Source organism: Cornus florida, unplaced genomic scaffold (genome assembly GCF_030987335.1).
Source record: "Cornus florida cultivar Cherokee Brave unplaced genomic scaffold, ASM3098733v1 CherokeeBrave_3.0.0_Hap2_Chr10, whole genome shotgun sequence".
In the NCBI taxonomy this organism is placed as follows: Eukaryota; Viridiplantae; Streptophyta; class Magnoliopsida; order Cornales; family Cornaceae; genus Cornus; species Cornus florida.
In genome coordinates, this window is record NW_026775580.1 from 69,909,986 (window position 1) to 69,970,343 (window position 60,358).

The window sequence follows — 60,358 nt, forward strand, 5'->3', positions numbered from 1 at the left end:
ATGTTCTAGTTGCATTACCTCTATTCCCAATTCAATATAACAGATACCTAATATAAAAAAATTCAACACAGTTAAATAATGTTTTAATGCATTTATTTTAAATTTTAATAGATGTTTTATAAGTTAAAATATAAAATAAATATATTAAAATTAAATTTAACTGATATTTTTTTTACATTATTATTTTAATTTCAAAGAACTTAAATTATCCACACGTTAGTTTTATGTGTTAAAATTTATAATAAATAAGTTAAAAACATGTCTTAACAGTGTTAAAATCTCATTTTAATAGCATGATTTTTAATTTTAAAACACTTAGTATTAATTTTTTAACACATTAATTTTATATGTTATTTTTTACAAAAAATATGTTGAAATACCATTTAAGAGCATTAAAAATAATTGCAGTGATATTTTCAAATTTTACTTATTTTTTTCACAAATAGAAAAGAACCCAAAATTTTTAATTAATTAATTATTATTTATTTATTTTTTTTGTTCACAAAAGAAGCCATATGCGTTTTGGGCCCACTGCGTCGGTGGGATGCAGTTGCTCATCCGATCCGTGTTGTGAGTGTGATCTACCTAATCACTTCCCCTCCATTTCTGAGACAAGATTTAAGAAACTCAACAACCACCGATACAAGTAGCAGTACACTACATCCCAAATACTCTCTCTCTAGACTTCATCATCTGCAGAGAGAGAACCACTAAATCACTCAATCAAACTCGAAATGAAGGTCGAAGAAGCACAGACCACCGCCACCACCAAGAAAGAGCTCTCAGAGGGTGGTCTATTGGGCAGAGGCAGGTACAAGTTCTGGGCTTTGGCCGCTATTCTCTTACTCGCTTTCTGGTCCATGCTCACCGGCACCGTCACTCTCAAATGGTCCGCCGGTAACCTCAACCCCGTCTCCGATGACTTCGACCTTCACATCCCGGACGATCTCGACGTCCTGGTCAGCACCCACTTTTCTTTCTCTCTCTAATATCTCTCTATATATGTATGTCTTCTTAATTTGTGTTGGATTGGATCTTGGTGCGTTTTAGATCTGACGAGCTAACTCGCCGGAGGTGGGTTTTTTATTTTCCGGTGGCAGGAGCTGGAGGAGAGAGAGAAAGTGGTGAGGCAGATGTGGGATGTGTACACTCACAGCAGTACCATTCGATTGCCCAGGTTTTGGCAGGAGGCTTTCGAAGCGGCCTATGAGGACTTGACCAGTGATGTCCCCGTCGTTCGAGAAGCCGCCGTTTCGGAGATTGCTAAGATGTCTTTGTGGTCCGTTGATGTCGAGCCGCCTCCTGTTATATCGAAGGTTAGTCACACACACCCTCTGCTCTTCACTGTGTTTTTAGATTCATTTATTGATTAGCAATGTTTTAGTACATTTTGAAGTGTGTTTTTGTAATCTTTCAACTAAAATTCTTGTATAATTTATGGGCATTTGATGTATTGAACTTTGAAGGTGTGTTAATTTGAGCATCATATGTTTTCTGTGTGAAGTTATAGTTCTTATTTGGTAGTTCTACAATAGGACCATCCATTCTAAACCAGGTTTTATAACGTCCAGTGGAATTAATCAGAGCTTTTATTGTTGACCAAAAAAAGTAAAAAATGGAAAAAAGAAAAAAAATGGAAAAAAAAAAAGGAAAAAAGAAAAGAAAAGAAAAGGTTTTGCTATAGAGAGTTGAAAGTGTAGATATTGTATTTTTCTATATTGTTGGAGTGTTGTTTTTTGGAATGAATAGACATCCATCTTTGTTGTGTTTGTTTTTCTATTACCGTGGGTGTGCCATAAGCATGATTTTCGTGTTTTAATCCTTTCTTTTAACATATTTCTTAAAATAAACAAGTTATTTTTGTGTAACATTCTTGTAGACACCTATAGTTCTCTTATTGCAGCCTTCTTTCTGTATCTGCAGTTTTATGGTTGGTATATTTTAAAATTCATCTGTGGCTCCTTGGATTTTGAAATTAAATTCACCTATGTTAGAGCATAATGTTGAAGAGTGTTGGTGATGCAAGTTTCTCTTGACATTTTTGCTATTCAACTCTAGTTTTAGGCAGGACTGAGATCCTTTTGCAGTGTTTTCTTCTCGAGTGTGTTTGTTGTTCACTGTGGGTATGGGCAACGTTTAAGTGTTATATGATACAGAAGTCCTGTTGTTGCGGTCAATTTGATTCTTGAATTAATTTCTAATTCTCAATCAATATTTATAGCCAAAAACTCAAAATTTAGATTTATTTTCCAATGATTTCATATTTTAAAATAGTTTTCAGCCGAATCAATGAGCATATCGGCCATTGGCATAGGATATTCATCCTTAGGGTTAAATAATTTTAGGAATTCTAGTTGTTAAATGAGGCCGTCAAAACCTAAGAGTTTTGTTCTATGTTGTTCTTCACTAAATGTTCATATTACTCATTCCTTGTTCTTTGTATTTTTCAAAGAGCTTTAAAATGGTTGTTCAGATCTTTCATTGGAATTTAACTCTCATTCGGTATATAGAGTTCTGTGAATGGCATATAATAGTTTCTCTTTTGTTGCCATATTTGATTTATCTGACTTCCTAAACTACAAGTTTGATGGAGATAAAATGAAAAGCATATGTCAGTCCTTGGACCACTGTTGTAAAATGAGTTAGGACCTTGTTGAATTCTGTATTATCAGAGAAAATGCTATATATATGGCTGACTGCATTGAATTACTTTGTAATGATGGGTGGCATTTTGCATGCTTGCGGAGTGCAAAACTCTCCATTTTTTTTTGGGTTCACTTGAGTTGCTATGCTGGTTAATTTCATTGAACGTGATCTTTTTAGCCTCATCTCCCTATCAAGTTTATGTTCCCTTGATGATGGTTCATTTTTGGAATACGGTAAGAGATCTGGTATCGAAGTTCTGCATGCAATGAACTGAAGTTCCATATCAAGGACCAACATCATCAACAACAACAATTAAGCCTTTTTTTTCCAACTACTTGGGGTCGGCTACATCAAACCTTTGTTTCCATTCCATTCTATTTAGGCAATAGTCTCAGTCATTTCGGATTTATGTTCATATTGGTCATGCTAGCTGTGAAGCTACCTAACGCAACCCACCTCCTTTATCCGGGCTTGGAACCAGCTGTGTAAAGAACACAGGCGAAGTTAATGACTGACATGAAACATTAAGAAAACTATAAGATTTGGTATATAAGAGTCTATGTTGATTGATCAAGTGATTAGCATCTCTGTGGATACTTGTATATATATATTGGAAATTAGCTTGTATATATTTAATGTGAGGATTTGCCATCTTATAATACATTTGGAATTTTGCATTCAACTGAAAATCAATCTATACTATGTCGGACTTTGATTAATTTTTAGTTTTAGTCATCTATCTTAGCTTATTGAGCATAGGGTGTTTGATCTGATTTGCCCTGGACGAATGTTTTCTAACAAAGTAGTATTGATTGTATTTTTGTTGTCCAGGGTAAAGAAAGAAAGATTACCAAGAAGGTTGCTGACAAGAAGGTGGCGACAGATGCAATTGGGACTAGCTGATGGCAGAAGATTGCTGAAGATAGTGCTGTCTTGTATTTTTTACGTGCTTGGATTCGTCCAGACTTGCTCGTTTCCTGCCCTAAAGCTGAAGCTGGCAAATGGCAGGGTATACATTATGTTTATCTTGAGAACAAATTTAGGTAAATACAAATTTCTCGGTTCTTCCCTATCCCCATTTAGTAAAAACAAACTGTTCAGATAAACTTTGTCAAAAAAACGAGTTTATCATTGTATGTATTTCCATCGATGTTGAAACCTAAATTTTAATAACATTTATGTATCTGGCCTTCAGAATTTTTGCTGTCTATGTTTTTGGTCAAAAACTTGTATCTGCACTCATTCAAGCTTCTATACTCAGTTCCCTTGATGTATTAGTATATCTACTTCATTCTTCATAAATCAGCACATCTATTTTAAAGGGGTTTTTCCCCTTTCAAAATTAATAATAGCAGTGAACTATCAGCATAGCCTGGTTTGTTATCATTCAGGAATGCAGTTGACACTCGCCTGTCTTGTTTCCATGAGAAATCAGGCTATGATTTCTCAGCCTCTTGGTTAACACGTTCCGCAATAATTCTCACTTTCGGTCCTGATTTGTTTTTTTCAAATTAATACACGCTCGCGTAAAACAGGAATAAGTACAGTGTACATATTTTTTATTCTTACACTTCGGAAAAAAAAAACTTTAATACATTGGTCATATTAGCGACATGATATTATTAACTAATTAAATGGAGGCACGTAGTGAATTGGTTCATTGAAATAGATGCACTAAACCCCTCGTTGAGGAAATGGACTTGTGGTTGCGGAGTACCTAGAATAAATTAGAAGATAAATTGTGCTATATATATGTGTGTGTTTTGTTTTGGTTACTTTTTGAGGCTTCAAGGATTTTTTTTCCCCTTCGGTCTTGGCAAATATCACTCACAATACTATTGGGACAAATAATTCTCACAATTATTGCTTTAATTGATATCCGTGTGATTTATGGGAGATCTTATTGTTTCCAGAAAACGAATTTTCTGAATTGGTAGGTAAGGGTACCATACCAGTGGGAAGGAAAGTGATAGGTGAAGAAAATGGTACCCCATATGAGTGAGATTTTGTGTATGCCAGAATATAACTTAATTGATTATTGAATACTAATAGTGTAAGCTCAAATGGAACAAATCGAGCTTAATAAGTTTCTTGTAAAATGACTCTACAGCAGACTCCTGCAGTGGGGTGGAGCAAGAATGTCAGCTATGTATTTAAAATTGTCATTATTATAAGGTTTGACAATCAAAATATTCAAAACACATAAGTGTATATATATTATTATATTCTGTAACAATATCAGATCATGTATCCTGGCTCGTCCCGAATTGGACATCACACCTAGCAAGGTAGGTCTTGGCTATACTTTATTTTATCGGTGCAAAGCACGTGATCGTTTTATAATTTGGAAGCAACATAAACATTGAGTTGTTAGTCGGGAAATCCAAATTCAATTTGATTTTAATTCAAACTTCATATTCCCGATTTCAATGCTTGTGAAACAGATACACGTGCTTTAAATAAGAAAAAAAAAAAAAAAAGACAGACTTGAATGACAAGGGAATGGGTTGGATAATTTCGAATTTGTTTAATATATATTTAATAATTTTTAAATATAAAATAAATTATAAAGATAAAATTGTAATTTATTAATATAATCAAAGTAGTGCACGTTACCTTTTCTTGTACACACCTCCCACAACTTCATAGGCTTTCAATCCTAATCCCAAAATTAATCGTTCTCATAATCATTTTAGACTGGACCAGGATGTTACACCTAAGAGCGGGGTGTTTTGCTATCTTTTGAGGCATTTCTCTATCTCTATTCCATAACTTACCAGAGTTTTTATTTCTAATCGTTACATCTTTTCAACACTCTAATATCATTTTAAACCAGACCAGCGGATACTAGCGGAATGTTTTGCCATTTTTAAAAGTAGGCCTTCTAATGTCACAATAATATGTAAAACACTTTTTATGAAAAATTATATATATAAAAAAAAAAAAAAAAAATACGCGCACACAAAATTGTGAACTTAAAGTTACATTAGTATCACTAGTGAGGTTTGTCTCTACTCATAAGTTAGTAACAAAATGAAAAATAAAGTATGACTGTACACGTAAGTATTTTATAATACATAAATTTGGCGGGCAATGCTTTTTCTTCAACCCCCGTCCCCAAGTCCCACAACCCCCATTTAAAGCTTTCACGTACGTAGTCACGAAAGGAGTCACGAAGACGCTATCGCAATTCTCAAACCAATCACCCCTATAAAAATGGCGGGAACACTTGGCGCCATCATCGTCAAAAAAATCCCATCTTTCGCGCCCAATTTCACCCTATATAAATCCAACTCTCCAATTTCGATCCCCGTTGAACCCTACTTCTGCAAATACCCAAATCCACGTCTTCTCCGTTTCTCTCGTTTCCTCGCAATGGCCCAACGAGACCCACAACTCATCAGCCACGAAACCGAAGAGCCCTCACCAAAGATCCAGAAGCTTCACCAGAATGGCGTCTCTAAAGCTCCCCCGCAGGCCATCATCCCTTTTTTCCGAGTGAAAAAACTTTCCGAGAAAGCTGTTTTGCCCTCCAGAGCATCTCCTCTATCTGCCGGTTACGATCTTTCCAGGTAAATCCTATTTTGTGTTTGCGTATAGGTATTTATGACCAAATAATTCAAAAATATTATCTAAAATTCATGGATCTGGTTTCTTGTACAGCGCAACAGAGACCAAGGTACCAGCCAGAGGCAAAGCTTTGGTTCCTACAGATCTAAGCATAGCAATACCAGAAGGAACCTACGCTCGAATTGGTAAATCCCCCCCTCTCTCTATATATATATGTATGTATATATATATACGTGGTTTTGATTTTGCTTATTGATATGGGGTTGTGTGCAGCGCCTAGATCGGGTTTGGCATGGAAGCATTCGGTTGATGTTGGTGCTGGGGTGATCGATGCTGACTATAGGGGTCCAGTTGGGGTCATCTTGTTCAACCACTCCGATACTGATTTTGAAGTGAAGGTTGGGGATAGGGTTGCACAGATGATCATTGAGAAGATCTTGACACCTGATGTTGTAGAGGTCGATGATTTGGATTCAACTCTTAGAGGTGTTTCTGGGTTCGGATCAACTGGCGTTTGAAAACCCACAATCCTAGTGTTATTTGGAGTATAACTAACCTTCTTTTTAGTTTTAGCTTTAGCTTTTGTGGGACATGTGTAATTCTCTTTGTGAGTAATTTTATCGAACACATGGTGGTCATTTGGTACTTTGTTAGCTTAAAATGTCTTGAATGGCAGTGCAATTAAAAATCAACAATACATGTGTTTCATTATCCATTGAAACATTATAGAAGTATCGGGTGGGTAGTGTTACTGTAACCCTTTTCATGGATTTGTAAATTTTGGGTAGGGTTACTTTAACCCTTTTTCATAGATTTGTCAATTTTAAGATGCATGAGCGTGCTGAGTTTACTTTACTTCGAAAAAACAAGACACATGAATTAGTGAACGTGAATTGTTATAAACAACTGGGGAGGGAGATTGTTAAGAGAGGATTCTTATCTCATGGCAAAAGCCTAAAATCAGACTTCAATTAGCCAATCATATATTTTCAAATAATATAATACATAATAAGTTATATTGCTACGTACATATCATAGGTACAATTAACTAGTTATATCTTGAGTTCTATTTCATTTTATCCTAATTTGCTCTAGATAGAATGATAAACAATGCTTAAATGTATGGGCCACTTGGAAAAATCGTACAACAATTTAGTTTGAGTTCTATCTCCGCGTATCAGCATTCATTTTCTCCGAATAGGAAAAACCCATAAAAAGGGTCTATATAATTTTACTCTAGATACAATGACACAGTGCTTAAATATATGGACTACTTGGGAAAATTGTACAATAACTCGGTATAGCAAAAACTTCTGCAGTACGAAAAAAATTCCAGGTAAATGAGTTCAATGTGCAACAAAACACGGATCGTAGACACCGTGTTGTGTTTTGAGGCATAAGATTACAGAACTAAACAAGTTGCATGAAGCCGGTCCATTCTTTGAAGCTGATACATGAGGCCTTAACCATGAATTCAGCAGTTCTCTCAACGAAAGGCAATTACAGGTGTGGTAAAAGAGTAGAAGCATCCAAAGGGGGTATATCCACAGACGCCTGCCAAGAGAGAAACAAATTCAGTAAAATTGTCACAAGAATTAAGTAAAAACTTTGTCCACTTCTTTCTTTCCACTTTTTTCTTCATTCCTTTAGAAAGGGATTCATTCAAAATCCAACAAAGGCATTTATAAACACCTTAGATACACTTGAGGCAAGCTATACAAAAGACGGGGTATTGACTAGATCCCGTTTCAGATAGTCACAACAAAATCAGCTTGATGATTTATTTTACCACTGGAAATATATAACCCTCCCTCCCTCTTTTAAAGAGGAGCACCACAGAATGGACACTTCAAATTGTTTTTGGACACTTCATGATAAACATAAAAACCATTGTGTTGCAGATACAATGGACCTCTAGCTGCCACAAGCATATACATGTATTTTTTTTTTTTTTTCTTCTTAGTTGGTACTCACACACACTTGTCTCTTTTGAGACTTAGGAAAATAAGAGACTGATACCGCTAGACTACTGGCCCGTTGGTCAAATATGACACTTGTCTAAAGTGTTTGAATACTCGGGGCATTGCTTAGTGTAATAGTAAAAGCCTGACTACCGTGTGTGAGCATGTAACTTCGGACAAGGCAGACACCTTATAAAAAGGTTACAGACAGTTTATACCCAATATGCCCATTTGGCTTCAAAGCTTGCATCGGTAGGCCCACTGCTGGAGTATTGGCTTTCAAAGGTTTGACCAATTAGATGCCCAAACTTTCAGCACAGTTGAAAACACGGCCATAAATGTGAATACCAGGCCAGTGTATTGAAATCATGGACCTATATGATATATCTAAGCCACAATCCAAGGGACTAAGACAAAAATGAAAGGGATGGGACTATGGGATCCATCAGTAAAATATCCCAACTAGTGTTTACCAGCTCTTTCTTTTCTTTTTATCTTTCAGTTTTTTTCTTCAGTTGTGCTATTTTCGTAAATCTTACTAAAACACAAAGGCATTATTAAGAATTACCACCAATAATGCTTCATTATTCAACCATGCCACTTCTATATTTGGTTATTTGTCAAGTTTTGTAAATTAGGAGTGGCATTTTCCATTGAGAAATGATTGCATGGATTTGCTAACGGTCGAGAGCAATGCGATTTCTCACTGAAGTTATTTGATGAGATGGAGTTTTACCATACCTCGAAATATCTTGTTAACATTGTTGTAGTACTGTAATTGAAGCCCTGAACTGGTTCTCCTTTCGTACGAGAAGCATTAAGCTGCTTTCTGACTTGGGAAGCCAACGACTGCATTTTAGTACATAAAACATAATTTTCAGGAACGAAACTGAAAATAACGAGAGAATAATTTATCAACTAGGAAAAATAATAATAATAATAATAATAATTTTTATCTTGAACAAGTGTAATTATTAAGCAGAGAAACTGCAAGGTCAAGTTGCTTAAATAATGCTGATTTTAGAAAAGAATGCATGGAGATTTTTTAAAGTAATATGATACCTTTCCTAACTCAACTCCCCACTGATCGAAAGAATTAATTCTCCATATGAAGCCTTCCACAGCAATTCTGTGTTCATAGATTGCCAGCAACTGAGAAAGAAAAGTAAGAAATTGTGGGATTAGGTGATAAAGGAAGATGTGTTGATCAGTTTGCAAGAAAGCATAGTACTAAAAAGAAAAATGAGACCTAAACTGAACTCGAAGTCGAAAGTGAGTTCCCAATCATATGAAAGGCACCAGAAAACCGAAAGAAATGCTCTTTTTGGTCAAGCTTCAGGCCAATAATCCAAAATTATTAATTATAATTTATTTATTTATTGCTTTTTTTTGGGGAGTGTAGAGGGTTGTGATGGACTGGTATGGAGCATCTAATTATGAACTTAACCTCAAAGAATCTTTGAAACTTCAGGCCAATGGTTGTGATGAACACATGAACTTAAAAGTATCACACGTATTTAAACTTCTTAAATACTTCCCATGATGATTAACATGTAGAAACAGTTTCATGAAGGGTAGAGAAGTTATACGAAACCTCACACCTGTCCAATATTATAAGCATTTAATGATGGAAGTAGAAGGCTGAAAGAAGGCCGATTTCCAGAGAAAGTCTGTGGAAAATAATGTAACTGGCATGATTAAACATCCAATTGTAAGCAAAGAAAATAAAATGGAAATTGAAAGGAAATTACCTTGTGAGGAATAAGATGCTGGGGAACATTCTCATTTTGCAATTCTTCAGGGCTCTATAGAAAGTGAATTTTGGTTAGAAATACTGATGGCAGAATATGCTTGTCATGGGGCAGATGCAGTAGCAAAAAGCGATTAAAATCAGATGAAAGAACGAAACAACATTATAGAAGTTCTCATATATGTGAAATAGCTGAGATGGGCCTTTCTTGAATTGATTTAGCTCATATACGTCAAATAGTTGAGACAGGCCTTTCTTGAATTGAATTAGAATTGAGTTGTACAACACTACTCTGAAAACTCAACATATTATCACAATGATGCAAAACAGTTAACCAAAATTGTACACTATGAGTTCTTTCTAACCCAAACCAAAATAGTGCCCGTTTCTTCTCTTTTTTCCTTCTGTTCCTTTCTTTTTGGATATTTTTTTTTTTTTTTTTTTCTTCTCTTTTTGAAGCCAAATATAAGTTCGAAAGCCTTCTATTAGTTGACAAAACATGAGATTTAATTAGATATATGAAATACAGATAAATGGAGGAAAAACCATTCATCTTACCTTCCCATAAGCAAGGGCATCAGGCTGTGCAAAAAAGTTTGACATGAGCTCATCATGATTACTAACCACTTCACCTGTAAAACAAATTCAATCCAAAATTCTATAATGATGAAAATGCCATAACTTTTTTTCTTTTGTGGTTACAAGGGCATCGGGGAACCTTTCATTAAGTCATTAACGGCGACCATATCAAAGTCAGGTATAGCGCCTTTCCCCCCAACAACAAAAGGGAAGGGGGAAAAAAGAAGGAAAAAATGTGAAGAGAACGTACCTTTCAGGTATATAGGTCGCTGACTCTTCACAACGCCAATAAAATCACAAGGAATAACACGGCCCTGAAAGTTCCAAGAGGTAAATTATGGGGATACAACTTTCACAAAGAAAAAAAGAAAAAGAAAGAAGAAGAAGAAGTAATTACTATGACCTCCCCTAAGATTTGGCTTTTGCACCCACAGAGTAAACTTTATAAAAAATAACTGACCCGTCAGAGTTACAAACCCTATGGAACTCAAACATTGGACACAAATTTACCAGATTACCCTCAACTTAATCATAACCATATACTGTCATACTTGAAATGACCAAACTATCCCTGTCATCACTAACTTTTGGCAAAAACCAAGTTCCTCTTTACGGTCAAGCAATACATGTATAAATGTTATGTACCAAAATAAAAATTCGAGACACTCTGAGAACAACTTATGGCTATTAAGTATCAAGAACTGGATTCAGGGACACATTGTGCATTTGAATTAAGGTTGATAAATGTTATGTATTTTGAGATCGAAAATGAACTACATAATTTTTTTCATACAATATGAAAACATAACAGGAAAGTTACCTGGTGAATTAATTGGTAAAAGCTGTGCTGTCCATTTGTTCCTGGTTCACCAAAATCAATTTCACCAGCCTCAAAGGGAAGAAGCACACCGTCAATTGACACCCCTTTCCCATTACTCTCCATGCTAACCTAAGTTGAAGTAATTTTAGTAACACATAAGAACATTATCTAGGAGCTTTTAAATCATTCAAGCAGAAAAGCTATTGTCAACATGCCTGTTGAATATGTGGGGCAAACTTCTCCAGCGCTTGGGAATAAGGTAAAATGGCCTGGAGGTATATCAGAAGTTTCAATGTCAAGGCATGGCTACCATAGCAAGAAGAAGTTACTAGAGAATGCTTAAAGGTGGGTGATAAGTTTGTAGCAGGAAATTTACTCACTCTTGCTGGATATCCAAGAAATGAAACATTCCATACGCTCAACAAACCCAAAAGCACCTGAACCAACAACACGATATTATCACAAAGTGGAGGGATCATTAAACATCTGATAAAAGCACATCCAGTATGGGCCATCAGAATAATCCACTTAAGTGTAGTGGCACATACTAGGATAACAAATCATCGGAGAGATTACAGGCTCCCTATCCCATCCAAGGGTTGACAGACGGAGAGCAGAATCCTGCCCAATCCACAGATTTTACCGTGTTTTGACATTTAGTAACTTTTCTGCTAAAAAAGTAAATTTTTTTACTGATGTGGAGACTCAAACACTGAACTATGAGATATACCTTTTCCAACCACCAAACCTTGATAAGAGTAATGTTATGTCTGGTCATTATAAAATATCTATCAACTTCTTGAGTATACATAATTAGTTATATCCAAATGGGTAGAAGCTTTCAACCATTTCCTTTTCAATGAATAAATGCTGTTCACTTGCTCCACCTCTTATATCCTAGATTACATAAAAGTGGATGGTAAGGCGAAAAAAAAAGAATTCGGGGGGTCCAACACAGAAGATCCAAATAGTCACTCAAAAAGAATGTAAACAGATACTAAATAAATTCAGTATCTCAGCTGGGATCCTTGAAGAAAAGAATGTTGATCCTAGCTCAAGGATTAAAATTTTGTTTTCAAGAGCTGTTCTGAATGGTTGGAAAAAAGAAAGGTATTAGAAGAATTTTGAAAACACAATGAAACAGCAAGAGAGGAAAAAATGAAGACACGTAGATAAGGATAGCTGAAGATAAGTCAAATAGTTAAATAATTAAAAAAGTTTCAAGCCTACACATCAACAAGAGGGTACTTGGGTAGAATTGAGGATATGCAAATGTGAAAATAGAGTCAAACAACTTTATTAGTAAAACAAGTATAAAAGATCCCATTCCAAACACTCACATAATAGGCTATGATATACATGAAGTAAACGTTTTGGTACTAGTTAAAAATAAATTAAATTAAATTAAAATCCGGTCACCTCTTTTTCTTCTCTTCTTCCTATCTGTGCTAATTCTTAAAGAAAACAGAACCTTTTAGTTGCATTTTGGTCACAATCTTTCACGCTCCCCCTTTTTATTTTGAGAGAAAATTGAAAAAATGAATTATAAGTTTCACAAGTCCTTGAAATTGTTGTAGACATAGATTATTTTGAAAATTCCAATACATTTTGACTATTGCAGTATTTTTCAACCAGTTTTCGTTATGTTCTAACAGAAATGATTTCTTTACAATTAAAACATGTGAATTTTGTTTTTCGCTCCTATGCTTCGTTGCGGTTCACTAGAAAATGGGAACATTTTGGCTGTTCGATGTAAATTAAAGGATATTTTGATCTAGCCAGTTCTATAAATATCTAATACTAACAAAATATTACCCCATGACTTGCTCCAATATAACAAGAATTACAAGATCAAGAAAAAGTTTAATCAGTGGGGCACATACAGGTATATTTTCCTCAAAAGGTGCTGAATAGAAATGTCGATCAATGCTTGAAGCTCCCTTCAAGAACCTTCAAGTAAGAATTAAAACAATTTAGGCAGCTATCAGTCAATGTCCAGTCCAAATGAAATACCATATGATGAAAACTGTGCTGATATAGACTGCAGATGGATTAACATTTAAAAGACTTGCACTATACCTTCGAGGATTCATATTGCTGTCAATCTACAAAAAAGACACTGATGCTCATGCAGAGGCAAAATCTCTACATATGGCTTGTAGGGTTATTTGCTTCCAAAAAACAGTTCAACTATTCACCTAATCTTTAGTTGCAGAAACAATTAAGTATTAGCCATTACATTAACTTAAAGTGCAATTAGGATGCGACTAGAAAACAAACAGATGGGGAGAGAACACCTAGGGTTTTTGTGGCACAATGCAACTGACATGGAAAATTTAAAAGTTCGATAAAAACACGGCAAGGACACAAAAATATACAAGTATGTAATCTAATAAGTACATGTAAATCTATGGGATAAAATATATATCATTTTGTCTGAGTTACTAAAATGATTATATCAACAACTTCACTGTTCTAGAAATGAAGTTAAATATATCATATGGAGAAACTATTAATACTACTACTTCTCTCTCTCTCTCTATGTATATATATATATATATATATATATATATATTTTCCCTGGTGAGATTCCTTAATATATCTGCATTTTTTACTAAATCATTTTTTCTTATATTAGAAACTCTTTCTTCTTTTTGAGTTGTTTAGACCATGCACGAGGTATTAAATATCTCTTGAAAAAATTTGAGATGCTTACGGATAGTGTGTCTGTTTCTAGGGGTGTTGTGATCGACATGTTGTCAAGAAATGTACAGAGCTCCTACCTAGAAGTGTCCTTACTTCATAGCCCAAGGTTTCATGTTGATAAATAGAAGTTGTAGACCCAAAAAATAATAATAATAAATAAAAAAATAATAATAATAATAATAACACTAATAATGATAATAATAAGTTTTTTTTTATTTAAAAAAAACCATAGCTAACATTCTCTAGTTTCATCTTTTTAAAAAAGAATAAATTAATGCAATGTGAATTTTAATTACGCAGAAAAATTAATGCCAACTGCATATAATTCCAGATTGGTTGTCATAGATCAATACAAATCATAATATAAATAAATACTGCAATTAAGTAGAATGGATTAGTTACTATACTTCTCAACAACTGAGAAACCATATTGGAGAGAGAGAGGTAGCACTCCAACAGCACTGCAAACTGCAAGTGGTAGTTCAAAGACCAATCAGATGCCATATTAGCCATAAGAACTTCAAGAAAGCAATTATACTTGCCACTATATCGGCCTCCCACCCAGTCCCAGAATGCAAAAGCATTATTAGGATCAATGCCAAATTGTTTTACAAGCTGCACTAAAGAGTAAACACAATTAAATGACTGTAGCAGAATAGTCGAATGAAATTATAGCAGCTGTCTAAGAGTTCATTATGTTTATTGTTTAAGATGGCCCAAATTCATTGGCTTAGTGATGTGTGTGTTGGTGGATGACGAGTGCATGGTGTGGTCAAAATAAGAAATGTGGTCCAAGTATGTTGTGATACATATATATATATATATATGTATATATTATGTATATAAGGCAGTTTTGTAGTGTACACTGAATGAAGAAATCTTCAAGTGAAAGAAAAGTAAAAAGAATGATGATGCCAGTATAAGGGGTGTACGTAGACTGTGGCAGTGAAAGTGTGTTTTGCTATTGGTTGTTGTGTGTGGCTGTTTGAATGTATTAAATGTTCCAACTACAAGGGTGCTAAAGTGGTGAAGAAAAGTAAAGGAGAAGAAAGCTTAAGACGGCAAGCTCACTTATAAATAAGGGTGAGTGAGGAACCAAACAGAGACTGAAGAAAAGACTGAAGAGCCGAGTGAAAAGGCGAGTAAAGAAGAGAGAGAGAGAGAGAGAGAATATTGTGGGCCAAGAGTGAGTCTATTTCTTTTGAAGAGGGTGTGTCTTCTTCTTGGCGAGTGAGTGTGAAATACCTCTTGGTAATCCGTTGAGAGTTGTAATCTTCTCTTTTCTTGAATAAAAGTTGGTGTGTAATTTCCATCATATTTTCTCGTTGTTGTCATTGCATATTTGTTGTGTCTGATATTGGGCAGATTAATTCCTAACACGTAATATGAGAGATGATACAAAATGGATTAACTCATAACATTTATTTGTTTATTTTGATAGCTACAACAGCAAAACATGTGTTCAAACTAGGACTTGAACCCTACACCTTACACTTTGGAAGTGGTCGTAGTCTCGTAAACTAACAGCTGGTGTTCAGGAGCTCAGTTGATATTTAATGTCTTATTTAACAAGGAACATGATGTAGATAAAAAGCCACTGATTCAAAAGAAAAACGGATTGCACTGATCAAGATAGCTTTTGTTACATGACCATGCAAGTCCAAGGAATTAATGTTTATTGTTTAACTTGTTTCAGACAAGTAGTGGTATCAAGATCAATCTAGTAACCTCAAACAAGCTTCAATCTAGGAAAAAATAAATGCACAATTACAGGAAAAATTTTGAACTAAAAATGGAAAATAAATATGAATTTGTATACAAAATTTACAATGGAGCAAATGTTCAATCATCAAAGCAAAACAATATACCGTAAGATTAGTACTGACAGCAACCATATGCTTTGCAACTGCTTGAGGCCTGAAAAAATAATATAACCAATTTTTCTGCATGTTATGACGAGAGAGAGAGACTGCAGTCACACCCTATATCCATTGTAATAAATTTCTAAAATTAGTTCACTACTGTTGGCATTTTCTAACTACAAATGAATTCCAAATTTAACTTGCAGAAATGCAATAATTTCAAAAAATAAAAATAAAAAATCATCAATGTCCGACGCATTGCAAACATTTCACGAACTATTTGCAAATCTTAATTTATTCCAAATATTTATTAGAAGATGACATATTCCTCTTTCTAATATTTACATGCATTGCTTTCCTCACTCCGCTTTACTCCTGTATAACGCATTCTCCTATTGCTAACAAATTTTGAAACCTGAAACTGTAATTGCAAATGAATGGCCACTCTTTGCACTAACCCCAAAGCAGATGAGATCCATTCCCTCAGAGTCCGAGCATTCAACATAGTTTCAGCCGTTGTAAAAGTTTTTGAAACCACCACAACTGCAAATTACAGAAGGGAACCCAATGACTAGGACATGGAAGCCCAAAAGCATCTCAGATTGTATATTTGTATGTGTATGATGCTTAGTAGAAATATTGAATAAAGAAACGGAAAATTAGAGTTACCTAGAGTAGTTTCAGGATTCAAGCCTGTGATAGTTCTAGCAGCGTCAATCGGATCAACATTTGCAAGACTACATACAAGTGCAGAAAATAGATTGTGTTAAAAACAATAATTGCTCAATCATAAAATGCCACTGTTGTATGCAAAAGTTATAATCATATTGAGTACGACCACAAAAACAAGCTACACCACCTTTCCCACCAAAAGTATGTTGAGTACGACCACAAATACAATATAGCGCAATTGTATGTATTATACCATGGGTGAACTACAACAGATTATAAACCATAATTAGACTGGAGATCGTAATATTGCAGCAATCTCTTAGGTGACTCATCAAATGCAATAAGCAGCTCCTTTCTCCCCACCCCACAACCACCTACAAGAATAGGAAAAACCCCAAGAACACTTGTGCACAACCATACATTTGCAAATCATACCTTAAAAAACCTTAAGAGTTCTTGTATTTACAGGGTGCATCCTTTATAATGAATAACACAGAATTAGAATAATGTAAATTTATAATTAATCTTATGCGTGTGACAGAACAATTCAATTTAAAGGCTGACAGAAAACAATATAGTTTAAATTCTGGCCCTGTCTTGAGCAAACAAAAATGTTCTTATTTTCCAACCTTCTACATAACCTCAAGCAACACGAATATCAAATTCACCTAACTCAAGATCCTAAGACCCATACCTGCTTCTGGCTGAAATTGAAGGCATAAAAAAATTATATATCATGCAGCATAAAACTAAAAGGGTAAAGTTATAACAATGAATTATTTGATAAGAAGTCTTTTCAGTTTTACTAATAACAAGCATTTTGTCGTGATATATGTAAACTTACAAACGAAGTTGGCGCCCTCTTGCAAATTCAGCAGCCTCTGGATCTGCAAGTGGCCAAGATTAAACCATAAACACTTTGGCGATATTTTGACAAACGATTGATGAGTAAAGCAACAAAAAAAATTCTATGAGAAGAAAAATTAAGAATATGGATCTGCATAACATAATGCATCAAATAAACCTGTTTGAAGGGCGGTATGCACAAATAGAGGACCTAAGAAGCTGCCACCAATACCGATAGCAACAACATCCTTCAATGGTTTTCCTGTTGCTCCCACCTACCAATATTTGCACATATGTCAACATTTAGGCAATACATAACTAAGCAGCTAATAAATAAAAGTGAAGATTACCCAGGAACCACTGCGAACCCTCTCAGAGAACTCCTGGATCTTGTCTAGGACTTGCCAAACATCTGGGACCACATTCTTTCCATCACAATGTAGAACTGCATCTTTTGGAGCACGAAGAGCAACATGAAGCACAGACCTATTTTCTGTGATGTTTATCTGAAGTTGTCACCCAAAACAATAGAAAGGATCAGATGATGAAGATGATGATGTCAGAACTTTTGAGCAATGTGTCAACTGACTCAACTCTACCATAACACTTAATAAACTTATTATACTGAGAGTTCTACTACCGTTTCCAGGTCAAGTACAAAAGAGTTAGATTCCTAATATTCAAAATAAGGGAACTATGTCTCTAAATAATGCCTTAAAAAACAAAAATTGTCATCTTACATGAAGTATCAAGACAGTACTGTCTTTACAGAAACAGGTAAGTCACGCTACTTGAAGATATCATATATTCAAATTGGTGAACTTAATAAGTAGGTCACTATGTATGAGTTCATCTATGGTTTGAAGTAAAACGTATACTCACACGCTCCCCATTGAACATTCTGATAATTTTTTGTTTGAGACATGCTGCCTGCATTAGGACACAAGGAAGCATAATTAGAATACTATATTGCTCACTCCCCCAGAAAATAAATGGTCCAACAGTCCAACCCACCTCCGCCAGTTTAAAGAGCTTGTCCATGGTGTCCAGAGTGGCATGCTGTCGTGAGTAGTCGAACAGTATCCCATCATACTCACTGTAGACAGTAATACCCAAAGCAAATGAATTGTTTCTAACACTATAACTTTGTAAAGCAAATCGTATTCTATTCCATATATCCAATACTTCACACAATCATCGAAAAATGGAGGAGAAAAGTAGCGTACACCATCATTGACTTGCACCGTTCAACATCGCCCATTAGTTGACGTAAATGAACCTTATTAATATCCTCAACATGGGCCTGCAGAATGATAAATAGTTCACTCAAATATTACCTTTCATGATACTTTCATGCAACACACAATGCTAAAAATAACAGATTAGTTACCTTCCAATTCTTCCATGGCTCCGTGTCACTGATTAGAGTGGACGACTCCATCTGAAATTTTTTATAAATCAATCCGCGATCAAATGAATCCCACCCCCCAAGCAAATTGCATTATAATCCCACAAACAGCAAAGAAATATGGATTCTTCATTTTTTTTTTTTTTTTTGGCTGTCTTACAACTACTAGTAACTCAAACACCCAATTTGTCCCTACAGAAACTTGACTTTTTATGTTTTGTAGAAAACCCATAGTTTTGAATATCAATTTTTCGATAATTATGCCATAGGAAACAAACAACTCCACTCAACAAAGCATAATAGGCTATTTGATATTAAGAAGGGGAAAAGGTGGAAGGAAGAGCTTAAGAATTTTCTTTTTCAATCAAACGGAACAGTAGACTGCTAGTGATTGTTTGTAAACACATCTATTCAGCTAGCCATATGTTTATCTCAAATCTTACAATAAAGTTTAACATCCAGACACTCGAATCAATAAAACCCTCTCTGAGGTTTTTTCGGACAATTGAGTAGAACTATATAAAAACACACATCAGTAATCGGATATTTTGATCGAACAACATGCTGAAATTGACTGACACAGTGAAAAATAAATAGATAAATCAGAATTGTGTAAAAAAAAAAAAAAAAAAAAGTAAAAAGAAATTCCAAATGCAATTAGTGATTACATTTATTAAACAATTGCACCAGAAAAGATTCAAATGAATTACAAGAACGAGGAGGAACTCACAAGGTGATGGACCTAGATTTGCTGAAAGCAGAAATTACACTCTCTCCGCAGGTTTCTTTTGGCTTTACTGTACGTATAACTGTGTGTAAGATGATGAAGATAAGAGAATGATGAATGACGAACTGAAGCATAAGAGACCACTATTTATGGGGAAAAAACGAAAAAGAAAAAGAAAGCTTTAGCAAGCAGGTGAAAGTTGAGGTCACGTGTTAGAACGGGGTGGCTATGAGATTCTTGAGAGGCATTTCCCGCATGATGCGGATCAGATGCTCGACGATTTATGTTAGCCAAAAAATAAAAAATAACCATCTTTTGTTTTCGCGCGAGAAATAAAACAAAAAAAGTATTCCGTTGCCGGGAATCGAACCCGGGTCTCCTGGGTGAAAGCCAGATATCCTAACCGCTGGACGACAACGGAATCTTGCTGATTCGTCTCCGTCTAATTTTATATTACTCAATAGATTCAAACCTCCCATACGAGTTCAATAAATTAAGGTAAATTAATTGAAAATAATTTTAAGAGGAGATATAGAATATAATAAAATGTTATATGTATTTCATTTGGCGACTTCATTTGTTCAAAATAAAGGTAAGAGTGAGATATGAATGAAAAAAAAAAAAAATTTGTTAGCTCTCATTAATTGGATGTAAAATATATATTTTTAATTTTTGGTGTTTGGTTGTTGTAAATTATTTACGAACAAAAAATATATATTAAAATGAAAAATGATTCTTGCACCAAATAGTTACAGTGAATTGCTAGGCCTACTTTATTAATTGGCCAATTATGTAATAAATAAGGAAGTAGAACCTTCCACTTAGTTGTATTTGATATAAATAGCCAATTAAAAATTATTGGATTGAACAATTCATTGCAATTATTTGGTGTGAGTATCACTACTCTATTAAAATCTAACAAAAATAACTAATTTATCAATTTTCGACAAGTTATTTAACACAACCCTTCCAATGGACTCAACCTTGCCAGATTTTGAAAAAGGATAAATAAAAAAATATTTTATATTAAAACAAAAAGAGTTATAGAGTATAATGTTAACCACGCCAAGTATTTGAAAATTTAAGAGAGGTAATGAAATGATACTGGTAACCCTTAATCATATTTTGAAAAGGAAATTAAAAGGTTAGTGGAGACTGAGGGAAAAGAATACCAAATTTTGTTATATTTTTACTTATTGTGGGAAGAAAAAAATGCATTCAAAGAATTAGACTATCCCTCTTAGGGCTGCAAATGAGTCGAGCCGAGCCGAGCCGAGCTTTAGGCTGTTCGGGCTCGGCTCGTTTGTTTATGGGATCAGCTCGGGCTCGGGCTCGGGCTCGGCTCGTGACGAGCTCAAAAATTTGAGCTCGGGCTTGGGCTCGTCTTGATTTTAAAAGCTCGGGCTTAGCTCGGACTCGGCTCGTTTAACAAAAAAATATATATATATATAATTCAAAATTAATTAGTAGCTTTATCAATTATCACATAAGCAAAAAGAAAAAGGGCAAAAAAAAAAAAAAAAAAAAAGGTGCAGTAGTGCAAGCTTTTATGTTTCAAGAACAAATTAAGGGTTAATTTCGAAAAAAGAAAAAAGGACAAAATTGAGCATGGGTGCATTATGCATTTTCTATGAAAATACAACACATCAAAAAGTTATAAATTCCCATGATAATAATATCTATAGAACCACTGAAACATTGTATATATTAAGTAGAAAAAGAAATCACAGAGGAAAATAAGTTGGAGATAAATTAATTTAGCTACCTATGGCCATTGAGCATTAGTCTTCATAAATTTAGAGGAAGCAGAAGAAAAGGCTAAACAAAATTGTCTGCAACTGCCTAAAGAATGTTTTGAGGTTGTCCAGATCCATGGAATTAAAGTGAAAATAAAGTTTTGCCAAAAAATTAATTGATGCAGTACCTAATTGATGGCGAGGACAAAGGATGGCCAACGATGATGACGAGGATGGAGGGACAGCGGCACAGACGACGGCGGGAAACGGACGATGTCCATGGCGAAGACAGAGGACCGCGGCCGATGATGACGATGACAGACGATGCATTCAGATCTAAGAGAGAGAGTTATGGCGATTGAGTTGATTAGAGAGAGACAGAGAGGTAGTTGTGTAGATGGAAGGGTTGTCGTCGCCGGTGGAGTTGATTCGTAATTCGGGAGTGAGTGATAGAGAGAGAGAGACTGACGATGTTGTGGAGAAGAGGTAGATCTGAACGGTGGGATGTAGTTTTAGGGTTTTTTGATATCTTACAAAATCAATGGATGAGATGGGTTCTAATTTAATGGGTGAGACGAAATCTTATTTGGGCTATGGATCTATGGTGGATTTTCTTTGGGCTAATGAGTTATAATGCTTGGGCCATATTAATGAAAAATATGAGCTGGTCCAAACTTAAAAATAATATGGACTAAACATTTTAAATGTACAATAAAAACAAATGGGCCTGATATATATAAAATGGGCCTGATATATGTAACGAGCCTGATACGAGCTTTGTTCACGAGCCCTAGTGAGTCTTAACGAGTCCATGTTCACGAGCCTATGCGAGCGGAGCCCAATGTTACTCAGGCTCGGCTCGTTTAGTAAACAAGCTTAGAAATTGGGCTCAAGCTCGGCTCGTTTGTTTAATGAACGAGCCCGAGCCGAGCTCTTAACGAGCCGAGCCCGAGCTGTTCATGAACAGTTCGGTTCATTTGCAGCCCTAATCCCTCTAACTCTATAAGTTCTTCCCAATTATCTCTTTTACCTCTTCATTTTAAAAACAAATACAAGTAATCCCCTTGCTGCTATCCTCTCCTTAGTCCTTACCTTTCTTTCAATTCTCAAAAACTAAACCAGGTATTAATCTTTGACTTATAAAAATAAAAAAATGGAAATGAAGTATTGAAAAAGTCAATTTTTAAGTATTGAAGTTTTAAATGATATTTGTAAATTAAAATTTTTTTATATATATTTTTAAAATTTTAAGTGCTGTTTCACTAAAAAAAAAAGTTTAACTCATTTTCAATAACACTTATTTTTTTAACTTTTCAAATTATCGTATCAAAACTCACTTAAATTATTCAAAATTAAATATTAAACTTGGTTATAAAATAAAACCCAACTTTATCAAATTTTATTGAGAATACTGTGTATTTTCTTCTTGTTTTTAAAACACAAAAATTCCGTATACGGAACGAATGAAACTAACGTTACACGGGCAAATTTGACATTTTAAATATCTACTCCATTCCTGGGTTAAAAAAAGAAAAGAAGAAAAAGATAGTAGTTAAGCACTGTTGACATAACTTTATCTGATATCAGCATAGTTTACTAAACAAAGAGAGGATGTGTATGTGATTATAACAAATCTCAAGTGACTTCACTTTCAATTTATAATAATACATTATACCCAATGATGTAATACAAGAGTTTTATTTTACGGTACATTTGATCGCAAACTGATGCTGGGATCCATGCGGCAAATATTCGCCAAAAAAAAACTTATATAATAATATATATATATATTTATATTTTTGGGTAAGTTGAATGGCATCAGCTGTATTGTTTGGGGCCTTTGGTCCGTGTTCGAAACTTACCAGGATCATCTTCCCTCCCTCTTTAATGTGCGGGTCAGTTTAATGATTTGTTTGGTTAGAGAGATGGAAAAAAAAGAGGGAGGGATGGAAGAAGCATCTCTCGGTCTCCCTCATTTTTTGTTTGGTTGGAAGGAAAGAAAAAAAAATTTTTATATTATTTTTACCAATATACTCTTATTATATAAAATTATAAAAATTAGATATCTATTTCAAATTATGCAACACAATTGAGACTTCTGAACCAGCAAGTTGTGCAAATAATTTTTTACTCAGGCTCGAGTGAAAAAAAATTGACTGAGAATTTTAGGAAGGTTAAAAATGTAAATTAAAGAAATTTTTTTGATTGATATTGCATCTCATTTTTAATTTTGACTGAGCAAATGGCACTTCTTCCGCGTATTTTTTTTAATCCCACCAAATGTAAGTCGACAATAAGAAAAAAAAAAAAGAGAGAGTAATAATGCAAACAATGATTATTTTTTTAAGGAAGATGATATTGGCATTTTATTTTTTTTCTAATTATATTTAATTTATTTTAAAAAAAATAACAAGAAAGTTCTTAAATTCATTAACGCATCATACCTTATTTAAAAGGCCATAAATACTCTTTATATGTACAACTTTAATATATTTTTTTCCTGTACCATACGTTGTTTATTTTTATTTTTTTTTGTGGAAGTCCTCTAAAGATAATTTATTCAATAAAGATAATTTTATTTTTGGCAGTGAAAATTATTCAATAGTAAACTTTTTAAGGTATTAGAGATAACCCCCGCTCCCCTATCCTCTCTTTTTTTGGGTAATTTTTGATGGGTTCATCAAGGGAGATAATTTATTTAGTACAAATACCCCCTTCTGTCTTGTCAAAAGATATAATTTATTCAAAAAATATTATTAATTTTGAATCCTCTTTTTTTGTAATTTTTTTTATCTTGACAAAAGAGATAATTTATTCAATAAAGATATTATTTTGGAGGATTTTTCCCTGTCAAAAGAGATAATTTTTGTTAATAGGTACTTTTTTTTAGGTTCGGTCAAAAGAGACAATTTATTAACAGAAATAACTTTTATTTCGGATACTTTGTTTTTTGGTCCTATATAAAAAAAATAAAAAAAAAATCCACAGAGTAATTTTTTTTTTTTTTTTTTTTTTTTTTTTTTGTGTTGTCAAAAGAGATTTAAAATATTAGTAAAGATTACAGATAAAAAGAGAAAATATAAAAAGGAGTTGTGTTATTTGAAAAATAATAATAATTTATTTGTAAGGTAGGATTCTTTTAATATTGAAGTACAAATATAAAAAAATAGAGTGCGCCTCACCTTTTTTAATTGGCACCTCAATTGCTAATAAAAACAGTACAACACTTCTATCATTTTTAAAAGCAGAATTATTGCTTTCAAAATTTGTACTCATACAAGGTCTCCAATCATTAATTGATCCAGTCTATAATATAAACAATCATAATAGTTAGATTTAGATCATAAATATCAATTGACACCATTGTGGAGTGGATATAGTGAAAAAGAAATTCGGATATTCACATGTGGAGCTTCATCTTGTGGTGGACATATACAACAACTTTCTATAATTTATGCAATAATTTTATATCATTTGTACAACAATAACTATTATTTTTATGTATATATTGTACAACGATTAAAAATGTCAACCAAGTGAGTTTGGACACTCGTTTGTCAAATCCATTCCACAATAAAGAAAGAGAGATGGAGTAGCGAATGCAAGATATAGAGTTTAAGAAAATCCCCTTTTATTTTACTCATTTCTTCAATAAACAATCTTCTTCATCCATGTCTTGACAGCTAAGATAGAAAATGATATGATAGACTCCTCTCTACACGTGTAGAGAAAGATAATACTCCATTTGTCTCAAAAGAGACACTATTTTTGAGATGAAGGGACTAGAAAGAAGTGCACGTATAGAGTGAATAGTGTATATAGTGTGAAAAAGGGTAAAGAATGGATATATGAATTGTAAATATTGAGAGACATAAGTGTAAATGTACGATGGAGTGTGTATAAAGAAAGAGTGTATTGGGTTAGAAATTTTAGAGAGGTCGGAGTAAGAGTGTAGGAATATAGAAGCGTGTGGGGTGGTTGTGTGCACCTCAAATGTGAAAAGTTATTTATAGGCAAGAATGAAAGATTCTTGAAACTTAGTGGTGATAAGGTTAATTCACGAGTCAAGTAGATAAGGTTGGAGGAAATGAGTGGTGGGATAGGGTTGTCGCATCAGGAAATGCGATAGGCTATTCAACGAATAAATCCTCAATGAGCATACAGTTTCTACAAGAAATTCATTTTTCTCTCTTAAAATGTATGCAATTTTTCTCTAACAATATGGGACATTTTTTGCTCAATCTGAGCTTGGGTCGGGCCCTGATCCTATCGCCTTCGACTGCAATATTTTCTTTTATTTTTGACCTTTTGACCCTTTGACCCTTTGTTGTTCCCTAGTGATTACTGAGTCACCAAGCAAAGTCTAGATGGCCATCTTAGTGCAAAGAGAATTGACTGTTCCGCCCTTGGTTTAGGGTTTTGGTTAAATAAGTGTCTGGAAGGAAATATGGTCAATATCATAGCGTTTATAAGGGGAAAAAAATCCTTTCCAAGGCACCTCTTACTGGAGGGTGTCTATGGAGGGGTAAAAGGGTGACATGGCTGTTTCAGTAAAAATAGTTTTTACTTCTGAACTGTATATACATACATATGTATTTGTACAAGAATTTTATACCAATCAGTTGTGTATACAAACTGAAATCTGATTTCCCCCCAAAACTAAAATCTATATCCTCAACTTTAATTTCATTATTTGCCTCTGAAATTTAGGTCTTTCTCCCTCTGAAATTCAAGTCATGAAGAATCCGTCCACTGATCAAGAATCCATTTCTTCTGAAATTCAAGTCTCAAGAATCCGGCCAAAGACCAAGCTTCGTTCAGGTCTCTCTTCCTCTGAAATTCAAGTCTCAAGAATCCGGCCAAAGACCAAGCTTCGTTCAGGTCTCTCTCCCTCTGAAATTCAAGTATCTCTCTGCTAATCAAGAATCAGGCCAAAGACCAAGCTTCGTTCAGGTATCTCTCCCTCTGAAATTCAAGTCTCTCTATCCGATCTGTAATACCCCTCGATTCTAGAACTACGGGTGATCAAGTCCGGGCACAGATCCGAAAGATACCAGACAATCAATATATAAACAAGTAGGAATAAAACTGAATTAAGAATAAAATAATTATACGCTGAAAAGAATTCTAATTGTAAAACCTCCAAAATAAAAGTTGTAATATAAATAAAATTTCCAATCCGTACAACTCGGGAATCCATCTAGTGGACCCCTAATATTTCCAACTGGTAAAACATTTACAGAATTAAAATCCAAAACCAAATTAAGAAAGAAAATCCTATGTAGTCGGAAGAGTGAGTGACTGTATCTGCATCACCACGATCAAACCCTAAGCCTGGTACTCACGAACACCTGAAAAATAAAGGTGGGTCAGGCCCACATGCAAGTTCCATCCTACTACAATCCGTACATAAACCCGATACGCAGATACATCCTAGATAGCTCGGCAATATCTACAATAGTCCATAGATATATAAATACACACTATAGGATGCTCACTAGCCTATAACATAGTTCAGCCTGGGTAGAAGGTGACATATAAAACACGCTTTTCAGCGGCCAAGTACCTAGACCTACCAGGGAACATTTGCTATATCTAGCTACTCAACCTTTGCGATATACGCACCCTAGCTGTGATCAGGAGACTCAAGCTCGTATCACAGTACCATAAATATATATATAAATTCCTTCCTAACGCCGAAAGATAAAACAAGCATCCATTATGTCGTTCAACTGTTTTAGTTGACAGGACATGTATCCATGTAGGAGTTAACTATTTTAGTTAATCCATTCCGTATGTAAGAAGGGGTAGGACTTAGCTTTTTGATCTAATCCATTCCTGATATGTCACCGTCCCATACCGGTACATATAATGCAAATGATCCATAAATGATGCACATTCATTAGAACATCAAATAAATCCAGAAACCAGCATAATAGAAAACAGATATTATTAAGATCCTATTATGCATCCAGTATATGATTATAATCATTAATCCTCCAAATAAATTGTTAAAGTATTGATAAACAATTTATATTATCCACATCCATACAATTGATAAAGCAGAAGTTAAACAGTTCATCAATTAACATCCACAACCTGTTATAATGATCAGCCAGAAATATGAACTAAATACATTATACTAGATATCCCAAACCATCCTCTCATACTATATTAATTAAATTGCCAAAACAAAGACAAGTAATGAAATCCTCCACAATCCTTAACAGCATGAAAGTTAGCATTTACACCACATGACGTCCCTTTGATCCTCCACTCCAAAACCTGTGCCTGATATAATATGACACTCTGAATTCCAAACTGCTCATTATATGAAGCCCCAACAGTATTCCCATACTAGTCCATTTAGTTCACTAAACCAAAACTAGCAACTAAAATTCCTACCACTCCTGACAGCACACCATTTAATATCTAAGTTAATACTGTCTATGCCCATATCCTACACCGAACTTTCTGGCCTCCATTAAAGTATATAAATAATTTATATAACATCCCAAAAGTAATTCGATACCAGTCTGTTTAAGTTATTAAAACAAACTTATTAACTTAAACATTCATCCTTCCTTGACAGCATGCCTATTCCACGTTTCTGTTTCCTGATGCCCCTTAAGATTAGCACCCTAGCATGAACCAACTATTTAAGGGTCTTAATAGGTTAATTTTAACATATTTGAAACCCCCTTTAATTTTCAGTATTTGCATTTAACCTCAGAACTCCGGAAAAATTGCAGAAAACATCCCGTAAGGGTTTTTTTTCCATGGGAGCCGGGTCCCCTTTATTGGAGCCGGCTCCTAGGCTTCTAGAGCCGGCTCTCCCTCATGGAGAGCCGGCTCTCTCTTCATGGGAGCCGGCTCCCACCATTTAGGAGCCGGGTCTCACCCCTGAGAGCCCCTCTGCCTCGTCTCTACTTCGTCCGATGATTTTTCTGCGTTTCCGGCGAAGTCCGATGTTCCTGTCCCAAGTATTTTAACATTCCTAGGGTTCAATTTAAATTCTTAAAGCCCTAGAAACTTCTCACCATCCAGCATGCATTAATTGACAAAAATCTAAAACAAAAACAAAACCGTATCCACAAACGCCAATCACAGTTAACTGAACGTATGAACAATCTAAAGTCTGACCACATGTGTCAAAATTCCATTATAAAGGTTAACTAACTTCCTAACCATCCTAACAACACCTCACATTGCATTATGGATTAATTTACAGAGATTTAATACATAATCTAACAATTTATGCAAGAAAAGCCATCTTCAGTTATTATACGTTAACCAAATTTCAGACTAAACTAATATGCATAAAATTTGTTTTAAAGCTTTTAATTAAATTCCTGGAGTCTATTTAGAATGCACAGAACACAAGTTTATAGGAAGGAGAGAATGAAACTTGCCTTAAGATTCCGGTTTGAAACCTTCATCGCCGTTGCTAAATTCTGCAACGAACTGTAGACTACCTGCAACTCTCCCACTGTTCCAGTTTTATTCCACAAGCCATCGACTCTTTCTTCCTTGATCCCACCTTCAATCCATGGCTACAATCCTAATTGATTCTCTCAATTTCCCTCTGTTTTTTCCTTCTCAAGAAACCTCTCTGTTTTTCCTCTCATAAACCCTTACATGAATTGAGTTTTACTTCCCTCACCCTAGCAGACGTATAAGATTTATATATATACACGTCCCAACCTTAAGTCAAATTATATAACCGTATATTTATAAGATTTACGTAAAACCTAATTTAAGTCGGCGACTACACAAAAAATAAAACCCTAAATCTAAACCATAAAGACAACACACCGAAATTATATAAGCTACCAAAAATTACACGTCAATTAAGTCACTAATAATCAAAACTTTAAATTAACCAATAATTAAATTAAAAATAATTACAATGAATTTAAACAACACAATTATCAATTAAGCAAATAAAACCCTTAAACACATAACCAGATAAATCATATTTAAATGCACATAAATCAACTAATCAATAAAATGCACATAAAATAAATAAAGAAATTCCAGTTATATCCTATTAAAAATTAGGGGTATTACACGATCAAAGACCAAGCTTCATTCAGGTCTCTCTCCCTCTGAAATTCAAGTCTTAAGAATCCGGCCAAAGACCAAGCTTCGTTTAGGTCTCTCTCCTTCTGAAATTCAAGTCTCTTTCTGCTGATCAAGAATCCGGCCAAAGACCAACCTTCGTAAACATTGTCCCTTTTCAAAGAAGCAGAAAGTATACATACATTCCGTCGCGAAGTAAAAGTCCACCATACATTCTGGCGAGAAGCAGAAGTTACCGGTCATTATAGTGGAAATATGTAATACCCTTGATTTTAAAAAAGATATAATTAGAATTTAATTATTGTATTTTAGGTGCTTACGTAGATATGTATTTATATGGTTTCATGTTTATGTTTAATTGACTTAATTGTTAATTGATTATTTGGTTAATTGCTTGTGTGTTTTAATTGATTTAAATAATACTTGATTTAATTGTCTATGTGTTATTTATATTGTGTGTTTAAATGATTTGACTTTAGTATAATTTGATTTGTTAATGATTTAAATGTATTTTATTTTTATTTTACTTTTATGTTTTTAAAAGGATGGATTTGGATTTAGTAAAGGACCACTCACTTGGGTCACACGGACTACTTGGATAGGTTGATTATGGGTATAGATAATTACCCGTATATGGTTGGTTGTATATATATACTTGTGTATATATATTCCGGAGGATAGAGTATTATTATTATTAATTATTTATTTTAATGTTAATAATAGTAATATTGTGTTAGGGGATTATATAGATATATAATTATAAATTATATATATATATATATATATATATATATATATATATATATATATAAAACTTAGTATCGGGTGGGGATTAGGGTTAGTATGAACCTGTGTATATATGTAGTGTTGTCCGCCTTAGGGTTCATAAACACTATTCACTTTACCTTATAGATGAGAGTGGTAGCAAAGAATTAAAAGAAAGAATAAAGAGGTGAGAAGAGAAGCCCTGAGACAAGAGAGAGGGTTTGGGCAAAATAATTAGGTCGGACCAAGGAGGAAGGTCGAGGGCTGTTTGAGGGTTAGAACCAGAGCAATGGGAGGCTTGGATGGTGGCTAAGGATCACCGGAAAGAAATTAGGAAGATGACGTTAAGGTTTCAAAGCTGAAATCAGAGCCAAGTTCTATTTCTTGCTCTTTTCCTTTGACCTGTGTTCTGTGCATGCCTAAGTAGTCTCTAGGAACTAAACGGATATTAATAATGATTAAGTATGGATGTTAATTTAGGTTTTAAACTGTATTCTATGTGTTGATTAATTGAAATTTAATTGTTAATCAAATTGTTTTATAGTCTGTTTAAATCTTGTAACGATGCGTACTAAGATATATGATTTTTCTGGATGATTTGGGACTTAGTCGGACCTCTAGGAACTTGAACTAATGATTTCAGAGGGTTTTTAACGTCATCGAAGACGAAGACAATGACAGGAAGCAGGGACAGAGTCGGCTTCTAAGGGGAAATAGCCGGCTCCTTTTATTTTTCAGCCTGCGGCTCTCTGTGAGAGAGAAAGAGAGCCGGCTCCACGGATTGAGGGAGCTGGCTCCCTAGGTCACAGAGCCGGCTCCCAAGGTAGGGGAGCCGGCTCGCTTGTGTGGGAGCTTGCTCTCTCATTTTTGAGAGCAAGTTCTCTTGCATAGTAACTTGTGGGAATTTTTTTTTAAAGTACAGTTTTGATATTTTTGAGGTTCCCGGACTATTCTGGATTGTTATTAAGGATTCTAAACCTTGTTTCATGATATATTAAAATCCCATATTGCATAATTAATGTCTATATGTTAATGGATTAAACAGTATAAAAGCTTGAATAATTTTGCATACTGTTAACGGATAGGAGGATTTAATTGCTTAATCTAATTTTAGCAACTTAAATGATTGGGACGGGATTTGTAAATCTGTATTGGATGCATAATAGGTTCATATACTTATTAGATTTCATTATACTTATTCTGGTTTTAATTGATGAACTATTAAATTCTGTTTTGTCAATTACATGGATGTTATTCTGGATTTAAATTGATGAACTATTAAATTCTGTTTTGTCAATTACATGGATGTGTTCTGGATTTTAATTGATGAACTATTAAATTTTGTTCTGTCAATTACATGGAGGTTATTTTGTATTTTAAATTGATAAACAGCTTTATCTGTTTTATCAATTATTGGCTTGATTGTGAATTATATGCACCGGTATGGGGCGGTGACATATTAGGTTTGGATTAGATCAAAATGCTAACTCCTACTTATTCTGGATTTAGGAAATGGATTGAATTATAATATTTAAATCCTAATTAAATGTCGTGTCTTGGCAACGAACAGTTGAGCGGCATTTCATTGGTTTTGGATGGAATTTATATATATATTTATGGTACCTCGATATGAGTTTGAGTTTCAGGATCGACGGTCAGGGAGCGTATATGCATTAGGATGCATAGCTGGCTATGGTGGTTTGAGGTGTACCCTGCTAGGTCTAGGTACTCATGCCCACTCCAGGTGCGTTTTGCATGATGCCTACTAGTCAGGTTGAGATTGGCCTGTAGTCCAGTGAGAGTCCTGTAGTGTGGATATATATATTTACAGACTATATAGATATTGTCGAGTTATTTAGGATGTATCTACGTATCGGGTCTCTGCTTGGACTGTAGTAGAGTAGAACTTGCAAGTGGGCCTGACCCATCTTCATTTTTCAGGTATTTGTCAGCAGTATGGATTGTTCGTGCTGAGCAGGGATCGTCTACATCATTCTTCCGGGTTGTCTACATAGGAGTTCCTTTGTGATTTTTGTATCTAGTTGTAGATTGTTGATCGTTTTGTTTTGTTTTATTTTTCCAGGGGTCCACAATGTATAGATTCCCGAGTTGTACAAGTTGGAGGATTATTTATATCAGAAGGATTTATTTATAAGAATTTATTATGAGGATTTCATTATTGGATTATCGATTTAGTTTTCTTTCAGCCTTTTTAATTATTCATGTTTATCATATTTGTATTGTTCTGTGTTTGATTATTCCCATTTGTTTTGATATCCTCGGGTATACGGGCGTAGGTTTGGCTAACCCGCATCCGGATGTCTGGGGGTATCACAAGATATCTCTACTGTTACATTCCGCTGCAAGGTTGTGATTTAGAAATATGTGTAATTTTTTCAAAATCATAAAGCGAACTTTATCTTATTTGGTGGCAAGTCATGGGTGAACAGCCTTGGCAAATTGTCCTGATGAGCATGGAATCCTATAACACCATAATTTAAAGCTTAGTATACATTGTTCGGAGGCTAGCTGTGACTTGGTTTGTTTGTTTTTTTGCATTTTCATATTTTTGAGTTAAGCTAATATTTACTTTGTTTGTTATTCTGCATATTTATGTTAAATTTGTAGAGTCAGTGGTTTTATTTACATCTAATTTATAAGTCAATTTTACATCTGATTTTAGTAATTGAATTTGTGATATATTAGTAATTTTGTTTTATATATGGTTTGTGAAAGAACCCCTTAATTAATTTTGATTCAATAAATTAAGACCCAACAAAACAGTGTGAATGTGATAATATGTTTTCCAGTGGGAGTATCTATACTGTTGCATTGAAATTAAGTTAATTCAATATAAAATTCTACTATTGCATTGGAATTTATTTAGAATGTCAAATTTAGTTATAGTAATATATGGATCATAAATTGAGAGATAATCTTAATATATTTTCTAGTGGAGATATCTCTACTGTTGCATTGAAATTAAGTTAATTGTACTGTTTCATTGAAATTGATTTGGAATGTCAAATTTAATTATAGTAATAAGTGGTGCAAGTGTTGGAAAATGTCATGAATGTCTACATGTCCATGCTATTACTCTATTTATTAAAATGTGATGGTTTATTTATTGAAGTGTTGACAGTTTTTTGTAAAACGTTATGTTGTTCAGTTGAAATATGTTAGGATTTTTTTGTATGATATGTTCATATAAATGGTGCCACATGTTGGAAAAATTTATGAATGTTTGTATATATATGCATCATATTACTTTATTAGTAAAATTTGTGTGAAAATATTAGTAAAAAGATGTGATGGTTTATTAATTAAAATGTTGACACTTGTTTGTGAAAAGTTATGTTGTTCAGTTGAAGTATGTTATGATATATTTTGTATGACATGTTCATATAAGTGGTGCCATATGTTGGAAAAGTGTATGAATGTATGGATATGCATTATATTACTTTATCAGTTATAATCAGGTCAAGATGTTTGGTAAAAGATGTGATGTTTATTTATTAAACTGTTGATACCTGTTTGTAAAAAATTATGTTGTTCAGTTCAAAAGTTCATTTGCTTCCCACTTTAAATGATTTGTCTTTATGAGGTTCAGTTGAAGTATATTATGATATATTTTGTATGTCATGTTCATATAAGTGGGAACAATCTTAGCCATAAAAATAAATCATTGCAATTAAATATAATTACCTTCTCTTTTATGGGAGTTTTTTTATTATTATTTTTTTTTCTTGAGGAAGTTGTCATACTTTTCCTTTAATCTTTTCCTTTCCCTTAGCCATGGTTATTTTTCACTAGCAGGCATAGCATTCCATGTCATTTTGACACCATTGTGCACTGAATTCATCAAAGGCTTAGATAACCTTCCCAGTTTTTGGTTTGATTTCCGATACTTCGCTATATAGTCAGACCTTTAATCATAATAAAGAAATTATTATCAACTTTTTAAAGGACTCAATAGTTATTAAATGAATGTATATTGCATCAACAAATTAACTTTCCTTCCATGTAACAATTATATAGTTGGACAGCTTAATTTTTCATTTCATATTTCAATAAAAATAAAAATTACAAATTCTTTCAACATGTGTATACTATGAATTGCATAGTACATCAACAAAGCTTCCTAACATGTGTATGTCAATTATAATTCTTATTTCTATAAATAAGATACACAGCTTGTTTGAATATGTATTCACAAACAATTTAATTTCCGTCAGAAAATATCCCTAACTAACTAACACAATGTCAATTTACAGTTCTACAACTAAAATTAAAAACACTAATTTAATCAATCAATTTTTATAAAACCTAGATCCTAAAATAAATGCAATCGTGGATATAAATTAATTTGAAAAGCTTAAGGAATATTTACCTATATATGACGAACACTAAGGGAGGCGGTTTAACCAATTCCTGGTCACCACCTGTAATATCTGCTTTCTTCATTGTTTTAGATACCGTTTTCTTTCCCAATTTCTTCTTTGCTATACTTTTTATCCTAGCCATTATATTTCCCTAAATGTGTAAAACCCTTGCAAAATCACATGAACTGCTATTGACGGCATAAGATGCAACAACAACACGAACTGGTATTAAACAAAACAAAGGGAATACACCGAAAGGAAAATATGATATCGGAAGACGAAACGTCTGAACCAGAGAGAAGGGAGAAGACGAACCAGAGAGAAGGGAGGAGACGAAGAGAAAAGAATATGAAAAGTAAAAAAGAAGTAAAATACGATACCAGAACATGGAGCCTTTGAACCACAGAGAAGGGATAAGACGAACCAGAGAGAAGGAAGAAGACAAACCAGAGAAGAGAAGATGAAAAGTAAAAAATAATATGTGAGTCCCACGTATAAGTTAATTTTGCATTTCAATTTTGTATACTGTATTCGTATATGGTAAATGAAAGTATTAATTTTGTCTATAGTATTCGTAGATGGTAAAAGAAAGTAAGTTTCAAACTTCAGTGCTGAGTTGGCGCTTAGTAGGCAGTGACAAGGCAATGACAAGACAAATGTGGCTGACTTGGCTTCATCTCAGCCATTGGATCCTCCATGGACAGCCTCCAGTGAGAGGTGCCATGGAGAGGAATTCTGCCCCCCCTTTATAAGGATTTTGGATCTTCTGAAAACAATGGTGAAGTTTGTACTAAAATAATAGTGAGGTTCATTCATCAATTTGATAATCGGATCAAAAAGTCAAATTCTTTATCCCATATTCTATGGTTTTGGTTAAATGGATGTACGAAGAGGATAAGGATCTTCTCTAGGGAAGGAGATGTCCTGCACACCCATCAATCATTAGATTGGATTCTCCCATTAGTAATAATGTCATATCAATGGTTGGTGGGTGTGCAAGATCTCTCTTTTCCTGGAGAGGATCCTTATTCGTACGAAGAATTTTTATCCGGAAACAATGGAGAAGTCAGTTTGTTGGTATTTGAGTGACAAGAAAATGGTTCATTTTTTCTCATTGCGGGAGAGGCAAAAATAAAATTTTTAATAGTACTTATATACACCAAGCAAATAATATGAGATAATGGAATACTTTGGTTGAATTTTAACAATGTTTTTTTTTTTTTTTTTTTTTTTTTTTTTTTTTTTTTTTTTACAATTTCAAACAGAGTTCACATCCTTGCTAATAGAACACAACATTTCCTCGTTACTAACCCTCAACACAACTCCAAATCCTCAAGGGAAAGAACTTAATAAACACACAACTCTTAGTCTTATATGACACTTACTAACATACATTTTGATAACTCTCACAAATATAGAAACAACACTTGCTACTCAAAGAAAATTCTGACAGTTCTTTACGTATACAATATTTTGATGACTCATGGGAAAACACGTGTACTTGTTACTGCATATCGGAACGGAAATATGCCATTCAAACCTAGAACTAGTCATTTTTTCTCTCCCTCACCTCCTTATATAGGCAAGGGCCTTACAAATAATGTTCTAGATATATATAAGTGTTAGTTCTATAATTAAGTTCTAAAATCCTAGAAAAAAAATGCTCGCTACAGTGCTAGAAAACTTTATAAACATTCATGCTATATATGACGAAGAGTAAAGAATCTAAACTACTCTATACGACTCTACACATCTCTAGACTTCTGAAAAGATTCGCAATTATGTAAAGAAGGTTAAAAAGTTGCGGACCCACCCAGACTGCTTATGTCATATGTCTATCCGTTTATGTTGCATAACCTCCAAGTACGGAGAGTGACACCGAGGTGAATTTCCCTTGTCATCAAGTTGGTGTTCCACAGGCTCTTCTTTGATGCAAAATTTATAGTTTTTTCTCCTCCTTCAACAAGGGCATTAAAGAAAGTTGGATTTTTAAAATAGAAAGGTCGAAACTTTTTCTTGCTATTCTCAGATTATTCACATAGCCATTAATTTCGAGAAGAGAGGAAAGAATAAGCAACCCCAATATGCAATTGGTTTTGGAAGGTTTGAACATAACATTGAAGGGGAAAGGAGCTTTCTAACTGTGCTGGGATAGTTCACATAGATATTGGTTTCGGGGATAAGAAAGTATAAGCAAACCCAATGTGTTGGTTGTTGGTTGGTGCAGTTATAAAGTTGGTCTTGGAAGGTTTAAATAGGATATTGCAGGGGAAAGGAGCTGAGCATAGGCTAGATTGTTTTTTTTCTCTGAGGCAAGAGCTAAATGAGCAGAAAATGAATTTTTTTTTTTTTTTTGCTTGCTCTCATTACTTTCATTATACAAATAACCTCATTTTGAATATACTAGTAAAACATACGTGATCTAAATAATATGTATAACTGTAAAATAAAAAAATAAAAATAAAAATGATAAAAAAAAGTATATACATAGAAGAAAAATTTTGCATTATTATTTATTATATATAAATAATATTAATTTGGAAATAAAAAATTCTTAATAATTAGGTAATTTGTGTTAGAGTTTTAAAGAAACACTATTAAAAACTCTTTTTATATTAATAGGTAATTTGTGATAGAGTTTTAAAGAAACTCTTTTTATATTAATAGGTATTTTGTGTTTATTGAATCTTTATTTTATTTTAGTTGGACTTTGCTTATTAGACCCTTATACTTTTAATAATAACATAAATCTGATTTATTGAGTTAAATTTGTAAAGTGAGATTTCTTAAATTTAGGCTAGTTATAATAAGTCATTTAAAAAACCTGTGAGTAAAAATCTTTTAAGAAAATGATTCTTGCACTAAATAGTTGCACTAGACCTGCTATTTTAATTGGTCAATTATGTAACAAGTAAGGAAGGGGAGTCCTCCACTTAGTTGTATTTGATATAAATAACCAATTAAAAATAATTGTGTTGCAATTCAATGCAAGTGTTTGGATATCACTACTCAAATCTTTAATACTCTTTTTTTACGCACGGTTTTCTATTTGATGAGTTTAAATGGTCAAGAAGAACATGAAATGGAAAGGGGAGAAAATTCCCATTAGCAACAAAAAGACTTGAAAATCCTGTTCAGAAAGAAGGTGCAAAGCTATACCAAGGAGCATGAAGCTGGCATGGACATTAATCATTATTCAATCCACAGAGCTTGACTTTGGCATCGATAATGCATGGTAAGGTCAACATGCAGAGAAGGAGATTGAAAGGTGCCATATAATTAGCTACCAAAGAGGAAAGGTTTTATCACTGGACCGTCGCATATGAAGGACGAAATATAACCCAATTACTACCTCACAGAGTCACAGTCACAGTATTAAAGGAATGTGATTTTAGGGGAAGAAAATGATGAGACAAAAAAAAAATAAAAATAAAAAGAAGTTGAAAAATAGTTTAATATTACTAAGCTTGTAAATTGATGTTTGCCATGCAGGTGAGCTTACATGGCGGATCACACCTAATAAAATTTAGTTCTTTCAATATGGTGTGTGTTTATTTGGATGTGCGCTTGTAATTTTTTCTATTTTACTATGAATCTCACTCGTGCCACTTCCAATATTGCAACCAGAAGCATGTATTAACAATTTCATCCTGATGAAATGACAAAGCAGACATCCTCTCTCTCATTCTATTTTTCAATGAGGAATTATTTTGTGGAACAAAAAATTGAAAAAATTGTGAGAAAAAAAGAATGGGTTGGTAACAAGGAAGTGGTGGGGGTGAAAAAATGATGATGGAAAAAAACTGGAGGAAAAAAGAATATCGTAGGAGGGAAAATGAAAAGAAAAACTAAGTGATGGGTTGTGATGAAAATAAAATACGAAAAAAATCGGAGAGTCTTTGAGTTCTAGAAGTGAGTCCCATAAATTAATGTTCAAGGGGATGTGCTAAGCCCACAAGAGTGTCGCCTACGGACAAGGGCAGGGCCAGTGTGTGCCCCCTGGCCTGGCCCCATCTTATATATATATATATAATTTTTATTTTATTTTTTACATATACATACATAGAAATTTGTATATTATGTCCCCTAAGGATATAATTTTTTTTTTTCAAATACAAGTAGAATCTGACTAGTGTTATATTTGGGTTAATTGTCAAAACTCCATAAGAAATAAAATGTATCCACCAAAGAAAATATGAAACAAAAGGATTGAAAAAAATAATAATAATAAATTTAAATTTTCAGTAATTATATATATACATATTATTATTTATAAAATTGACTCTGACTTGAGTAAATTTTTATGCATGTATCAATAGGGGATACTCGGGTATAAAATTTACATTTCATGGGTACATTTGATTTGATGTTCCCCTGTTTTTCAGAGTGTGTCAAAAGAATTTGATCGAGCATTTTCCTTTTCTATTTCTATAGATTGCTCATGCCTTTACCCATTTTATATAATGGGAATTTTTTTATAACACGCCATTTTTTTTAGCACAATTATAATGACACATGCCATAGTAACAGTACCATTTTTTTTTCCGATTATCTCTTTACACATATATATATATATATATATATATATATATATTGCAAGATTAATATATATTCCAACAAGCTAAATAACAGTACCTTCTAATTTTTAACTAATAACTTTATTGAGAATTTTGGTTTGATTTTCAATTAACCTCGTCTATTGAAATTAAGAGTTTAATACAAAGTCTGAGTTTTATAAAGTTGGTTTATACTTATGTACCTACTGTACTAACAAGTTATTTTTTCTATGAACATTGGGAAGGAGGCTTCATACAATTGTTTTTAATGGGTAATGCTTAAAATAATAATAATAATAATAATAAAGTTAGGCTTCTTTTGAATAAACATGAGAAAAAAAAGAAAAAAGAAAAAAGGATAGATTTATAGTGTACTAAGTACTCCTTCATAAAATAGGAAAAATAAATAAAAAAACTATATGTTCAACCATCATCAGACTTGCTTGTATGTGAGATCACACTACTTGTCCATTGATTCTGATCATTGATTGCTTGTGGGTGTGATGTAGAATCAATTTGTGAACACAGAAAGATCTCATTATTCTGGCACTGTCAACTGAACAGTATTCCATTAATTGTTGTTGGTGGAGGGGGAAGTCACTTATCAGAGTTAAATGTAATGTACGTGAATAAAAATGTTTGACAGTATGGCATCAAAGGCGTTATGTTAAGGATAATCTTCGATGTATTGTATATTGTCAATGTAATATACGTGAATACAAATATTTGACAGTATGGCATCAAAGGCGTTATGTTAAGGATAATCTTCCATGTATTGTATATTGTCAATGTAATATACGTGAATACAAATATTTGAGAAGATAGCATTTAAAGCGCCAATTCAATGCTTTCAAATACAACATGCAAATGCAACATTTAAGCATTTATGTTAAGGATAATCTTTCAATTTATTTTTGTTTTTGTAACTAAAGTGATAAAAGAGTTTTTCTCAATCATACCTTCTATTTTTTTTACTTCCAAGTTATATTTATTTTTTTAAAAAAAATATTCAAGAAAAACTTTGCCTATTGCGAAATTAAGAGTGTAACACGGTAATGAGTTTGAGTGGTATAAAGTTGATTTATATTGGTGTGTTATAATGGGTGGGCGTTTATCCATTTACTCAAAAGTTGAAATTGTTGGGTAGTGCTATTCGGATTCGATGTGAAACAAATGACCCTTGTTACATTCTTCCTTATCCAAACTCGCAACGCCCTCGTTGCGGCTCGGATTCGGGCTGCAAACCTAGACACCCTTCGAGCCAGGCACTTAGCGTGACACATGATCAATGATTAGGTCTAACTCTGATACCAACTGTAACGGGTGGACGCTTACTCATTTATCTAAAAACTCAAATTGTTGGGTAATGCTACATACCCACATATTTATATCCAATCACTTTCCTATCTAAATCCAGTGTAGAACAAATGACCTTTGTTACATATGTCTACTATATCTTTCTACAAATTAATATAGTGGACAAGATTCATACAATTGTTTTTAATGAGTTAGTGATTTTGTAGTTAGATGAAAATTAAGGCTTAAAAAAACTTAGAAATAAAAAAACTAAAGATTCTTTTTTATCATGGTTTTGGGTCTTATCTCAATTTTTCTTAGAGTGTGGCTTTAATTATAATTTCTAAGCCTAATCAACGCCAGTTGCTATAATTCTTTTTATTTATTTTCCTATAAGCACTTGGGAAAGTACCTGAAACATATTTACCATCATGCCATCGTCCAAATCAGATATTCGTACGTGCTGAAGGATTTGGATATAAGAGTGTGGAGGGAAAAAAACTCCCTCCAATAAAAAACGCACACGTCACCACTACCCATATCTACAGGCCAAGGACATACAAGGCCCATCATGCTCAAGCCCAAGTTGAGGGTATTTACAGCCCAAGACCATTCCATCAAGGCCGACTCAAGAAGCCATCAGCCCAGCTTGTCGTCAGCCCAGATATGAGTATTTAACATCCGGCCTGTTACCCAAGCCCAGTCGGATCAAAATATATTCAGCCCAAGAATGCACAAATCCTACCATTTGAAGAATTTACCGTAGAAGGAAAATTCGGATAGGAAGTTCTGTACAAGGCAAGTTCTATGTATGAAAAATTCAACAATGGAAAGAACTCTATTAGAAAAGTATGGTTATATAGAAAGAATTGGAGGGCAAGCAACGCGAGTCCTACCATAATTTTGCAATCTTTTGTATATAAATAGAGGCTAAGACCTCCAATAAAGGATCAGGCAATTCCACACTTCTCTACACATTGTTCTTATTTATTTTTATTGTTTTTGAGTGAGTTGTTTTATTTTTCTCAGTCATTATTGGTTGAGCGAAATTTTGCACCTACACTTTGGCGCCGTCTGTGGGAACCGTATAGAAATATACTCCCACTTGTTCTTCAAATTAAATCCTTTAATCGTGTCTGGAATGTCAAACGGAGAGTCAGTAATGAATCAACAGATAGAATTGATGCAAAAGATGCGAGAAGAGTTCTTGCACCAATTTGAGACACTCCGGCAAGCAAACGATACGAGTGTCGCCCAGATAGCTGCGCTTCAGCAGCAGACTCATACGCTGCACACGGCCATGGCCAGGCTAACGCCACAACCACCACCAGGCGATGCTGCGGCACCACCTCCCACCCGGAATTTACCTCCGGTTCACGAGCCTCCAGCCAACGAGACACCACCCAACGGGGCTCGACTTAGTGAGGTTCAGCAAAAGCAAGGGACGAGGTCCGAGGCGGTTGCTTCAGATAATCTCCCGCATCGCACTCAGGACGAACAGGCCGAGTCCAGCCGTAGGCTTACGGTATGGTCCAATGGCGTTCCGGATGGTGCACGTGTACAAGATGCCTTCGACGAAAAGAAGCTCTTGAGAGTCCAGACACCAGCCGAGATGGCTAGAGAGCACAAGAATTCCTTGGTCAAGACCCCCTTTACTGACGAGGTGTACCTTGTGGAGAGGCCGAAGAAGTTCACTATGCCATCCTTCACCCAGTTCGATGGGGCAGGAGACCCCTCTTGGCATCTTGATCATTATGCGCAAAAGATGACACTGGACGATCATAACGATCCGTGGATGTGTAAGGTTTTTCCTACCAGTTTAACCGGAGCAGCGTTAGAATGGTTCAGGAATAGGCCACACAAGTCTATCCCTGACTATGAGACCTTGTGCACCATGTTCTTAGCCCAGTATTGCGGAAATAAGAAGCAGAAGAAAAGTATCGCCAACCTTTTCACCATAAGGCAAAGGAAGGGAGAAACTTTGCAAGATTTTTTATCCAGATTTAACATGGAGGCCTGGGAGATAGCAGATTGCCATCCTGCCACAGCAATCGAAACGTTTAAGTTGGCGATGATCCAGGGAACCAAGTTTCACACATCCTTAGTCAAATATTCCCCCCCGGATATGCAGACTTTGAACGTTAGGGCACAAATCTACATCCGGTTGGAGGAAAACGTAGCCCACCGTGCACAGCACGCTACCCTCGTCACGGTGGAAAACAAGTCTCGAGAGAAAGCTGCGAGCACAAGGATGCAGAAGGTCCCTCATACCGCCACACAAGTCACCTAAGCGTCTGAGAAAAGGCGAAGGACAGAGGACAAGCTTACCCCCCTCCGTACTACCTTGGCGCGCCTATTCTAAGAGAATAAGACGAGGTTCGCAACTCCTCAGCCCATGAAGCAACCCTTGGAGCAGAGGGACAAAAACAAACATTGTGCCTACCATAGAGATTATGGGCATACCATCAATGACTGCAGGTCCCTACAGCGACAAGTAGAAAGCATGATAGCGAGAGGAGAATTGGTGGAGTATCTCGCCACAAAGGAGCACGTAAGACCTCGGGAGGTTAACCCTCGACGGGTAGAGAGCGGTCAGGTAAAGGTTATCCATGCCATACACGGAAGGTCAGAGGATGATGAAGAATCTGAAGAGTTGTACAGATCCAGGCTGCGAGAGGCTCATAAGTTACGCAGGTTGTCTTCGGTAAACACAGTTGCACCAGGCAGCATCAACATTGGATTCAGTAACAATGACCTTTCTAGAGTCCAGCGCCCGCATGAGGACCCCTTGGTCATCAGCCTCCTGGTAGCGAATTACATGATCAGGAGAGTGCTGGTAGATCCGGGAAGTAGCGCCAACATCATTACAAAAACAGCTTTTGATCAGTTGGGGATTTCACCATCATCCATCAGGCCAACTTCCGGCCCCCTAATGGGATTTGATGGTACTAAGGTGAATCCGCTTGGGGTGGTCGATCTATCCGTTACTACAGCAAAGAGAACTCTAAAGGAAAACTTCGTCGTGACAGAGATTCATCCATCTTATAACCTCATTATGGGAAGAGGTTGGATCCATCGTATGAATGGAGTCCCTTCTACACTTCATCAAGTAATGAGGTGTTTATCCCCGGATGGCAGGGAGGTCATCGACCTCTGGGGAGACCAGGTTGCTGCCAAAGAATGTTACATGCTAACGCTACACGAAGCAAAGAAAGTATCGAAATCACCTCAGTCAGAGGCAAATCCCAAAGACGCAATCAAATAGCAGCTACAGTATCCTCTGCCCAAGTATCTCAAGGCAAAGGAAGAAGCCGAAGTTGAGGCACCTACCGAGGAGTCCCTCGAAGCTGTAGAGGTAGTCCTCGGAGACCCTCAGAAGATCACCTACATTGGCTCATCTTGCACAGTCGAAGAGAAGGAAGCATTGATCAAGGTTACTCAGTGCAATTCGGATGTCTTTGCCTGGGATCACTCAGATATGGTGGGGATCAATCCTACAGTCTCATGCCATAGTCTGAGGGTTAACCCAGAATTCAGGCCAGTCAAACAGAGGCACCGACGGTTCGCACCTGAACGCAATTGCATAATAGCCGAGGAAGTGAATAAACTGTTACAAGCAGGATTCATTCGAGAGGTGCAATTCCCACAATGGCTCTCGAATGTAGTAGTCGTTCAAAAGAAGAATGGGAAATGGAGGGTGTGCGTAGATTATACCAACCTTAACAAAGCTTGCCCAAAAGATAGCTTTCCTCTGCCCAAGATTGATCAAATGGTGGATGCTACGATGGGTTATAAAAGGCTCACATTCCTCGACGCATACTCTGGCTATAATCAGATTCCCATGAATCCTGAAGATGAGGAGAAAACTGCTTTCATCACAGAAACGGGCACTTACTGCTACAGAGTGATGCCCTTCGGTCTAAAGAATGCCGGAGCTACCTACCAGCGACTTGTCAATAAAATTTTCAGTAATCTGCTGGGCAATACAGTTGAAGCCTATATCGATGATATGGTGGTTAAAAGTATACGGAAAGAGGACCACCCGAAGCACCTCCAGGAGGTCTTTGATACTCTCAAGAGATACAATATGAAGCTGAACCCCACCAAGTGCTCCTTCGCCGTTTTGTCAGGACAGTTCCTTGGGCACGTCGTAAATAAAAGAGGAATAGAAGTAAGCCCAGCTCAGGCAAAGGCACTCATACAGAACCAGGAACCGAAAACTCGCAGGGAAGTGCAAGTTCTAACCGGCCGAATTGCGGCTCTCAGCCGGTTCATATCCCGATTATCTGATAAGTATAAACCTTTCTTTGATGCTATTCGATCCAAAAACAAAGATATGTGGGGACCTCAGCAGCAGGAAGCTCTCAATCAATTGAAAAGCTACATGGCAAAACCCCCAATCCTTTCTGCTCCAACGCCCGGAGACACTCTCATCCTGTACCTGGCAGTATCAGCTGTAGCAACAAGTGCAGTGTTGATCAAAGAAGAAGACAAGGTTCAGCACCCAATCTTTTACACAAGCAAAACTATGACGGATGCCGAGACACGGTACAGCAAGACAGAAAAGGTAATCCTGGCGTTAATTTATGCCAAGAGGAAACTTCGACATTACTTCGAGTCTCACAGCATAGTGGTACTTACAAATTACCCTATACGAGCTATCCTAGCTAAACCAGACCTGTCTAGTCGAATTACAAAATGGGCTATTGAACTTAGCTCTTTTGACATCACCTATGCACTGAAGGTATCTCACAAGGGGCAGTCGGTAGCGGATTTCCTACTAGAGTACGAAGATCAACCTGAGGAACCGACACTTCCAGAACCATACTGGGAGTTACGAGTTGATGGCTCGTCCAACCGGAAGAGGGCAGGGGCTGGTATTGACATCACAACACCCGAGGGTACCAAGCTGCAGCAGTCAATTCTGCTAGATTTCCCATCTACTAATAACGAGGCCGAGTATGAGGCAATGCTCGCCGGACTTCGGCTAGCTAAACAGCTACAGGTACGATGTTTAAAAGTTTTTAGTGATTCACAGCTTGTGATCAATCATGTGACAGGGCAATATTCTCCCAAGGAGGAACGTATGAAGTCATACAAAGATGCTGTAGAGAGTGCTATCCGAGAGTTCGATCAAATCGAGTTCCATCAGATACCACGAGATGAAAATGCCGAAGCAGATCGATTGGCCGCAGCCGCATCGTCTTCAGATGAAGAATTGGTTCGGCTTGTTCCAATCGATGTTCTCGAAGGACCTAGCATTAATCCCCAGCAAGAGGTGATGGTGATCCCGGAAGTACCACGTGAGCCCTGCTGGATTGATCCAATCGAAGCCTACCTCAAGGAAGGGGTTCTCCCGAATCAGAAAGCTGAGGCAAGGAAGCTTAGGCTTACCGCAGCTAAGTATGCCATCATTAATAACCAGTTGTACCGAAGGTCATTCTCCGGTCCCTATCTCAAGTGTGTAACCCCTACTGAGGCTCTCACAATTCTAAAACAAGTTCATGAAGGAGATTGTGGAAACCACTCCGGAGGAAGATCCCTTGCACACAAAATTCTGACCCAAGGTTATTTCTGGCCATACTTGGCTCGGAATGCCGAGGAATACTCAAGACGATGTGACAAGTGTCAGCGTCATGGTCCAATAAAACACCAACCTGCCGAGGGTTTGCACGCCATGGCTAATCCATGGCCGTTCGCCCAATGGGGGATTGATATAGTAGGACCATTGCCCAAAACCATAGACAAAAAGGAGCATGTGCTTCTGGCTACGGATTACTTCACCAAGTGGGTGGAAGCTGAAGCCTTCTCTAGCATCACCCACGAAGAAGTAAAGCATTTCATTTGGAGCAACATTATTTGCCGGTTTGGGGTACCAAAAGTCATCGTAATGGACAATGGTAAGAACCTCGATAACAGAAGTACAAGGAAATTCTTTAACGAACATGGAATCTTGCAAAAGTTGGCTGCAGTTAGTCATCCACAAGGCAATGGGCAAGCTGAAATAACTAATCGCACGATATTCGGGTGCTTAAAGAAAAAATTGGAGAAATTGAAGACAAAGTGGTACGAGAATCTCCCTCAAGTGCTTTGGGCCTATCGAACCACTCCAAGACGACCCACGGGAGAAAGCCCATTTGCTATGGCATATGGGTCCGAAGCTGTCATTCCTACCGAGTCCATAATCCCAACCCTTCGGACATCCTTGGTGCTGGAGGGGAACAATGAGCAACAACTCGAACATAGCCTTGATTTGGTGGACGAAAGGAGAGATGCAGCAGTAATTCGACTCGCGGCCTACCAACAATAGGTGTGTAACAGTTATAAAAAACGCGTCAGGATCAGGAGTTTTGTGGTAGGCGATTGGGTGTTGAAGCAGGAGACAGCTCATGTAAAGAAACTGGAACCTCATTGGACCGGACCCTACAGAGTTACCGAAGTAGTGGGGAAAGGAGCATATCGTTTGGCCGAAGCTGGCGGACGCCCCATTGCGCGTCCTTGGAGCGCAATACACCTGAAAAGGTATTTCCATTAGTTAAGTTTGTCAATTTTGCTATAAGTTCTTCACAAATAAGGCTGAATATGTCCGCAGTTAGCCAAACTTTTCTTTATTTTGCTTCTCTATTCAATATCACTCTCCTCTGTTTTTGTTTCTTTTTATAAAAATGGGGAGTCATACGAACTCTATGATTACGCAATTTTTATGCGCATGCCAAGTCGCACAAAACAATGATTTTTACAAAACAAAAACAAAAACGAACAAAACACAAACACAAAAACCAACAAGCACACAAGACACAAAACACATGAATTATGGCCTGTGCTTAAAACTTTCTATCCCACATCGATAAAACAGTATGTGCTACATTCTGTTATATATGGGAATATTCAAATAGTTAATTACGGTGTAAGGAGGGCCCACTGGTATTTAAAGCTGTCAAGCTCAATACCAGGGGCATTCCTTACACCGACTTTTTTGACAAAATTTAGTCTATGCCCCACATCGGATAGAAATAGAGAATAAATGCGGTTCATATATGCGCGGTCCACAACATTTGGCTGCCAAGAAGGGAGTATCAGTGGAGGCAGGTCTCTAAAGTCGACAAATGGAGAACTTCACAGCCACTGTTACTCGTTTTCTTGGCCTCCTATCATTTTTGAGTCTTCAGCCTCATAATAAGTGATTTGAGGAAAAATATGAAATAAACCTCCCCTCAGGCTCAGCGCCGGGGAGTAATTCATTCGCCTCGGACCCTAAGTGTCTGGCTCGGCAAAACCTCCCCTCTGGCTCAGCGCCAGGGAGTGATTCATTTAAACCTCCCCTCGGGCTCAGCGCCGGGGAGTAATTCATTCGCCTCGGACCTCAAGTGTCCGGTTCGGCACAACCTCCCCTCAGGCTCAGCGCCGGGGAGTAGTTCTCTCGCCTCGGACCCTAAGTGTCCGGCTCGGCAAAACCTCCCCTCTGGCTCAGCGTCGGGGAGTGATTCATTTAAACCTCCCCTCGGGCTTAGCGCCGGAGAATAGGTCATTCGCCTCGGACCCTAAGTGTTCAGCTCGGCGAAAATCTCGCCTCGGACCCTACGTGTTCGGTTCGGCAAAACCCCCCTCCGGCTCCACGCCAGGGAGTAATTCATTCGCCTCGGACCTCAAGTGTCCGGTTCGGCACAACCTCCCCTCAGGCTCAGCGCCGGGGAGTAGTTCTCTCGCCTCGGACCCTACGTGTTCGGTTCGGCAAAACCCCCCTCAGGCTCCACGCCAGGGAATGTATAATTCGCCTCGGATCCTGAGTATCCGAGGCAGCTTCGGACCCTAAGTGTCCTATTCAGATCAGAACTCTTTCCTCCGGACTCCAAGTGTTTAATACCTTGTGTATGCGGATATGTCATAAGTTCATCATATTCCACCCCACATCAGGAACACATGAGAAGGAAAGAGTATGTATACTGAAGGCAAGTAGAAGGCGAGGAAGGTTCATTTAACAGTTAAATCATTGTCCATACGACTCGTCCTGCGATATCAACTAAACTGTTAAAAGGATCTCCTTCTTCCCACAATCCTTGCATTTTCACGGATAGCATAAATCCGAAGTATAAAGACAATGTTTAGTGTTTAAACACATTACCAGTCAGAGAAATATATCAAGAGCATATAGCAAAAACAAGTCAGGCAAGCCTAAAACGAAAAGTTCTATTCATTATCCCAAAACAGGTTGTTCATAAAAACAAAATACATAGTTCTACTTCCTCTTCAGATCGAAGGGAGTAGATTCAAAAGCATCCACTACATTAGGACTTGAGGTAGCCGCAGGAGCTAGGAGTACCCTTCAGGTGTGCCTTCACCATCTCGGCAAAGCGAATTTCAGCTTCCAAAGCCTCTGGCCCTTCATCATATGGGAAGTGCACCCCCATCTGCTTGTCAAAGGCGTCCGGATCCATCGTCTTAGGGCCTGAGCCCTGATTATAGCCAGACCGGAACGCCTTAGCACTAGCCAGGTGCGCCAGACAGGAGTAGCGCCCCTGCATTTGCTTCCCCGCCTTGAAGCAAGTAGTAAGAGCCTCGGTCAGGCGTTGAACCTCGGCCTGAAGAGAATCCACCTTAGCCTCAGAGGCTGACAACTGCCTCTTATACGCATCCTTGGCTTCAGAAGCTATCTTCAGATTGGTAGAGGCAGTAGTGGCTCTCTTCTCTGCATTGTCAAGATCCTTTTCCAACTTCTTGATGGAGAGGGATTGAGCTTCAGTAGTGGCGCAGAGGGCCATGGTGTGGTATAGACTCTGTTTAACAGGGAAGCAAATATAAGCATAAATAGAAGCACAAGTAGGCAAGAGTAGCATAATTCTGAAGGTGCAATGCGAACCTCTATGGCCCGGACTGGGGCAGAGGGGAGTAGTTGCTCCAACCCCATTTGGCTGATGGCTTCCTCGTCCTTTGGGAGCCACATTCCTCGAGCCACCGCCAGTGCAGCTGAAGGGTCTGTAACCATAGAATCCCCTGAGTGTAGGACTAACCTGTCAGCCCTGGTGAAGGAAGGAGTCCAAGGAGCTCCAGTCTCAGCAAGAACAAAGGCCCTGACTTCATCTTCAGGTTCAGCCTCCCCAGCTTTTTTCCCTCTGCTTTTAGAGGGGACTTTGCCCTTGCCAGAGGAAGAGGGGTTAAGGCGAGATTTCTTCAATGGTGGTTCCTCAACCTCCACCTCATCCTCAGTTGATCCAATGACGACCAAAGGTTGGGCATCTCCGGCTTTCTTTTTTAAAGCCTCAGCCCGCCGTATCTCCTCCTCGGTCATAGGGAAACTGTCAAAGGAAGGTAAAGCCAGGTCCATGAGGTCTGCAGCAACGGCACTGGAAGCAATGTCCTTGAGGTTGGAGGAAGTTAGTAGGTCCTCGATAGGCGAGGGGTTACTCCAGACTCGTTCCTCAAGAAAAGAAAGTCTGTTCCTTGCTGCGGAGGCCGGGAATGTAGCTGAAAAAACACCAAGAAATTCATAAATACGGCGAAATATTAAGACTTGGCAAGGAAAATAGCCAGAACACTTGGTATGAAGGGAGGTTAAATATTCTATACCTAATTTCCCGAATTTGCGCGGAATGGGAAGCGCAATTGATTGGGACACGAACCATTTCCCTTTAACTACAACCATCCTTTCTTTCCATTTCTTTTCGGATGAAGGAAGGTTCGTGCATATCCTTTGATGAAGGGGAGAGGTAAAAAAGAAGCGACCAGGCTCGGTCCCATGCTTAGATATATTGTAAGTAAGCAGAAGGTCGGCAAGGGTCAAATCCAGAGCCTCTAATTTCCGGCGCACCAACAACGCCGAAAGGATGCGAAAGAAATTGGGATTTACTTGAAGGGGGGCAAGACCTAGCTTATTGAAAGCTAAATGATAGAAGGGATGAAGAGGGAATCGGAGGGCGTTAAGGTGCCCTACAGAAAGAAGCAACTCATCCTCCTCAATTCCCTCGCCGGAGGTGAAATCGGCACCCTCGGGATATTCTGCAATGTCTACTCCTTCAGGAACATCAAATTCTTCCATTACTGAAGCAATAGAGAATTTGATGCGGCGAATAGAGATGATTGCTTTCTTCTCTTCATGGGTAAGAACGTAATCAGAGCCTGAGGTGGATGTTTCGGTTAGAAGAGGGGAAGTACCTGATGGATTCAACAAAGGGCGATCTGTAGAAACCCTAGGAGGGGGAGCCCTAATGCGAATGGGGGAAGATGAAGGTATGGATTCAGAATCCCCAAGGTCTACACGTTCGGGAGTAGATGAAGTACTCATAATGAAGGATTAAAGAGAAAGATGCGAGACTAACCTGACAAAGCGAAGGAAGCGATGAAATAAAGGACGCAGAAGTGCAGCAAGGGCAAATGTAACTCTTGCAAAATCTTGTGCGACGGAAGTAATAACGAAAGGCCACGAACCGTTTCTGAAGCAAAGTGAAAACCGGTCTCAATTCCCTCTTTAATAGGAGCCGTCACTCAATTAAAAATGGAATTTGGGGCAAAGTGTGGAGGGAAAAAAACTCCCTCCAATAAAAAACGCACACGTCACCACTACCCATATCTACAGGCCAAGGACATATAAGGCCCATCATGCTCAAGCCCAAGTTGAGGGTATTTACAGCCCAAGACCATTCCATCAAGGCCGACTCAAGAAGCCATCAGCCCAGCTTGTCGTCAGCCCAGATATGAGTATTTAACATCTGGCCTGTTACCCAAGCCCAGCCGGATCAAAATATATTCAGCCCAAGAATGCACAAATCCTATCATTTGAAGAATTTACCGTAGAAGGAAAATTCGGATAGGAAGTTCTGTACAAGGCAAGTTCTATGTATGGAAAATTCAACAATGGAAAGAACTCTATTAGAAAAGTATGGTTATATAGAAAGAATTGGAGGGCAAGCAACGCGAGTCCTACCATAATTTTGTAATCTTTTGTATATAAATAGAGGCTAAGACCTCCAATAAAGGATCAGGCAATTCCACACTTCTCTACACATTGTTCTTATTTATTTTTATTGTTTTTGAGTGAGTTGTTTTATTTTTCTCAGTCATTATTGGTTGAGCGAAACTTTGCACCTACAAAGAGTATATCAATCTTACTTGATAGTGTGTTTTCTCTTCTCAAATACAAATATTACATATAAGGGCAGATGTAGGTATGGGTTCTGGTGGACAATTCGAATTCAATTTGACCTTACTCGACTTTCTCTTTTGAAAGATGCCTCTGACCTCCTGATTTAGGACATTCGAAAAGATAAGTTCACATATTTTCAAAATAATTGAACTGACCGCAAGCACTGTAAGGGTAGAAACTCTCTCTCTCGTGCTAATAAACAAAGAAGCGATGAGTGAAGGAAAAAACAAAAGGATAAAACTACAAACACATCATATATTGGTGCATTCCAAGTTAGAATAAGTTAATGGATTTAAATTCTCTACCCAGTAAAGTAATTAAGTGTAGTGGACGTTGAATTCGAATTGCCTTACTCACAAAAAATCAGACGGGCTCAAATTGAATTCGAATTGTTCAACCCAAGTTGCACTACTATACACAACTTGTGTGTCTACTACAACCACAAGTCTTCTATCTTTCTACGAATTATTATAGCCGGCAAGATTCACACAATAAGGCTTAAAAAAACTTGGAAATAATAAAATTAAAGATTCTTTTTATCAAGCTTTCGGGTCTTATCTTAATTTTTACTGATGGGTTAAGCCCGAATCGCTGCTTAAATTTATTTTCCTATAAGCACTTGGAAAAGTGCCTCGGACGGCAATTTGACCCGTCCCCGCGGTTAGCCGCCCCGTCCCGTCCCCTTTTTGGTGATTTTGGGGGACCGTTTAGCTTATTTGGGTAGGAATAATTTGATGTAATAAAAACTTGCGCGAATTTGGTGCGGGGGCGAGGAGGTCGCCCTGCACCGCTCGGCCCCGTTTAGATAGTCAAATTACTTAAGCACCCTTATCTTATTAGTATATATATTAAGTACCCTATATAACAATATTAACGTAACAAATGATTTTGATTAAAAGGAAAGTTGCAGTGGTAAAGAACTAAAGATGAGGAAAAAAGAAAAAAAAAAAGCAAATCTATTTCAGCAATGAATAAATTATAGTCTTAAGCGGGGCGGGGTGGCTACCCGCGAGGGTAAAAATATTAAATGGTTGTAGAAATAGGATAAAAAGTCCCTGTTTGTGCAGTTTTAGGGTGAAAAGTCCCCTGTTTATGTAGTTTTGGGCTGGGCTAGGGAGGGGGAGGGGGGAGTCAAACCCGCCCCATTGCTTGCCCGAAACATATTTGTCTATATTTACCGTCATGCCATCGTCCGTATCCAATATACCTACGCGCTGAAGGATTTGGATATAAGATTATATCAATCTTACATATACACCCATACTTTTTATCGATTCTTCTGTCTGTCATATATTCCTATGGTAGATTGATAGTTTTTTTCCCCCTCAAATACAGATACAGATCTGCTTAATAATCTGTATTAATATATGCACACATCTTATTGCTTTTTCTGTTTTGACCAATTCCTCAGTGGAGGTTCGAATTTGTTACCAAGTTGAATACTTGGCTAGAGGATTTTTGCTTACACAATGAAACTGAACTCCAAATTTGCACTTTAAGGTTATTTTCTTTTTCCCCTCTAAGCAGTTTGAATAAAAATTGAATCTTTATCCATATAATAATAATAATAATAATAATAATAATAATAAAAAGCTTTCTTTTCTTTTAATCGTCAGTTTCTCCGCTAAATTATTGTGTGATGAATTATTATGACTTGTTTTCTCCTTTTTAATTTACTATTTTATCCCGTGTTCAATTTAATTAATTAATTAATTAATTTATACTGGTTTTCTTCACTCCCACTAACACTGTCTCTGTATGTGGTTTGAAATAATCAGTGTAAAGAGAGGAGTAATTATTTGAAAGATCAGATCAGTGAGTTGCGGAATGAAATTCTTATTTGCATCCTCTCTTTCTTGCCAATGAAAGTGGCGGCAAGAACTAGTCTACTCTCAAGTAGATGGAAAGAGTTGTGGACATATTAAATTGGTACTTTCAATTTTGATGGATTGGAGTTATTGTCGAAAGTTCAAAGGAGAGAAAAAAATAAGGTTTTAGGGGTGGAGAGGTCTAACTACGTAAGCTGGGTGAATCGGGTCTTGAACTCACACAAGGGTTCAACCATGGATGAACTCCGAGTTGGTTTTGATTTGGATTCGAGTTTCACATCAGATATCGATAATTGGGTTCAATTTGCAATCCAGAAGAGAGTTAAAAGGCTTGAGTTGAATCTTACACGATTATCTTATAATTATCCTGCATTTCGTTATAGTTTATCAATGCGGTCACTAGACTTTTTAAGACTTGATTCGCTAACTGCAATCCGTTTTAAATCCCAAAATTTACAGTCAATCACTCAAGCATTTAAAAATAGAGCTCTGTTTGTATTTGGAAGACATTGAGATTTCTGCGAAAAATCTTGTGTCGTTTGAATATTTTGGTCGGAATATAAACTTATGTTTTAAGAGTGCATGCGGTCTTTCTAAACTATCCCTTGGGGGTAGCATTTGCAAATCTGTGATTTATAGATTTTCCCAGTTTTCTAGCTATATCTCCCAGCTGCAAACACTGGTATTGAAGTATCATGGGGCTTGTATCTACCTTAACTCACCTTCTGTTTTGTGTTTGTTACTTTCTTTGCATTCCCTTCTTCAAGGTTTTCTGACACGTTTTGTTGTTTGGATTCTTCAGGGATTTGATAACTTTGCCGAATTTCCCCAGTTAAGGAATCTAAAGCAATTGACAGTGGAATCATCTCTTGCCAGTAGTTTCCTTCCATTAGATGAGAACATAAACCCTAATTTTCTAGAGAGAGAAAATATATTCCTTTTTCCTTCTACTAAAAATCACCCCTAAAATATACATATACCATGAATATTTATAGGTAACATAAAAATAAAGAAAAGGAAACAACTAATCCTTCTCAATCTCTAATTCACATGTCTCAAATCTAATATGATTCCAATATCAAGTTGGGCTATGAGTGAGAATCCTTTGGGCTTATTATTTTATTGGCTACAATGAATTAATAATTGGTCCGGTCCATGGACCCAATTCAATCAATTCATAAATTAATTTCTACTCCACTAAAAGAAATTAATTGAACTCCAATTAAATAATAAATAACCTCTAAGTCAATATTGCACTTTGACACCTCTATGCATAATTAGTTATCGGATAAATAAAGCTATCAATCCGACTACCTAATTAATATATTTATTTTGGTACCATTGATTATTTCTGACTCGATCACAATAAAACATTTGTTTGACAAAAATAATAATTAAAATAAATAAATATATAATAAATTATTTTGTCTAAAAACACACGAAGACCTTCGAATTTACTTTGTGATCAACCATAATCAATACAAAATAAATACAAGTAGCAATAATACAAATATTGAAAATATAACCCTCTAACTATTAATTACATAACTACCCAAAGTGTTGGTCTAAGGATCCCGAAGAATCCGCCGAACAATTCAAAGTAATTATTAATTAATAAAAGAGTTTATACTTTTCTCATGCTTAAGAGTCAAATGCCATGACAGTGATAGGGAGCAATTGCATAAGACGGCTCTCGCAATATATCTCAACTTAACGCGTATTCAGTTTAAGTCTTAATTAATTATGAGTCCATCCATAATTACCGACTATAAACAATTTATGATTACTATTTATAACCATGTATTGATCGCCATCACATACATATATAAATATCTCTTGTAATCAAGTGGACACTTTCAATTCTATAATGAATCGAAACATAATACATTAAATTCACCAATTGTATAAAGCATAAATATTTCAGAAACGTCAGGAACATATGTCACTATAATCCAGATAGAAATTTGCTATGCCAGAACATATAAATCCCAACACCAAGTTGGTAGAATGGATTCAATTTACTGGCCATGAGCTTGAAGTTGAGTTCATCATGTACTTATTTGAGAATGTTGTCGGTAGAGAAGATAACTATTGATACTCGACGACCATATTCGATAGGAACAGAAGTGGAGAATGTGGAAGATGATGATCAACTAGTGGCAAAAATGTGCGCTATGGAGCTGCAAACAAAATTACCTGCAGGGGTTGAACTAATGATACTATAGAAAATCTTTTAAGTAGGTAAGCAACTCACACACTTTCTGTTCCAAGTGACACTAAAAACCCTCAACAATGAAGTGATACCACCTGAGTCAAAATTTGGTGGTGTATGAATATGTATTTTCGCATTTATATATAAAAGGTAGTTCTTCCTTCCTCTAAACTTATTTTTCTGGGTGGAGAATTTAAATCCATTAACTTATTCTAACTTGGAATGCACCTATATATGATGTGTATGTAGTTTTATCCTTTTGTTTTTTCCTTCACTCATCGCTTCTTTGTTTATTAGCATGAGATAGTTTCTACCCTTACAGTGCTTGCTGTCAGTTCAATTCTTTTGAAGATATGTGAACTTATCTTTTCGAATATCCTAAATCAGAAGGTCAGAAAGTTCAAGGTTGTAGCTTAGGTACTTCCTCATCTTTCAAAAGTGAAAGTCGAGTAAGGTCGTCGACGTTCAGTTTGGTACTTCTGCATCTTTCAAAAGAGAGAGTCGAGTAAGGTTGACCTTCAGTTTAGAACATCCTCTGAATAAATTGACCTTCAGTACAATACTAAATCTAGCATTAATTAATTTATACTGGTTTTCCCACCTACACTCTCTCACTCACTGTCTCTGTGATTTACTTTAATTAGTATAAAGAGAGCACTAATCATTTGGAAGATCAGATCAGTCAGTTGCCCCATGAAATTCTTATTTGCATCATCTCTTGCTTGCCAATGAAAGATGCGGCAAGAACTAGTGTTCTCTCAAGTAGATGGAAAGAGTTGTGGACATATACAACTGGTACTTCTAATTTTGATGGATTGAAGTTCTTGTGGAAAGTTCAAAGGAATGAAAATGGGAAGTTCTTAGGGGTGGAGAGGTCTAACTACGTAAGTTGGGTGAATAGGGTCTTGAACTCACACAAGGGCGGAATCATGGATGAACTCCGAGTTGATTTTGATTTGGATTCGAGTCAATCCGTTTTACTTGTGTAAACGTGACTGCAGAATGTCTTGAATCTGTTTTATCGAGCTGTCCATTTCTTGAAGAATTATCTGTTGATAACTCAGATAATTTGCCGTCTCTAGTAAATCTCAAAATTTATAGTCAATCACTCAAGCATTTAAAAATAGTGTCCAGTTGGAGTTTGGAAGACATCGATATTTCTGCAAAAAATCTTTGTGTCATTTGAATTTTTTGGTTGGAAAATGAACTTATGTTTCAAGAGTGCACGCGATCTTTCTAAATAATTCCTGGGGGTGCCTTTTCCGAATTTGTAATTTATAGATTTTTCAAGTTTTCTAGCTGTATCTCTCAGCTGCAAACACTTGTATTGAAGTTTGATCGTCAGGTTTGTATCTACCTTAACTCACCTCTGTTTTGTGTTTGTTACTTTCTTCAAGCTTTTTTTTGACACATTTTGTTATTTGGACTCTTTAGCTATTTGTTAACTTCCCCATATTTCCTGAATTAAGGAATTTAAAGCAATTGACATTGGAGGTGGATGCGTATAGTCTCCTAGTTTCCGTCCTTTCATTTCCCTGATAGAGGCAGCTCCTTGTTTGTATAAATTTTCTATTGTGGTTAGTACTCTTATTTTCTGGTATAGAATATGTGTGCATTATGGGACAAAAGTAATGTTAGCTTGTAATGACATTCATACTACATCCTCCTTTTATTTCTTTTTCTTTTTTACTCTATATATGCATCTTCGCTTTACATAATTTCTGAGACGATAAGATATGAATAATATCTTCCGTAAATTTATTGAATGTCAAAAGAATTTGAGAACGTTGGTGCATCTACTTCATTTTCATTGATTTTGTAGCCTAGTGTTCGGCTTTGCATCAGCCATGATAGAAGGTCTGTTTGGTCAATCAGGTTACGACTTCCAATTTTACTTAACAGCAGCTTCTTTTTCGACATCTAAACTAACCATGATGTGTTAAATTGTTTTATATTTCTAGCAACAAAATAAATAAATATAAAAAAATTAATGAAAAGACGATCGATTCCTACATTGCCTGCCAACTTCTATTATTTGATGTTCAATATTAGTCTGCATCTCTCTCTTCTTTAAGGAAAGTTGGTGAAGAAATTCTTTATTTATTTGCCTCGTACATATGAATTGATGGTTAGCGATGTGTGATGTATTGACTAGATGATATAAAGGCTATAAGTTACATCTGTTCTAAGTAGATGGAACTGATGTTAGAGATATTATACGTAAGATGATAATCTTTTGTGCACTAGGTTACTTAGAAGAAGATGTTAACTTCCAATAGTAGTTAACGTTCAGTAGACTAATATACTCTTGCTTCATATTGTTTGTGGCTAATAGATTACGTGCATTGATTTAGGTCTTAGCTTTAACCAGTTTGATCATCTTTCCATGTTTCATGGGAAGTCCAATTTCACTCTTCTAACAAAATTGAATTAATTACGGGACCATTGGGTGTATGTTGATGGTGTCATAGAAATAGTTGGCAATTTGTTCCGGTTTTTCCATCTTTAAACACCACATAGGCTGCTGGAACAACCCGTATTTGTTGAACATCATAATAGATAATCTATTTAATTCAATTCTTGATAGGCTGCTGGAACAGCCCGTATTATTTGAACATCATAATAGATAATCTATTTAATTCAATTCTTGTGCAAGAATTAGGATTCCTTTATTGTTATGGAATTGCAATAGTAATGCTTCTTTATGGTAACAAGCACGTTTTAACTCCTTTTTTCCTTATGGCAGCTTTTTTCTTGGAAGTGTGATCCTTTTGTGCAACGAAATGTGGTAAGGGCTGGGAAACGTGTGCTTAAATGTCCCAATGTGGTAGAATTGATTGGATTTACTGGCCATGAGGTTGATGTTGAGCTCGTCACGCACTTATTTGAGAATGTTGTGTCACTAGAGAAGATAACTATCGATACTCGCCAACCACATTTGATAGGATCCGAAAGGGAGAATGTGGAAGATGAGGATCGACTAGCTGCAAAAACGTGTGCTATGGAGCTGCAAACAAAACCACATTTGATAGGATCCGAAAGGAAGAATGTGGAAGATGAGGATGGAGTAGCGCTGCGAACAAAATTACCCCGGTTGAACTAATTATAATATAGAGTATCTTGATTTATACTGGTTGATGCTGTTCTCTGCTCATGTCATGAGCACATTAATGGGAGTTCAGGCAACTTGTTTTAGGGTTTTGCTTAATAATTAGATTTAATTAAAGATTGTGTTAAATGATGAGAATTTCTTAAAGATCAAATGTATTGAAGGTTAACATATCTGATTGTATAGATATTCGCAAAATCATTTATTTATTTATTTATAAATAGGGAAGCAACTCACACACTTTCTTTCCAAGTGTGTGTGATTCTATGACTATGTATTTTCACACTTTTAAGTTCATTAACTTATTCTAACTTGGTTTTATTGGGAAGTGCTGGCTGCATGGTCGGGGATATTATAGGAGTCGAACTCCACCCAGCTGTGACACCATTTGTACCGTTTCCTTCACAAGTGATGAGATTTTAGTCTTTTTATGTCACAACCATAAACTACCAAAAACAAAAAAAATAATTATTTTGGGATAAAAGGAGTATTATTGATTTGAGTCATGGATAGTAATGTATACTCATTCCATGTATTCCAATATTTTTCTCTATTTGGATCCAATATGGAGCAAGCACCCGGTCTAAAATTTGGGCTTTGTTAATATGGTAAACTACCATATACTCACTGCTTCATTTGGTTAGAGGAATGGAAAAATAGATGGAAGAGATAGTGGGAGGAATGGATGAGGAATCCCATTTTTTGTTTAGTTGAATGGAATAGATAATAGAAATAATATGTTTCTGATCAGAAGGAAGTGAAAGAGAATTTTTATATATTCTCACGGACCTCACTGTATAAAATAATAAAAGGTAGATATCTATTTGAATTTTTTTGAAAAGGTTAAAATTGAAAATTGTATATGTGTAAGTAGTTATTTATTTTCTCTCTCCTCCTTCTTCCAAAATTGGGCGGATAGATAACCAAGAAGAAATGAAAGATGATTCATCCCTTCTTGTTTTCGCTCTCTTTGTCCTTCAACTAAATACGAAAAAATTCATCTATCTCTCTTCAATCATTCTCTCTAACCAAACATAGTATAAGTTTTGGATAATGCTGTGTATGCCAATATTTTTTTTTCATTCGGATTCGGAGCAAGCACCTGCAGTATTAAAGCAGGCGCGAATCCTCTAAAGTGGGTTCCCATGCGGTCCCCTGCAGTGAGCTCTTAAGTGGTCTATATTTGACCACATGCTTCCATTTAATAGTTCTTGAGACCGTGTTTGACAATTACACCACTATTTATAAGTAACATTTTACCATCATTTATAAATAACATTATAGAAGTCTAAAAAGTAACATCACTATTTGTAAAAGGGTAACATCACCACTTAAAAAGTAATTGTTATTGACAGTCAAATACCTAATAATCCCCTTCAAAATCCTCTTTAAATTAACATGTGACTATTTTTTTGAATGTTCTATTTTTTATGATAAAATTTAACTTAAAAAATATATAAATAATATGTTCAATTGTGTTAGATTTATGTGTGGCTATTAGTTTTTCAGCACTATGTGAATACCTTTTTTTGATGGTGAAGGTGATGAGTGTGGCAATTAATATTAAACTTTGTCAAATTTTAGATTTATGTGTGGCTATTAGTTTTTCAGCATTATGTGAATACCTTTTTTTGATGGTGAAGGCGGTGAGTGTGACAATTAATATTAAACTTTGTCAAATTTTTTCTTTTGATGGTGAAGGTGGTG

At 36.0% G+C, this 60,358-nt stretch overlaps 3 protein-coding genes and 1 non-coding gene across 5 annotated transcripts; 2 read left to right on the plus strand and 2 right to left on the minus strand.

The window, feature by feature from the left end:
* Positions 1-604: 604 nt before the first annotated feature.
* Positions 605-3,856, plus strand: LOC132278858 (uncharacterized). Its single transcript, XM_059780758.1, has 3 exons — positions 605-959; positions 1,101-1,316; positions 3,478-3,856. Exons 1-3 carry the CDS (start codon positions 735-737, stop codon positions 3,547-3,549), a joined length of 513 nt encoding a protein of 170 aa, XP_059636741.1. The 5' UTR covers positions 605-734; the 3' UTR covers positions 3,550-3,856.
* A 1,730-nt stretch (positions 3,857-5,586) lies between these two features.
* LOC132279958 (deoxyuridine 5'-triphosphate nucleotidohydrolase) lies at positions 5,587-7,043 on the plus strand. Its single transcript, XM_059782036.1, has 3 exons — positions 5,587-6,218; positions 6,310-6,401; positions 6,490-7,043. The coding sequence occupies exons 1-3, from the start codon at positions 5,863-5,865 to the stop codon at positions 6,732-6,734; spliced, it is 693 nt and encodes a 230-aa protein (XP_059638019.1). The 5' UTR covers positions 5,587-5,862; the 3' UTR covers positions 6,735-7,043.
* Positions 7,044-7,414: 371 nt separating this feature from the next.
* Positions 7,415-19,804, minus strand: LOC132279957 (glucose-6-phosphate isomerase, cytosolic-like). 2 transcript variants are annotated; one of them, XM_059782034.1, is made up of 24 exons: positions 19,551-19,803; positions 18,803-18,853; positions 18,639-18,715; positions 18,427-18,508; positions 18,295-18,342; positions 17,763-17,918; positions 17,591-17,687; positions 17,411-17,453; positions 16,564-16,631; positions 16,353-16,437; positions 15,901-15,949; positions 14,575-14,647; positions 14,440-14,500; positions 13,210-13,276; positions 11,707-11,763; positions 11,542-11,595; positions 11,327-11,455; positions 10,757-10,820; positions 10,486-10,559; positions 9,929-9,982; positions 9,779-9,847; positions 9,240-9,329; positions 8,919-9,026; positions 7,415-7,770 (listed from the first exon to the last, which is right to left on the minus strand). In XM_059782034.1, the coding sequence occupies exons 2-24, from the start codon at positions 18,851-18,853 to the stop codon at positions 7,717-7,719; spliced, it is 1,710 nt and encodes a 569-aa protein (XP_059638017.1). In that variant the 5' UTR covers positions 19,551-19,803; the 3' UTR covers positions 7,415-7,716. The 2 variants fall into 2 exon arrangements, with proteins under 2 accessions (XP_059638017.1, XP_059638018.1); XM_059782035.1 differs by lacking the exon at positions 11,542-11,595 and having other exon boundaries at positions 19,551-19,804.
* A 92-nt stretch (positions 19,805-19,896) lies between these two features.
* TRNAE-UUC (transfer RNA glutamic acid (anticodon UUC)) lies at positions 19,897-19,968 on the minus strand. Its single transcript has one exon. It is a non-coding gene; the product is annotated as a tRNA-Glu (tRNA).
* Between the last annotated feature and the right edge of the window lie 40,390 nt (positions 19,969-60,358).

Excerpts from the sequence above, each read along its gene's own strand:
- LOC132278858 (XM_059780758.1), top strand. The coding sequence starts at position 735 with ATGAAGGTCGAAGAAGCACAGACCACCGCCACCACCAAGAAAGAGCTC. Across the intron at positions 960-1,100 it reads CGGACGATCTCGACGTCCTG|GAGCTGGAGGAGAGAGAGAA; the intron begins GTCAGCACCCAC and ends TTCCGGTGGCAG. Across the intron at positions 1,317-3,477 it reads CGCCTCCTGTTATATCGAAG|GGTAAAGAAAGAAAGATTAC; the intron begins GTTAGTCACACA and ends TTTGTTGTCCAG.
- LOC132279958 (XM_059782036.1), top strand. The coding sequence starts at position 5,863 with ATGGCGGGAACACTTGGCGCCATCATCGTCAAAAAAATCCCATCTTTC. Across the intron at positions 6,219-6,309 it reads GCCGGTTACGATCTTTCCAG|CGCAACAGAGACCAAGGTAC; the intron begins GTAAATCCTATT and ends TTTCTTGTACAG. Across the intron at positions 6,402-6,489 it reads AGGAACCTACGCTCGAATTG|CGCCTAGATCGGGTTTGGCA; the intron begins GTAAATCCCCCC and ends GGTTGTGTGCAG.
- LOC132279957 (XM_059782034.1), bottom strand. The coding sequence starts at position 18,853 with ATGGAGTCGTCCACTCTAATCAGTGACACGGAGCCATGGAAGAATTGG. Across the intron at positions 10,821-11,326 it reads TTTACCAATTAATTCACCAG|GGCCGTGTTATTCCTTGTGA; the intron begins GTAACTTTCCTG and ends TGGAACTTTCAG. Across the intron at positions 10,560-10,756 it reads GCGACCTATATACCTGAAAG|GTGAAGTGGTTAGTAATCAT; the intron begins GTACGTTCTCTT and ends TTTGTTTTACAG.